The sequence below is a fragment of the Pungitius pungitius genome, chromosome 10 (genome assembly GCF_949316345.1).
Source record: "Pungitius pungitius chromosome 10, fPunPun2.1, whole genome shotgun sequence".
NCBI lineage: Eukaryota > Metazoa > Chordata > Actinopteri > Perciformes > Gasterosteidae > Pungitius > Pungitius pungitius.
In genome coordinates, this window is record NC_084909.1 from 2,569,946 (window position 1) to 2,639,404 (window position 69,459).

Sequence of the window (69,459 nt, forward strand, 5' to 3'; positions counted from 1 at the left end):
CACACACACACACACACACACACACACACACACACACACACACACACCACAATAATTAAGAAGGAATGCTGTTTTAACCGCAGAAATGCGTCAGTACAGTACACTGTTTTCAAAGTTCATGTTTTATATTGGTCACCTGTTAATCAAGCTCCCTGCGAAGGGTCAATTGCATATTTAAAAAAGAGCATTACGGTTAAAGCCCAGCCCATTTCAAGACAACCCGACAACTTAGGGGTAAAATCCTTCCTACTTCTGGGTTAAGCCCCGCCCACTTCCGGGTTAGGTCCCGCCCAGTCAGAGTACAGATACGGATACAGATAATTCATATGGTTTAACAGATACTGATACGGATACAAATAATGCTGTACTCGCTCATCCCTAGTAAGTATTGTTTGGGAAATGGAACTGATTGGGGTGACAGGGTTCCGTTTGTTTTGTTTGCAGCACGTAAAGCCATTCAGGAGTCCTTGTGCAAATAACCCGTGGCCCGCTAAAAACGTTACATGACCAGTTCATGTCGCTTAAATAGTCACCCGCCAAAAGATTATGTCAGGCACTTCTGTGAGTGGCTACAAATTGCTAATACACTCGCTAAGCAGTCACTTTCTGGTTCGCAAGAAGAGATGAAGCATCACTATGACCGTTCTGCTGTAACTTGTTTTCAACTGGTGATTTAGTGGTGGCGTTACTCCCTACCCTTGTTTCGGTGCTCTCATCCAAATTTAGCAGTCCATATGAGGTCTGTGAACGCCCCAGTGACACAGACTACATTCTTAATACTCCTAAGCTAAGAAGAAAAATGTGTGTCGTACCAACGACTGTGATGATTTGCGGCCCTCGTCATCCAGTCCAGTTGGGCACGTGACTCCCTAACTCAAAAGCAATAGCACAGTTACCTTCCCTTCCCGGCTCCTACATTTACCTGATGAACACAGAAAGAATGTAACCAACCTTGTCAAACAATGTAGGGTTACCGGTGTGTTTAGTGATGTGCCGACCGCAAAAACTGTAGTAAAACATGATATTGAGCTGACCGACCCGCGTCCAATAAAACCGTATCCGTATCATGCCAACCAAACTAAGCGAGAACTGATGAAAGGGGAAGTGCAATATCTCCTTGACTGAAGGAGGAAGTTCCACCTCAATAGCCGAACTGATTGCCCAATTCCATTATAAATATCTTTTTCAATACCAATTACATCTGGTTTTATGTTTATGTTCATCTACTCCTAGCTACAGGACCTAACAAAATGGTGTCTCTCGCTGAATGTTTTGGGGAAGATGAAAAAATTGAGAGAAATTGAAAATTAACTATTGTTACCATGTTAAAGTTCATGATTTTAATTAATATAAATTCAATTAAGAGCTAAAAAGTTAAAGACATAGCACCCATTTCCTGAAACAGTTGAACATTTTAATATTTGACCGTTCATAATAGCTGAAAGTAGGAACCATTTGAAAAGCGGTAAGGAAGAAGAAGAAGAATACGTTGAATAAAGATTTGAAGAACAATACTTATTTGTATAAAAATGCAATCGGTAAGATAAAAATACACTATGCAAGAAAAAAAATAAGTTAGCAAAATCTATAAGTTTGGATTAAGCAACACTTGTTTCAATCTACCTGTAACACAAATAATGAAATACTTGAAGTGGGAGATGGAGCTTTCTGCAGAGATGGAGGACATTAAAATGTAAATCAACATTGTTTCTGAGTGAGGACGAATTTGCTTTCTGCAGGAGGTGTTGATGCGTTGTGGAAAGCAAAGTTCAGTTCCCACCAAGGTTTCCATCACTGAGAAGCTGCAGAACAGCTTCAGCTGACTGGCCAAAGCTTCTTGTCTTACAACTGATTTGTCTCTTTACTTTGGGTCCACCCCTCCTACTGCATCACCTCTGTTATTGTTTCAATCTCCATGGAGATTGAAGAACAGTAGTTTCCGTGCTCATCTTTCTTCCTGCTGGAGACGACAAGTTTGTGTTTTGATGTTGACTCGAAGTTCAAAACAGGAAGCAGAGTTGCAGTGTTATACATTTCTCTTCACTTCTATCAGAGCAGTCACAATAAACCCTATTGAGAATGTGTCTGTCAAACAGCCACTTACGTTATTTAAATCACTGGTAAAAAGCCAGAGAGCAACTAAATGACTACAAGTTAAAACTAATGACAACCAACAAAAAACAACCATGATTCTGGGGATATGTATTCAATAAAGTAATGGGAATGTTGTAAAACCACTGTAATTTTGAAACTGTAATCAATAGAATAATATCAATGTACAGTTATGATTGTATTCAATGTAATGTGATCTACCGAAATGCATTCATGTAATACTTGATAACGCCACAACTGATAGACTGAGAGGCCTTCAAAAGCCAAGCTACATTGAACTCACCAGGAGACCACTCCCAAGGGGTGTGGCCACCGACTTTCACACCTTTACTGATCGGTATAAATACATGAGGCAGCCATTGTTCTCAAGTTCGCTGGTTGTAAACAACAGACATGGTCTAGGGATGGTCTGAGATGGCCCTGTGGCCTGCTGGTTGCGGAGACCAGCGGCTCCTCAGCTGAGATGTCCTTTTTAGCACAACACCCTTTCATTTATTAAATACATTTTAACTGTTCACCCCAAGATGTCTGCCGTCCGTCTGATGTTTCTTCATTATTTGAACACAACACTAACATCAAAAGCTGTAAATGAACTAATATTAGAACATCATGTCTGTCTTACTGAAACGTGGCTGTGAAGAATTTTCCAGCTTAAATTAAGCGCCTGAAGAGCAATAAAGTCATGTTAATAATTTTACTGTAGCCTTTTAATAAACCTTTGTCATGACCCGGGCTCAGACAGCCATGACCATTTGAGGGAGATGCAGATGGTTCACCAAACAGAGTATTCATTCCGCTCTTTGCCCGGACAGTCCACACATGGGGGCGACCAAGCACAGAGTGATCAGGGACCCAAGTTTCCAAGAAGGGGGAGCTTTGAGGTGGAGCATCAGGCCCCAGGTGTCTCCAGTCATAACACATCTCCAATGGAAATTTAAATCCTTTCATCAGGATGCTAGTCTTTTCTCTTAGAATTCAGAACAACTTAAAGCAATATGACTTTTTTTTCTTTCCAATAGTATTGTCCAAAGTGTACATATGATCTCTGTACACTCAAATTTCTGTTTTTCTGAACCCGCCAAAGAATAAATAATGGCTAATTTTTTAACATTTTCGGATAAAACAAAATATAGAGTCATGCTGCATTTGAGTAGTTTTTGAGAGATTATATTTCATTCCACATTGTTTTTTCGGGATCATGTAATGTTTTTTGTGCTCACCATATGTGGCATGGTGTTGTCGTCTCTAGAGGCAGCAACTGAGATCATTTGATAGACTTTGGATCTGTTAAATATGTGTCCTTTAGTGTTGCACTGAAACAGTATGAAATAAAACACATCTGCATGTAACAGAATTTTATATTAAAAATTGATATCCGCCACCAGGCAGTTTCTCTACAGAATGTTGGTCTTACATGAGCCAGTCTGCAGTGTCTTAAGACTAAAAATGGATTTTCTAAACTAAGGGTAAAACACGAGTTGAATGAAACAAACTGTTATAAGAGGCAGATTAAGCATTAAACTAGGTGTCCTGGCCAGAGAGTGGAACACAAAAATATGGGTAGATTAAAACAAGTAGCAAAGCAATAACGAAACCAAGAGTTCTGGCAGCTTTCATTTCAGATTTTGTAGGACTTATTTAGCACAATAAATACTCACATTAAAGTCTTCTTAACCTATGAATTAATGCCTTAACCAAAAATTTAAACTAATTTACGTGGCATAACTGGAAGTTGTTTCATGTTTGGCTGAGTCATCTCAGGCCTCAGAGTACTACAGCAAGTTCATTTCCGTGTTTGGGATTCTAAAAAGAATACAGATTGGTTATGGGCCTTTTTGGTTGTCCTCAAACAGAGGCCGAAGACATATCAATATTTAGTGTGTTGTTTTCAGAGTCAAGCACACTTAATACTGTACGGGCTGACCAATCTGAGAAGAGTAGTACAGATGCTAAAAAATGTATTTTACCATTTCTAAAATCTTTCAACTTTCAATATTGTGGTTTCTCTTTCTAAACTTAAAATAGTGATTTGCATTACACCTAAAAGCTCATCTTAAGCTAGAGTGACACTGTTTAACTAAAGACTTGTTGGTTTTACAAAAATATTTCTATATTAGTTCAAAAGTCCTGATTATACATGTTGGTCTGAGCAGTTGGAGCTTTTTTAAGTTGTTTTGCATTGGAACATTAAACAGCTTAAAAACACATGTATAGGTAATTGTAAAAGTGTTTAAATAACGAGTAGTCATACAAAGACTTCTAGATCTGTATGTACATTTTCATCACCATGACCAAGTACATTTTCTTGTCTATTTTCTCTCAGCATGCAGTGTCTCTACAGCAGGTTTCTCTCACATGAGCCAGGCTGCAGTATTTTAAGAGATACAATGAGCTTCATAGATTTTCTAAACCAGGGGTAGAAAAAGGCATAGATCAAAGGGTTAAGACACGAGTTGAAATAGAACAGACAAGTTACAAAAGCAGCAGATGAAACATTAAACAAGGTGTCCTGGCCTGAGAGTGAAACACTAAAATATGGAGAGACGCACAATAGAAAGACAACAATAACGACACCAAGAGTCCTGGCGGCTTTCATTTCGGATTTTTTAGCAGCTATGGTCATTTGAAACTTTGAAAGAGGTAGAGCTGCAACATGAGACCTCATGGCACGAGCCTGAGTCACAGCCACCACAAAGACTCTCACATACAGAACTATGATGACAGTGACAGGACAGATAAAAGTCAAAAAGAGATCTGCAAGTCCAGCAACATAGTTTATCACAATGACACACTCTCCAAAGCAGGAGTTATACCTGCCTGGTTCTTCAAGGTTTTCTTTAAGCAGCACAGTGTGAAGGAAAGCAGAACATGTCCAACACAGACACACACAGATCTTAACTCTTTTTTGTGTAATTTTGTTGGCATAATGCAGAGGCTCACAAATAGCCACATATCGGTCAACTGATATGAGCACCATGGTTCCTACTGAGGCAGATGTAATAATGTAGTCCAGAACATTATAGAAGATACACATGAGGTCACCTAGAAACCAGCAGCCATCTGTAAGAACAATTTGAAAGAATACGAGGAGGCCCACGAAGAAGTCTGAGACGGCCAGAGAGAGCAGGAGGAGGTTGGTGGGTGTGTGGAGCTGTCTTAGGAGATAAGAAAACAACAAGCTTATCGTTATTGGTAGCAGCAGTTGTCATATCAATAGCTAAAGCAATTACTAAAAGACAAAACATATTTACATTCAAGTGTGAGTTCTGATTCTTAGTTAGTCAACCATTAACCTATTCTCCTAAGATACCAGTTATATGAATTGATAAACTATCAGAATACCTGAAGTGGGAGATGGAGATGATGACCAGCAGGTTGAGAGTCACAGTGAGCAGAGAGATGGAGGATAATAAAATGTAAGTCAGCATAGATTCAAAGTGAGGACGCATGGCGTTCCTGCAGGAGGAGTTGAGGAGATGAGGAAAGCAAAGTTCATCTTCTTCAAGACTTTTCATTATCAGAGAGAGGAGACACGATGCTGCTGTGCTCGTCATGCAACTGATGAAGCTCTTGTCTTCCACCACATCCCTCCTTCTCTTTTATTATCATGACAACTTCAGTGGGAGTGACTGAACTCCCCCCTTACAGTTTAGTCCATCTTCGTAGGTCTTTCACCTTTGAATCTCCTCCCCCTCTCACAGTTACAATTTCCATCAAATAAAAAATTGTTAATTTTGTTTCTGGTTTTGTTCACTGGTTATAACTAACGTGCTGTTTCCCAAATACAGCACAACAAAACTGTGGATAAAGTCAGCGATGCACTGGCATCATCCCGGCTCACATCTCTGAACGGGTCCCACAGCGTTGTCATAAGCCAACACAAGTGTGATTGTTACCTTGGGTTCAACTTGGGAAGCTTCCAAAATGTGAGTGTAGATTTGTTTCTCAGGCTAAACACTGACAAATCGCCCTCATTTTACATATTGGGATAGAAGAAGGGTTTGCTTCCTCATCGCTTGTTTTTTGATTCTCCTGTAATGGGGTCACGCCAATGGCTCTCCTCCAAGCCGAGCCTGAAGGTTCTGTTCGTCCTACCAGAAGTCTTCATCTGTGGTGCTGTCTGTGCTTCTGGCCTCTGGTTCTGTGTCCTGAGGTCCACCTATCTGAGCTAACAGAACCACATTTTATTTAAATATGTCACTGATGTTCTTAATCCGTTGTGCAGTTCAATTCTGTATTCTCGGCTACTACCACCTACAATTAGGGTGTCAGGATTCCACCTTCGTCCCGTTCACCATCGCCTCCCACTCAATCCCATTCCCCTCCCTCTTATTCAATCACCCGATCTCTGTCACCTGACTACCAATCATCTTCACCTGAGCCCAATCACCAGCACTCCTTTATAACCCACATGCATCACTCACCCGTTGTCTGATCTCGTCATTCCATGACCACAGATCCTCCGAGATGGTTATTCCATGACCACAGATCCTCTGAGCGCACCCGTGTGTTCTCCCATATACCTACCTAAGCTTACCTAAACTCCAGTCGTCATCGTCCTGTCTTCAGCCCGATCCACCTCCAAGGGTTCATCTGTTCACCGCCCCCATCCGTGTCCTCACCCGTCACGGAACAAGCAGGACTCTTTGCCACTCAGATAAGACTCTCCATATACTCTGTGTCAATACAACTTACCTTTTCCACTTGACGTCCGCAACGTTGCATCAATAAAAACTGTATTTGAAACATACCCCTCTATTCCGTGTTTCAATACCTGACACAGGGTGGTTAGGCGCTGGACCCTCTTTTAGCTCTTTCTATTATTTTTCTTCAGTATTTTTTGCCGTGTGGATGGAGATTGAAAATAGTGCTGATTGTCCGTCTGGATGGAGTTTTTTGTTTTAAGGGTTCAGAAATTCAATAACCTGGAGCTGACCCAGGAACTGTTTTAAAAGTTCAATCTGTTGAATTGAACATTGTATTCATGAATGAGGTTTCCTAGCAATGGCATATGTTAAGGAAAAATAACGGATCAATAATGGAACTTTGGACAATACATACTTCTTTCATTTCAAGAACTTATAAAAGTAATGACAGGCCGTATCAAGTCTGCAACCATGTTTTGAAAATATTTTTCAAGTATTTTATCACAATAAAATCATGCTCATACCTGCACTGATGTTTTGCACAAGTTGCACATTATTGCTTTTAAAGATGTTCAGTGATAAATAGGTTCATTCTGAGCCACAAAAAAAAGCCAAACGACTTCTCTCGTTCTGGTAGATTTATTTGTAAGATCACAGGTCAAGGATCAGCGCTGCGTTTGCAAAGGCAGGAGAAGTTCTGTTGGCCCACAGGCCGGAAGAACTGACTAACATCAGGAAGAACCTCATGTTTTATAATTCTTGTTAGATATATATATAGGAAAACCGCTGATCTGTGCATGCAGTCATGTGACCGGTTGCCAATCAGGGAGTGATAAAAAGCTCCCCAGGTGTAGTCATTAGTCCCTTTCGTCTCTCACTGAGCGCACTGCGGTTGTGTGGTTTCTCCTGATTCTCCAGGTTGATAGCCAGGCACAAGTTCCCGTCCTTCACGGAGTGAACTGGGGCAGATTGACGTTAACCACTGATAAATGAGCTGCTGTGTCTGTAGAGCTCTGGAAAAGACTCCTCCTCCCGCATTAACTGTGCTACAGCAGTTTGTGTTCTTGCAAAGGGGGCCAGTCCAGTCACTGTTTTATACGATTATTTTACTATTTTGTTTTTGTGGTTATTTGCCGTGGTTGATTATTTTTAGGGCCGGGACTCGATTAAAAATATTAATCTAATTAATTACAGGCTTTGTAATTAATTGAAATTAATCTCATTTTAATTGCATAAATATTTGACCTGAGAACAGTGAGAAGTAATTTTTTTCACATAGATTTTTATTTTAGTTCAACCAATTCCAGCAGACAAGTGTAGAAATAGCATATTTAGAAATATAGTACTTTCAGAAATTCAGGTAGCCTATAGGTAAGTAGACCTTCTGTAAACTACGTTTTTTTTAAGTAGACCAATACTTTCAAGTACATTCAGAACATTGGTTATTTTTTCAGACGTGGACTTAGTTACCCTGGTCCTTAAACCAGTCATCTGGTGCAGTGTGGGTCCTTGTAACGTCCACGTTAGCTGCTAATTGTTTTGCGTTGAGGTGATACTTGAGGCTCCATGTGAATTCCTTGTTGCACAGCTTGCACACAACCATGCTCTTATCGACGCTTCCATCCGTGTGTTTATTATAATAAGATTTCCCATTCACGGGGCCACCCGACACGGTCTCGTCAGCTTCTTCGTTCATGTTCACTGTGGTTTGTTGTTGTCTGAAGTCATGAACGCTAGTTGGTGCTCCAGTATAATCGGTCCTCCGAAACGTTCCGCGGTGCAAAAAATAAGTGTAAAAATGCGTAAAAAATGTTTAATGTGTTATTTTGTGTGTAATTATCGCGTTAATTAAGATTAATTAAAGTCCCGGCCCTAATTATTAGGGTTAGGGTTAGTATTTTAGTAAATGTCAGTAAAGTATTTTTATATACTTTTATGGAAGTTTTGACATAGGTTTCTCTCCTCAATTTATGTATGCTCACAGCTTGATCCTGTACAAGCCCAGGTCTGTGTCGACACACTGCTTCGTCGTGGTGAGACTGCACTGGGTGACACTCTCACGGTGTGTATGTAGCCTCAACACTGTCGATTTTGTAGTGACTTGCATGATATTTTGTAGTGGAACGTGTAAGAAATAAGTGTGTAGTTCATGTCTTTGTCGGTGCTGGGCCTTCTGTCTCCTCTGTCTCTCACAGTCGCCTGCTGTAACGGTGTGGGCGGGCCGACCCGACCTTCTTGCTATGAGGAGAGTAACACGACCTACATCGAGCCATCTAAGTTATTGTTTTATTCTACCAAATTGCTATTTTAAGTGGAAAACTGTTCAACTTTTTGTAATAAAACCAAACTTATTTACGTACAATATTTGCCTCTAGTAAATTGTCCCTGTTAGGGGAAAACCAGAGTTACTCACACAACACACTAATTAATATAGTAAGGGTTCCTCCTAACCCTCAAAAGGAGGTGGCGTTGTCAGGTTTGAAAGGTTTTATGCGGCTCCCTCACTACATATAAAAGGAAATATTTCTATTGGTCCTGAACTGGCATTGAGGAGGAACAGGTCCTCTCGCCGCAAAACAAGATCCAATCACATCCAATGTGTGGTCTCCTAACATCAATGTAAACCTAAAGAACAAAGCGTGAGTGTTAAGTGCTTGATGTTTCTCTAACTCTCATCCTTATGAGATCTTTGTCTGGGGATCTTGTCCTAACACTGGGGGGAAATTCTAAAAGTTCTGTAACTCATAGAAACTCTTTGTACAATAGAACTTCACAAATATGGCCCCTGTCAATGTCTCTGTCTGAAATTCCACCCTGACCCGCCCAATCCCTATTTACATAATATTACAATACATTCAATGATTACACCTTTAACTTAAAGCTTCTTTATGTACACTTAACATGCATAATAACTTGATCACCCAATAGCTAATACTGTATATTCCAATCAAAACAAATCTAAAGTCATCAAACATTAACTTTTTAACCATTGTATTTTTAAATCAACACATTTGTGTTTCACTGCTATCCTAAATCCTTTGCTCATAAGAGGCATGACAGCAAAAATACAAATAAAAAACTTGATTGGGGATGTGAAAGAACTCCGTCAAGGAAGGTTTAAGTCTCCTTCCACCAGGCTTCAAATACTGTGACTGGATGTAATTTGTAAAGTAATTAAATGACATATGAAATGTGTTCATATTCTAGTTAATAATCTAATGTAAAAACATATCTAAAAAGACACAAACTACAATTCTAACAGATATTATAATTTCCACCACTAGCTGTGTTTTTTCTGGTTAAATCCCTAATAGGGGCCAAAGGTTGACATCAAAACACATAGTTATCTCCAGCGGGAAGGAAGATGAGCACAGAAACTTTTGTTCTTCAATCTCCATGGAGAGAAAAACAACAGCAGAGGTGATGAAGTAGGAGGGGTAGACCCAAAGTAAAGAGACCAATCAGTTGTAAGACGAGAAGCTTTGGCCAGTCAGCTGAAGCTGTTCTGCAGCTTCTCCTCTCAGTGATGGAAACCTTGGTGGGAACTGAACTTTGCTTTCCACAACTCATCAACACCTCCTGCAGAAAGCTAATTCGTCCTCACTTAGAAGCAATGTTGATTTACATGTTGTTGTCTTTCATCTCTCTGCTCACTGTAGCTCTCAACCTGCTGGTCATCATCGCCATCTCCCACTTCAAGTAGTGAAATATTTCTTTTATGTGTAAAATTGTAGATTTTAAGTGTTTCTCAATCTTTTTTGTATTGTGTATTCATATTTGACTGATGACAAATATCAAATTGTTTTCATCCAGGCAGCTCCACACCCCCACCAACCTCCTCCTCCTCTCTCTGGCTGTCTCAGATTTCTTCGTGGGCCTCTTAATGATCTTTCAAATAATGATATTAGACGGCTGCTGGTTGCTCGGTGATCTCATGTGTTCTCTTTGGTTGATTCTGTTATCCATTATTACCTCGTCCTCAGTGGGAACCATGGTGCTCATATCAGTGGATCGATATGTGGCTATTTGTTATCCTCTGCATTACTTCACCAAAGTCAAACCAAAAAGAGTTCAAGTCTGTGTTTGTCTGTGTTGGATGTTTGCTGCTTTATTTTACAGTTTGCTGCTGAAGAATAACCTGCAACAACCAGGCAGGTATAACTCCTGCATAGGAGAGTGTGTCTATTACATGAACTATATTGCTAATCTTTTTGATCTAATTGTTTCATTCCTTTTTCCCATTACTGTTATTGTCATTCTACATATGAGAATATTTGGGGTGGCTGTGTATCAGGCTCGTGCCATGCGGTCTCACATTGCAGTTGTGACCATGAAAGTAACCGTTAAAAAGTCTGAAATGAAAGCAGCCAGGAATCTTGGTGTTGTTGTAGTTGTGTTTCTGATATGCGTTTTCCCATATTATTGTTTCGCTTTTACATCCCAAAATAACTTGTACACAGTTGCATCTGTAACCACTCTGATATGGTTGTTTCATTTTAACTCCTGTCTCAACCCTCTGATCTATACCATTCTCTACCCCTGGTTCAGAAAATCAATTAAGGTTATTGTTACACTTCAGATACTGAAGCCCGGTTCCTGTCAGACCAACATGCTTTAGAGACACGTTGCATGGGTTTAAATTTAACCCTAAGCCTGAACAGCAATATGCTGAGATTTTTATTTGCAAATTCATCAAGATTTTCCTTTTCACCTAAATTGATTGTGAGACAGCAAAAGAGCAATTTTCTTTCTCGGGTCCTCGTATTGTACAGCACTATCTCCTCTGTTCCCCCTTCTTAGTCTGCACCTTCTATCCTTCATTGTGAACCTATTTAATATGAAGAGTGGGTTAGCACATGTAGAACCTTAAAAATGAGGTGAACATCTGCAAAGTCTGAAGAAAACATTAAAATGGAATATATTATGCTTTCAAATTATGTGACAATTGATGGGACACATTTTTTTTAATCTACAACTTCAATCCGGATTGACACATATTCAGAGTGGTTTAATACATGATAAATGTATTGTTTGAACAAAAGTATCAATCTCTCATTATATTTTATTGCAATTAAGGTTGTCGGGATTAACCGCTTTCCCAATTAAAGCATCTTAACATCTTTTAACCATATTATAAAATCTGAAGAAGCTACAGTATCTTTTTAACTTTGACACACTGTGTGTGTACTATGAAAACTCCCAAGAGTCAGTCACATAACAGCCACTGAGTGGGAGGCACTTTTATTAATTCAACTATCTTCACTGAAGTTAAGGTAATCCCGATAAACTGATTTTTTATACCAGCATGTAAGTATAGTTTAAGCCCTTAAATTGAACATGGATTTACTGTAGAAGTATTTTCAACTGAAAGTTTATACTTTAAATTAATTACAAAGTATAAAGATTTTGGTTTGAGGAAAACCTTTACTGCCAATTTCTTCCGTATATTTAGCAGAAAAATATGCCACACGGCATTGATCCTTTCTAGGCAATATTGATACATTGTAGACAAACAGAGGGCTGGGGACGTTTGTAACTTTGACTACATTAAACTACAGCTGTTATGGAGTTCAAGGTAGTTTATCCCTAGCATGGAGGTTCAGTTTAAATACATTGAGGTAAGTTCTGTAGGCCTATTAATTACAAGGAATTTGCTTTGCTTGTTCCATGAACAAGACGGATTACAATCAAATCTTTCTCAAAAGGCCCAGTTATTTAAAACGAGCCTTTGAAGAATGTGTTGACAGAGATTGAAAGAAAAACAAAAGTAACCACTGTGAAAGTTTAAAAAATCCATGCAAATACACCAAAAAAACCACACCTGCTGTTTTCTCAAAATGACATGGTTAAACTTGATCCTTAATACAATCCCAGGTAGCCAGCGGACTCTGCCGTATTGTGGCTGAGTGTCGGCTAGCTCGCTGTGTTCCGGCTCGATGGGGCCAGATGTTAGCCAGCTTTGGCCCATTTCATTCATGCCATTTCTGGCCCAGATGTAGCTGTTACAGACATGGCCCTATTCTGGCTCAGACATGACCATCGGGTTTATCGAAGTTGTGACAATAATCTCAACCAGCACTTAAACAGGTTCTGGCCTGTTGATGGCTGCCAGACCTGGACATAATCTGTCATTATAGAATCTGGTTTATTCTGGTTGAGACATGGGTTTATGGGCTACTAGCTCTGAAACCGATTCTGTCCCGTTCATGGCTGCAGAATCTGGGCCCAATATGGCTTCAAAGAAACGGCCCAATTAAGGCTGTGACATGACTGCTGAGCTTTGCCGGCCTCTACAGGCTTGTAAATATTATTATTGTAACCACTAGGGGTGCTTTTCTGCATCCAGGATTCATAGAACCGTAGTTACATACGTAAATTTTGTTTTATTTCATCCTTACTGACCGCCAGAGGCAGTGCCTCACATTAGAAGACTCTTATATCAGTAGAGTCTCGAGGATTACAAGTAACCATCTCGTAATGCTCAGGGAGAGAACCAAGAGGGTTAGGGGAGGGAACGTTCACTCTGCAGTGTTTGGTGAATGTGCTCGGTGCTGCAGCACATATATCCTTCATAGGCATACTTGTGAAGACACTCATGGTAGAGTTTTGCTTCATTCTCAATGGCTGAGCTTGGTTGCTCGCCTTGCATGTTTAGGCAATGGCCTCTGAAACCCAGTAGGATTGGCACTGCCTTGAGAGAGCACAACCCTCTTTAGTCCCAGAATATCTGAGAAAGAACGGTTCCAATCCGCCGTATCAAAGCCGGGACTTCTACACGCTCTGAGGGCCTGCACTTGGAATGGTAGCCCTAACCTCGCCTCTCTTGCTGGGCGGATCAACTGTGCTGGCAATATAGGCTGGTTGATGAATGAGCGTGTCCACGCCGTCAGGAGAGACGCTGCATTAGGCCACGGAGTGATGCCCGAGCCATCTGAGGTACCCTCAGACATGATTTGCTCACCAACAGGGCATGCAGCTTGCCTACATGTTTAGCCGCTGTAATGGAAAGGAGAGAAATCCCCCTTTTGGCCAGTGGCCAACTCTGCTCCACCTGCCTCAGGGGTTCAAAAGGCACTTCTAGGGTCTTCAGTGTCAAGGATACGTCTCCTGCAGGGACTAGGGGGACTTAAGTTACAGAGCCCCCCCTCTCCTTTTTGGTGGAGGGTCACCAGTCTGTGGCTCCCACTGTGTCATGTCAACCTCAGTAGGAAATGGGGCTGCCTACAATCCAATGGTAGGATACTGGCCCTTATAGAGGAGGGACTGTGGAAACCCAAGTACAGAAGACAAGGGGCCTCACACCGGGATCCTGTTCAGAACGTCACTCCAGTCAGAAACAGCTTCCATCTGGTTTAGTCTCTTGGGTGAGTACGTAACGCCCTGGGATTCAGCATGACGTTACAGCTTCACATGTCAAGTTATTATGCATACACGCATAACATACATAATAACTTAATCCTCTCAAGTCATCAAACATCAACATCTGAACCATGATTTTGTCACACTCATCTGCCAGCTCCGCCTCCTCATCACTACGGTCTCTCCCGCCTTCCACACCTGCTCCGCATCTGCAATCAGCCCCGCTACTTAAGCAATGCACTCCCAGCCTGTCCCCGCCAGATTGTTCTCCGCGTCATGCAAGTCTCTCCAGCACTTTCCCTCGGACTGATCTCCTGGTTTCGTCACTGCCTGTTCCCGACCTGTTGGCCTGTCTCCGACCTTGAGCTCTGCCTGAGCGCCTCTGGTTTCTGTTTGCCTGCTCAGAGTTCTGCCCGACGATTCCGCTCCTGTGTTCCGGCTCCCCGACCGGCCTAGCGATGGCACCAGCTGTTTTCCGGCATTTCCTCTCCGGCCACCCTGGGCGTCACCCCGACCCTGAGGACCGAACTCTGCTCTGTCTCTCACCGTGCCCTAACGCCTGCTGTGAAGCTGTGTTTAATAAAAACGTTAACTAAACACTCCGCCCCGTTGTGCTACATTTGGGTAGTTTTTGAATCAACACATTTGCCTCACAGGGCTGTCCTACATCCTTTGCTCATAAACGGCTTGACAGCAAAAATAAATTCCAAAAACCCTTTATTAGGTATTTAAAAGAACTCCAAGGAAGATTTAAGTATCTTTCCGCCAGGCTTTAACTGTACATTGTGGCTTGATTTCATTTGTACAGTAATTAAATGATGTTGCATTTATTAATCTTACTTAAAAATAATATCTAACACTGACTACAATTCTAAGACAATTCTAACACATATAAGTTCCACCACTAGAGGTGCTTTTCTGCTTAAATCCCAAACAAGGGCCAAAGGTCAACATCAAAACACATTGTAGTCATCTCCTACGGGAAGGAAGATTAGCATAGAAACTATTGTTCTTCAATCTCCATGGAGAAAAAAACAATAGCAGAGGTGATGAAGTAGGAGGGGTGGACCCAAAGTAAAGAGACAAATCAGTTGTAAGACAAGAAGCTTTGGCCAGTCAGCTGTAGCTGTTCTGCAGCTTCTTCTCTCAGTGATGGAAACCTTGGTGGGAACTGAACTTTGCTTTCCACAACTCATCAACACCTCCTGCAGAAAGCTTACTCATCCTCACTTAGAAGGAATGTTGATTTTAATGTTGTTGTCCTCCATCTCTCTGCTCACTGTGACTTTCAACCTGCTGGTCATCATCTCCATCTCCCACTTCAAGTAGTGAAATATTTCATTTATGTGTAAAACTGGTAGATTGAAACATGTGTTACTTGATCACAAACTTCTCAATCTTTTTTGTATTGTGTATTAATATTTGACTGATGACATACATACTAATGCAAATATGAAATTGTTTCCCTCCAGGCAGCTCCAGACCCCCACCAACCTCCTCCTCCTCTCTCTGGGCATCTCAGATTTCTTTGTGGGCCTCTTAATGATCTTTCAAATAATGATAATAGACGGCTGCTGGTTGCTCGGTGATCTCATGTGTTCTCTTTGGTTGGTTCTGTTATCGATTATTACCTCGTCCTCAATAGGAACCATGTTGCTCATATCAGTGGATCGATATGTGGCTATTTGTTATCCTCTGCATTACTTCACCAAAGTCAAACCAAAAAGAGTTCAAGTCTGTGTTTGTCTGTGTTGGATGTTTGCTGCTTTATTTTACAGTGTGCTGCTGAAGAATAACCTGCAACATCCAGGCAGGTATAACTCCTGCATAGGAGAGTGTGTCTTTGAAATTAACAATTTCGCTAATCTTTTTGATCTAATTGTTACATTCCTTTTTCCCATCACTGTTATTATCATTCTACATATTAGAATATTTGTGGTGGCTGTGTATCAGGCTCGTGCCATGCGGTCTCACATTGCAGTTGTGGCAATGAAAGTAATTGTTAAAAAGTCTGAAATGAAAGCAGCCAGGAATCTTGGTGTTGTTGTAGTTGTGTTTCTGATATGCGTTTGTCCATATTATTGTTTCACTCTTATGTCCCAAAATAACTTGTACACAGTTACATCCGTAACCATTGTAATATGGTTGTTTCATTTTAACTCCTGTCTCAACCCTCTGATCTATACCATTCTCTACCCCTGGTTCAGAAAATCAATTAAGGTCATTGTTACACTTCAGATACTGAAGCCCGGTTCCTGTCGGACCAACATGCTTTAGAGACATGCTGCATGGGTCTAAATTTAAACCTTAAGCCTGAACAGCATATTCAGAATTTTATTTGCAAATCAACCAAGTTTTTCCTTTTCACCCTCAATTAATTGTGCCAGAGTCAGCAAAAGAGCAATTTTCTTTCTCAGGTCGTCGTATTGTACAGCACTATCTCCTCTGCTGTCTCCCCTTGTTACTCTGCACCTTCTATCCTTTATTGTGAACCAATTTAATGTGAAAAGTCGGTTAGCACATGTAGAACCTAAAAAAACGAGGAAAACATCTGCAAAGTCCTGAAAAAGAATTCAAAATGGAATATGTTATGCTTTTAAATAATGTGACAATTGATGCGACACATTTCTTTCAATCTACAAATTCAATCCGGATTGACACATATCCAGAGTGATTAAATACTTAAATAAATACATATATAAATGTTTAATACATGATAAATTTATTGTTTGAACAAAAGTATCAATCTCTCATTATATTTCAATGCAATCTAGGTTGTCGGGATTAACCGCTTTCCCAATAAAAGCATCTAATCATCATCTTTTAACCATAATATGAAATCTGAAGAAGCTACGGTATCTTTATAACTTTGACAGACTGTGTGTGTACTATGAAAACTCCCAAGTCAGTCACATAACAATTGAGTGTGTGCTTTGTAGTGTTGGGTGTTTGAGAGGGTCTTGCTCATAACAAACAGGCCTTCATTTTAGAGTGTGTTCTTTTTAATTATGTTCTAAATGAGTTGTGTGAACACAGCATTAAATATTAGCAAATTAAGTAACAGCGGTGTCAGTGAGATTGCAGACTCGTTCCATTCTCTCTACACATGAATGTGGGTGTGTATATGAGAGAGGAATGGAGAAATACAAATAAGAAAAGAGGTCGACTTGGTTTTAGCATTACGTAACTCAGTGGTTATCAAATATTTTCTGTAAAGAAAAAACAATGTGTTTGAATGTGTTGAACTTTCATTGAAAAAACATTGACTGCTCTAAGCTTTTTCAAATAATGTAATTATGAAAAATCCCTTTCAAATAAACCAGATTGCTCTATATTTTTGCAAAAGGAGTTCTCTTTGCAAAACATAACATGCTTCCCTATAAAAATCTTTTTAAAATTCATGATTTCATGCTCAAAGTTGAGCTTGGATTTTAATTTGTTTTGAGAGAGGCAACAGCAGCCTGTATACATTTGTATTTTTTATTTCATCATGGAAAGTTCCCAATAAAGAATTCTGAACTTCTCCACCTGCAAAACCACTGCGACCCACTACAGGGTTGCGCCCAACAGTTTGAGAAACACTAACATAGATACAAGAGAACGAAGTTCTTCCTTTAACTCCCTGTCTGACAAAGAGAAAATCTTTAATCTGGTCAGCATAACTTCTAATCAAAAAATCTCAAATTTCCCTTTGGGGATTAATAAAGTACATGAAGTTACCACCCGGCTCAGAGGTTGCAACAAAAAGGGAAGCCACACAAAGTTCGGGTTGAGAAGTGGTTTATTTCCCCTAAATGAGTTCAGGTTGTTTAAATCTGCGTGAGGCTTCGTGCAGTCGGCCCTGCTGAGACCCAGACACTCCCCGAAGTGCTGTCTTTTATTCTCTTCTTGGAGGTCCCAATCAGAGTAATTGTTTGAGAGGCGAGTGTTTTAGCTCCTCCCATCAGGAAACTCCTGGAGAGCAGGAGCACAGCCAGCTGAGTGGGAGGCACGACACAACAGTAAGTGGGATGATCGATCTGGTGGGTGTTGAGGTGTAGATATAACCCGACTGTCTAGTTAGTCTGGACCAACACGTTGAGCTTTCTAATACGGACTATTACAAAGTGTCTACGGACTAAAGCCAAAGGAGAGAAGAACAAGACTCTTAGCTCTCCGTGAAAAAGCAAACATCCATCAAGAAAAGTTCAAGCTTTTAAGTGTGATTGTGTCTGTTATCGCAAATTTTACGGGTCCCGCGGCGCTGGCCGGTCTGACGCTCCACCGCATGTCGGCGGAGGACGGCGTGAAGATGTTTTTGCAGGCCTTTGAGGCGATGGCGGAGGCATGCGGCTGGCCGGCGGGGGAGTGGCCGGTCCGGCTTTTACCTCTCCGTCGCGGAGAGGCACAGACGGCGGCCATGGGGCTGCCACCCTGATGCCAGGTTGTGGCCGGAGGACAGGCCTCTCGCATGCACTTAAAATACTAAAATGCTTTTCAGACCCGCTGCATGGATCTAGAATTAAACCTTCAGCCTGAACAGCATGTGCAGAATTTTATTTATGGTGTAAATTAATCAAGACTTCCCTTTACACCTAAATATATTGTGCCAGAGTTAAAAAAAGAGCAATTTCCTTTCCCAAGTCCCCGGGCAGACCAAGAAAATCCTGGTACCGCTGTACTGTACAACACTATCCCCTCTGGTATTTCCCATTGGTACCCTGCCGCTTTCATCTTTCATTATGTACCTATTCAATGTGGAAGGTGGAAGCACATGTAGAACCTTAATAACGAGGCAAGCGTCTGCAAAATGTCAAAAAACATCAAGAGGGAATAGATTGTGCTTTCAAATTATGCAACTAAATGTGAATTAAAACATTTAGTACATGATAATTGTGGTGATTCTATATTGAATATATTGGATATATAATATATTGCCTCCGCGTTCTAATTGCCGCGCTGACGGAAAACATGGACGGACGAGCCGGAAAAAAAAGACGAAACTCCGCTGCAAGTCCCTTCAAAATAAAATCACAGGATGATTTTTTTTTTTTTAAATTTTCCCATGCAAAGGCCCCCGACCCACTACAAACGGGTCCGCGACCCACCAGTTGAGAAACACTGCTTTAAATTAATTACAAAGTATAAACATTTTGGTTTGAGGAAAACCTTTACTGCGAATTCCTTCCGTATATTCATCAGAAAATTATGTCACACGGCAGTGATGCTTTCTAGCCGATATTGATACATTGTAGACAAACAGAGGGCTAGGGACGTTTGTAACTTTGACTACACTAAACTACAGCTGTTATTCAAGGTTTATCCCCAGCATGGAGGGTCCATTTAAATACATCAAGGTTCTGTAGGCCTATTAATTATTTTCAATAGTTGTCTACGTCGTATTATGAGTTTCATATAATTGTATTTACAAATAGAAGCTAGACTGCTTGGTTTCAATTGCGTTTTTCTGGTCCACAAAAGGATGCTCACACCTGTGATGATGAGAATTTCTGGCTCAGCCATTGGTAAAGTCAGCAGGATTGGATAATGTAGAGTGTAACGCTAACGTTCTGCTTGACTTTATGCTGCTATGAAAATGAAGGAGATGAACGGAGATCAGTAGATAAAACCAACACGAAAAATCGAATTATTACAGTTGGAATGTATTAAAATGCAACATTTTGGAATATTTGATATCCCAATACTCAAATGTAACCTTATTCATTTTGTATCAGATGACAACACCAATCATTATAGTCTGGAGAAAAATCCTTAACAAGGGCCAAAGGTCAAAATCAAACATATCATAGTTATCTCCAGCGGGAAGGAAGATGACCACAGAAACTTTTGTTCTTCAGTCTCCATGGAGAAAAAACAACAGCAGAGGTGATGAGGTAGGAGGGGTGGACCCAAAGTAAAGAGACAAATCAGTTGTGAGACAAGAAGCTTTGGCCAGTCAACTAAAGCTGTTCTGCAGCTTCTCCTCTCAGTGATGGAAACCTTGGTGGGAACTGAACTTTGCTTTCCACAACTCATCAACACCTCCTGCAGAAAGCCAACTCGTCCTCACTTAGAAGCATTGTTGATTTACATGTTGTTGTCCTCCATCTCTCTGCTCACTGTAGCTCTGAACCTGCTGGTCATCATCTCAATCTCCCACTTCAAGTAGTCAAACATTCCTATTTCTTGTGAAAGTGGTAAATTGAATCAAGAGTTGTTTACTTCAAACTTTTTTTGTGTACCTTTAGTCTACCTCAATCTAAAATGTTGTCAATTTATTATTTTCTTGTTGCTTAATGACAAACTTGTGACAACTAACTAAACTATTTTGTCTTGTATTGAGTATCGTAAATCTGATCGATAATGGTAAATGTACTGATGCAAATATCAATATCTCTTTCCCTCCAGGCAGCTCCACACCCCCACCAACCTCCTCCTCCTCTCTCTGGCCATCTCAGATTTCTTCGTGGACCTCTTAATGATCTTTCAAATAATGATAATAGACGGCTGCTGGTTGCTCGGTGATCTCATGTGTTCTCTTTGGTTGATTCTATCATCCATTATTCTCTCGTCCTCAGCAGGAACCATGGTGCTCATATCAGTAGATCGATATGTGGCTATTTGTTATCCTCTGCATTACTTCACCAAAGTCAAACCAAAAAGAGTTCAAGTCTGTGTTTGTCTGTGTTGGATGTTTGCTGCGTTATTCAATAGTTTGCTGCTTAAGGATAACCTGCAACAACCAGGCAGGTATAACTCCTGCATAGGAGAGTGTGTCACCAAAATTAACTACATTGTTGGTCTTATTGATCTGATTATTTCTTTCCTTTTTCCTATTACTGTTATTATCATTCTACATATTAGAATATTTGGGGTGGCTGTGTATCAGGCTCGTGCCATGCGGTCTCACATTGCAGTTGTGACAATGAAAGTAACCGTTAAAAAGTCTGAAATGAAAGCAGCCAGGAATCTTGGTGTTGTTGTAGTTGTGTTTCTGATATGCGTTTGTCCATATTTTTGTTTCACTCTTACATCCCAAAATAACTTGTACACAACCTCATCTGTAACCATTCTAGTATGGTTGATTCATTTGAACTCCTGTCTCAACCCTCTGATCTATGCCATTCTCTACCCCTGGTTCAGAAAATCTATTAAGGTCATTGTTACACTTCAGATACTGAAGCCTGGTTCCTGTCGGACCAACATGCTTTAGAGAAATGCTGCATGGGTCTAGATTTAAACCTTTAGCCTGAACAGCATATTCAGAATTTTATTTGCAAATCAATCAAGTTTTTCCTTTTCACCTCAATTAATTGTGCCAGAGTCAGCAAAAGAGCAATTTTCTTTCTCAGGTCCTCGTATTGTACAGCACTATCTCCTCTGGTGATTCCCCTTGTTACCCTGCCCCTTCGATCATTCATTGTGAACCTATTTAATGTGAAAAGTGGGTTAGCACATGTAGAACCTTTAAAACGAGGCAAACATCTGCAAAGTCTGTAAAAAATCTGCAAAAAATGTAAATGGAATGCTTTCAAATGTGAGGTGAAGTGATGGAACAAATTTATTTTAATCTACGACTTCAACCCAGATTGACAAAGTGATTAAATACTGAAATAAATGATTATATATATATAAATATATATTACATATAATGTGATATATATATATATACAGTATATATGTGATATATTAATACATGATAAATATATTGTTTCTATAAACAAAAGTATCAATCTCCCATTATATTTTATTGCAAATAAGGTTGTCGGGATTAACCAATTTCCCAATAAAAGCATCTTGTTATCATATTTTAACCAAAATATGAAATTTGAAGAAGCTACGGTATCTTTATTTCATTGACAGACTTTGTGTGTGCTGTGAAACCTCCTAAGAGTCAGTCATAAAACAATTGAGTGTGTGCTGGGTGTTTGAGAGGGTCTTGCTCACACTGAGGCCTTCATTTTATCGTGTGTTCATTTTCATCATATTTAGTGATGAGTTGTGTGAAAACAGCACTAATAATTGGCGAATTAAGTAACAGCGGTGGCAGTGAGATGGCACACTTGTTTCATTCTCTCTACACATGAATGTGTGTGTGTGTGTTTATGAGAGAGGAACGGAGAAATACAAATAAGAAGGGCTTTGTTTTGTTTTTAACATTACGTAACTCTGTGGTTCTCAAACTTTTTATTTTTCTCAAACGACTGACTGAAAAAAAACGCCTCACAGCCCCAACAATACAATAGTGTTGAAATTTTATTGAAATAACATTTTATGACTCCTCCATCTATGCTTTTTTAAATCATTACTGTATTTTACCCACTATAAGGCATTATAAGGCGCATTAATCAAACATTAATGTGCATATTAACAATATCTCTGAACATCCGACTTTCGTTCATGATTAATGAAAACGTTTGTGTCAAATGCTTTTCGCTTTCGTCCGTCTTCCGCCGGTTCAAGAATGTCACCTCTAACGGCACAATACGAATGCCCCCGGCAAAATAGATCCAGAGTTGGGCCCCAGCGGGACACTCAGTCAGGAGCATCGAGGGGGCGCCGAGAGGCAGGGGCTGGAACAGACGTTGGCGCCTCCCGGTGGACCGTCAGCTCGATCCCGAGATCCAACGACGAGCTTTTTAACTACAGCAACTTTAATATACGCTGTTGGAGCGGGAATTACCGCGGCTGCTGGCACCGGACTTGCCCTCCAATGGATCCTTGTTAACCAGTATGGATCAACCAATTAACCAATTGAACAATATATGAGGCGCTTCTGATTATAAGGCGCACTGTCGTTTTTTGAGAAAATTAAAGGCTTTTCAGTGCGCCTTATAATGCGGAAAATACGATAATATGAAAATTGCAATCACTTTCAAATAAACCAAATTGCTCTATCATATGGCAAATTAAGTTCTATCTTTGCAAAACTTAACATTTGGCAAAAAATAGTTTATTGTAGCTGTATTTAACCGGTTTTGCATTTGATATCTTTTCAAAACAACAACAATGTGCAACGTTAGAAAACAAAATTAGTGCAGGTATGAGTCATCTGATACTAATTTAAAAAGTTGCATAAGTAATAGTGGCTGCAATTAACCTGCTTCCCTCGACAAATTGGGTATAGATCCAAGATGGCGCCGCCGATGGCTGCCTCGGTGTTTCGGTGCTCTTTGTTTTTTGTTGTTTGTCGTTATTATTGGACGTGGCTACAATCCGAAGCCCAAGGTGTTTTGGGTGCTCGCTCCTTTAGCTTGACGCACGCTCCTGATCTTGAATCTAGAATCGATTGCTCTTCCTTAGTGTCCCGGATGTTGGTGTGTCGAGGTTGAAATTTTTTGGGTTGAATATTGTAACCGTCATTTCTTGGTGTCTCAAGGTTGACATTTTTTGGGTTGAATATTGTAACCTCCATTTCTGTTGCGGCTGAATATTTCAACAGTTTATTTGTACGGGTGTGGGTCGTTCGGGCTCCGGACAAAGTGACTCGATGCCAGGGTCGTGTGCTACAATGGTTTTTATTTATTTGATTTCAGAGAAACCGGGCCGGCGTTCAGCTCGCTCGTCGTTCCTTCCTCCCCTCGCTCGCCCCCGCCTCACTGCTATAAAGGGGAGAGCACACGCACACATCTCATTATCCCCAGGTGATTGTTATTATTCCCACCTGGCACTGTTCCCCGAGCCACTCCCCCTCTCTCTCCCACCTGCAGCCGGGCTGAAACCACGCCCGCCACCACATTATTTTTTTAGGTTGAATTTTTTTGCAGGGTTTTGATGTTGAAAAACATTCAAGTACATAATTTCAATGCATAAATATTCAGTGCTAGAAATTCAATCACCTTTTTTTTCAACCCCCGATGGCACAGATTTACTTCCATAAGTTATTATACATTATATTATATACTCATCTGTGGAATTACTGGACATTCTAGTCAAAGATGTGGGGATAAAAGACCTTTACTCTCTATTAAAAACGTTAGTCTTTCTGTGACCATCCGTTCCATGATTTTACATAAGTGAGAGGTTAGGGCAATAGGTCTGTAGCCATTCGGGTCCGACGGATTTTTCCCTGGTTTTAGAATAGCATATACCATCTTTCCCTGGTGTTGTTTGTCTAGCCCTACTAATTGCTCTTCTCAGTTCAAACATCCTAAATGGCAGGTCAATCATGCCTTATCCCTCCAGTGTCTGGCCTCAGCGGTTAGGTTGTCAGAGCTGTGCACCTTCCTAAACGTGTGTGCTAGAAGTTCAGTCTTTTCTTTACTGCTGACCGCCATTTTGTCCCCACCTTTCATCACTGGTAACTTAAAATTCCTTCTGATCCCCCCCATTCTCCTGATCATGCCCCAGACGTCGGACAGCTGGACCTCTCTTCCAATGCTGCTACAATATTGCCTCCAGAATGTGCGTTTTTGGGTTCTTATTGTTTTCCTTACTATTGCCGGTGCCCTCATATATTCCTCCTCACTGCTGTGTCTGCTTTAAAATAAATGAGGACATCTACACAGGTGCTCCACAATGACAGTGATTGCTGCTGGTGCACTATGGGAGATGTAGTTCTGTTCAAGATTCAGTTCAACAGTGCTTGATGTGTCTTTAACTCTTATCCTTATCAGATCTGTGTCTGCCTAAGAAAAAAACCCATTTTTGATTATCACACTGACATCCAACACTATGTCACTACAGCCCAGATCCAGTTGCGGCTGTCGGAACAAATAAGACGCCATGCCCTGCTATGAACACAATATATATAATAAACGCTAATAGTGGGGCCACGTCCCATTGCCCTCTACGGAGCAGCCGACACTGCTCTGCACAATATTTTCCTGCAGACATCTGCCTTCAGCCATCCCATGTTGTGGGCATCATTATGCATCAGTCTTCTGCTGGCTCCTCCATGTCCTCTGGAACATCCAGGGGCATGCCGTGGCAAATGGCAATATCTAACAAGAGACAAACTACAATTCTAACAGATATTATAATTTCCACCACTAAATATGCTTTTCTGCTTGAATCCCTAATGAGGGGCCATGGTCAACATCAAAACACATCGTAGTCATTTCCTATGGGAAGGAAGATGAGCACAGAAACTATTGTTCTTCATCTCCATGGAGAGAAAAAACAACAGCAGAGGTGATGAAGAAGGAGGGGTGGACCCAAAGTAAAGAGACAAATCAGTTGTAAGACAAGAAGCTTTGGCCAGTCAGCTGAAGCTGTTCTGCAGCTTCTCCTCTCAGTGATGGAAACCTTGGTGGGAACTGAACTTTGCTTTCCACAACTCATCAACACCTCCTGCAGAAAGCTAACTCGTCCTCACTTAGAAGGAATGCTGATTTACATGTTGTTGTCCTCCATCTCTCTGCTCACTATAGCTCTCAACCTGCTGGTCATCATCTCCATCTCCCACTTCAAGTAGTGACATATCCCATTAATACGTGTAAATCATGAGAAACTTGTATCTTTTGATGATTTATTTCTTCTTGTATTGTGTATTTATATTTGACTGATTGATGACTTTCTATTGATAGAAATATCAAAATGTCTTTCCCTCCAGGCAGCTCCACACCCCCACCAACCTCCTCCTTCTCTCTCTGGCCTTCTCAGATTTCTTCGTGGGCCTCTTCATGATCTTTCAAATAATGATGAGAGATGGCTGCTGGTTGCTCGGTGATCTCATGTGTTCTCTTTGGTTGATTCTAGCATCCATTATTATATCGTCCTCAGTAGGAACCATGGTGCTTATATCAGTGGATCGATATGTGGCTATTTGTTATCCTCTGCATTACTTCACCAAAGTCAAAGCAAATAGAGTTCAAGTCTGTGTTTGTCTGTGTTGGATGTTTGCTGCTTTAATTTACAGTTTGCTGATGAAGGATAACCTGGAACATCCAGGCAGGTATAACTCCTGCATAGGAGAGTGTGTTGTTGAAGTGAACTACATCGTTAATCTTTTTGATCTGATTGTTACATTCATTTGCCCCATCACTGTTATTGTCATTCTACATATGAGAATATTTGGGGTGGCTGTGTATCAGGCTCGTGCCATGCGGTCTCACATTGCAGTTGTGACAACGAAAGTAACTGGTAAAAAGTCTGAAATGAAAGCAGCCAGGAATCTTGGTGTTGTTGTAGTTGTGTTTCTGATATGCATTTGTCCATATTATTGTTTCACTCTTATGTCCCAAAATAACTTGTACACAACTTCATCTGTAACCATTGTGATATGGTTGGCTCAGTTTAACTCCTGTCTCAACCCTCTGATCTATGCCATTCTCTACCCCTGGTTCAGAAAATCAATTAAGGTCATTGTTACACTTCAGATACTGAAGCCTGGTTCCTGTCGGACCAACATGCTTTAGAGACACGCTGCATTGGTTTATATTTAAACCCTCAGCCTGCAGTATATAAAGATTTTTTAATGTTGGAAATTAATTCAGATTTCCCTCTTCACCTTAATTCATGGTGCCAGAGTCAGCAAAAGTGCAATTTTCTTTCTCAGGTCTCCAGGCAGACCTACAATATCCTGGTACAGCTGTATTGTACAACACTATCCCCTCAGGTATTTCCTCTTGTTACCCTGCTACTGCTATCTTCATTATGAACCTATTAAATGTCTAAAGTGCAAGCACCTTCAACATGAGGCAAACATCTGCGAAATCTGCAAAAACATTAAAATGGAATAAATTGAACATTTTGTGACACATATGCTTATGTATGGCACACATTTCTTTTAATTTATGACTTCAATTCAGAATGACAAATATCAAGGGTATACGATTACCTAAATAAATACATATACATGTTTATTCCATCAGAAATATATTGTATCTATAAACAAAAGTATTCATCTTCCTTTAAATTTCATTTCAATTAAGGTTGTCAGTATTAACCGATTTCCCCATAAAAGCATGTTATGTAAGTCCTGATCTTTTAAACAAATTATGCAATTTTAAGAAGATACGGTTTCTTCATTGCAATGGCAGACTTTGTTTCTATGTACTTTGAAAGAGTCAGTCACATAATAATTGAGTGTTGCTCATAACAAACAGGCCTTTATTTTATTGTGTGTTATGTTTTAAATGAGTTTTGTGAACACAGCACTAATAAGTTGCAAATTAAGTAACAGCAGTGTCAGTAAGATGGCAGAATTGATTTTCTTTTAGCATTACATAACACAGTGGTTCTCAAATATTTTCTGTAACGACCGACTTTGGAGGAAAAAAAAGTTCGGTTACAACAGTGTAGCCGAGATGAAGCTTATCTCAGCGGGGTTTTCTTTATGAACACACGGACACATGGGTCGGGGGGGCAGCAACAGACTTTATTTGCAGTTTCATTTTCCACTGCTTGCTTGCTTGTTCAGTTGTTCGCTCCCAGGCCTTTCCCCTGAGTGTCTGCTCTAGACTTCCTCTCTCCAAGTTCTGCTCACTGTTTATGAGGGGGAGACAATCAGTCAGGATGCCTCTCTTAACTACCTGCCGGCACCTGATCCACTCCCCCGTTCTGCCCTCTAAGCTTACCACACCCCACCACCATAATAACATTTCGCATCTGATACTTGGATTGTACTTTGTTTTCAGAGAGGCAACAGCAGTCTGTGTACTTTGTACTTTTACAAGTTCCCAATAAAGAATTCCCACCTGTAATACTAAAGTACCGTATGTAACTACGGTTCTATGAATCCTTGATGAACGCCAGAGGCCATGCTTTACCCTGGATATCTTCGGTCTTATGTATGCGTAGGTTGAGTCTTTATCCCGACAAAGTCACCTGTGACCTCAGATGACCGTTGGGAGAGACGCTGCATTAGGCCACGGAGTAATGCCTGAGCCATCTGAGGTACCCTCAGACATGATTTGCTCACCAACATGGCATGCAGCTTGCCTATATGTTTAGCCGCTGTAATGGAAAGGAGAGAAATACCCCTTTTCGGCTCCACCTGTCTCGGGGATTCAAAAGGCACTTCTAGGGACTTCAGTGCCAAGGGTATGTCTCTTGTCCCCCCCCCACACTTTTTGGCACAGGGTCACCAGTCTCTGGCTCCCAACTGTGCCATGTCAACCTCAGTAGGAAATGGGGCTGCCTAAAATCCCATGGTAGGAGACTGGCCCTTATAGAGGAGGGACTGTAGAAACACAGAAGGCAGTACAGAAGGCAAGGGGCTTCACACCGGGATCCTGTTCAGAACGTCACTCCAGTCAGAAACAGCTTCCATCTGTTTTTGTCTCTTGGTTTAGAACGTAACGCCCTGGGATTCAGCAGTCTCTGAGAGGGGTGCTGGTGCCAGCCAAACCAAGAGCCAGGTCTGGAGCAGGGTGGGCATCAGACGTCCAAGTTCCCTTGATATGAGGGCAAGCACTTGCAGTGAAATATCACTGAGGCTGGTTGCGGATAGCCAAAAGGTAGCCTGTATGTATGAGGTGGAAAAGGGAGATGTCGATAAGGTTCACCATCCTGCTCTGTCATCAGCCTTCAGGCTGAAGGGGAGCTTCCAGGTCCTATAGACTGAAGAGTTAAACATGGCTACTTGTTAATTTAGGCTTCTGAGTTAGCTTCAATGAGGGCCCTCCGGCCTAGCAGAATATAGGGCAAAGGACATTCCTAGCAGTGAGGAGGGAGTGAGACCACTGCCTTCACTTGAATAATTACTGTAGATATTAATGTCCCACCAACCCAAGCTTGGTCTAACGCAGTTTTTAGTTTTTTATTGACATTACAGCTTCATGAAGTTATGTGCATGAAGTTATTATGCATATACATACTGCATAACATACATAATAACTTAATCATCAACATCTTAACCATTTTTTTCAATCAACACATTTACCTCACAGGGCTGTCCTACATCTATTGCTCATAAATGGCTTGACAGCAGAAAGAAATTCCAAAAAACCCTTTATTGGGTATATAAAAGAACTCCATCAAGGAAGATTTAAGTGTCACGGTTTGGCTTCGCTTCCTGTTTTAGTTTGAAGTTTCATGTCTCTTGTGGTCCTGGGTTAACTTCACTTCCTGCCTTGTCTTGTGATTGCGTAATTGATTCCACCTGTGTCCAATCACCTGCACCTCCCTTGTGTATTTAAGCCCTGTGTGCCAGTTGTCCTTTGTCGCGTCATTGTCCGTGTTACTTTCCGTCGGTGCACGTTGTCCTGTTTTTCGAATAAAGAGCACACTTCGTCTGTGAATCCTGCATTTGAGTCCTGCTTCCGCCTGCACCGGCAATCCCCCTTGTGACAGAATGACGCGACCATGGAAGGACTCAGCGGGATTCAATTTTGTGAACCCGTTTTTGGGAACCCGTCTGGCCCTCGGCGGTCCCCGCAGCGTGCAGCAGGCTGCCAGGCGTAACGCCGACCCCGGCTCGCCAGCAGGCTCCGGGCGGCGTTCCGGTCGACGCCCTCGCCGCTGTCCAGACACCGCTTGGGACTCGCAGTGGGAGGCCAGCGCCCAGCCTCCAGTCCTCAGCGAACGCGGGAAGCAGGTGCTGGAGCTGGCCGCCCTCCTCCAGGCCAGGTACGATCCCCACGTCCTGAACCTCCGAGGTCGGCGGCAGCAACACCGTCCACGACACCCGTCAGCGCCCGTTCCGGCGCCGAGACGCCCGTCAGCGCCCGTTCCTGCGCCGAGACGCCCGTCAGCGCCCGTTCCTGCGCCGAGACGCCCGTCAGCGCCCGTTCCTGCGTCGAGACGTCCGTCAGCGCCCGTTCCGGCGCCGAGACGCCCGTCAGCGCCCGTTCCTGCGCCGAGACGCCCGTCAGCGCCCGTTGCTGCGCCGAGACGCCCGTCAGCGCCCGTTCCTGCCCCGAGAACCCGGTCAGCGCCCGTTCCTGCCCCGAGAACCCGGTCAGCGCCCGTTCCTGCCCCGAGAACCACGCCCCCGGTCCAGGCCCCGCGGCGCCTGACCATGACCCCTCCCTCCCACCCTCTTGGGACCGCCTGGAAGTCGGTCCTTGAAGGGAGGGTGGGGTCAGGGGTTGGGCCGGAGCCCCACGCCACAACGACGCCGCAGCCGCACTGCTCGGCGCCCCCCGCCACGACGACGCCGCAGCCGCACAGCTCGGCGCCCCCCGCACAGCTCGGCGCCCCCCGCCACGACGACGCCGGAGCCGCACAGCTCGGCGCCCCCCGCCACGACGACGCCGGAGCCGCACAGCTCGGCGCCCCCCGCCACGACGACGCCGGAGCCGCACAGCTCGGCGCCCCCCGCCACGACGACGCCGGAGCCGCACAGCTCGGCGCCCCCCGCCACGACGACGCCGGAGCCGCACTGCTCGGCGCCCCCCGCCACGACGACGCCGGAGCCGCACTGCTCGGCGCCCCCCGCCACGACGACGCCGGAGCCGCACTGCTCGGCGCCCCCTGCCACGACGACGACCCAGGAGCCGCACAGCTCGGCGCCCCCCGCCACGACGCCGCCGCCGCATCGCTCGGCGCCCCCCGAGACCCTGAGGCCCGGCCGCCGACCCGGCAGACCCCCCGAGACCCTGAGGCCCGGCCGCCGACCCGGCAGACCCCCCGAGACCCTGAGGCCCGGCCGCCGACCCGGCAGGCCCCCAGAGCACCCCACGCCCGGCCGCCGCCCCGGCAGGCCGCCGGACCATAGCTGTCGGGTCCCCGCCCTCCCTCCCTTGTCTGTTTTTCTAGGTTCCACCCTCCTTTAGGACCGTCTGGAATTCGGTCCTTAAGGGGGGGGTTCTGTCACGGTTTGGCTTCGCTTCCTGTTTTAGTTTGAAGTTTCATGTCTCTTGTGGTCCTGGGTTAACTTCACTTCCTGCCTTGTCTTGTGATTGCGTAATTGATTCCACCTGTGTCCAATCACCTGCACCTCCCTTGTGTATTTAAGCCCTGTGTGCCAGTTGTCCTTTGTCGCGTCATTGTCCGTGTTACTTTCCGTCGGTGCACGTTGTCCTGTTTTTCGAATAAAGAGCACACTTCGTCTGTGAATCCTGCATTTGAGTCCTGCTTCCGCCTGCACCGGCAATCCCCCTTGTGACATTTAAGTGTCCTTTCGCCAGGGTTTAACTGTACATTGTGGCTGGATTTCATTTGTACAGTAATAAAATAAAAAATAAAATGTGTTTCAATCATGTTGCATTCATTGATCTAATATAAAAACTAATATCTAACACTGACTACAATTCTAAGACAATTCTAACACATGTTATTTCCACCACTACACGTGCTTTTCTACTTAAATCCCAAACAAGGGCCAAAGGTCAACATCAAAACACATCATAGTCATCTCCTAGGGGAAGGAAGATGACCACAGAAACAATTGTTGTTCAATCTCCATGGAGAAAAAACAACAGCCAGGGTGATGAAGTAGGAGGGGTGGACCCAAAGTAAAGAGACGAATCAGTTATAAGACAAGAAGCTTTGGCCAGTCAGCTGAAGCTGTTCTGCAGCTTCTCCTCTCAGTGATGGAAACCTTGGTGGGAACTGAACTTTGCTTTCCACAACTCATCATCTGCAGAAAGCTAATTCGACCTCACTTAGAAGCAATGTGGATTTACATTTTGTTGTCCTCCATCACTCTGCTCACTGTAGCTCTGAACCTGCTGGTTATCATCTCCATCTCCCACTTCAAGTAGTGAAATATTTATTTCATTATATTTATTTCAGTTGTGAAACTGGTGTATTGAAACAAGTGTTTCTTATTACAAAGTTGTAGATTTTCTTCTTGTACTGTATAATTATATTTGACCGATTGATGCTATAGGTATTGATACTGACATCAATAACTGTGTCCCTCCAGGCAGCTTCAGACCCCCACCAACCTCCTCCTCCTCTCTCTGGCTTTCTCAGATGTCTTCGTGGGCCTCTTAATGATCTTTCGAATAATGATGATAGACGACTGCTGGTTGCTCGGTGATCTCATGTGTTCTCTTTGGTTGATTCTATCATCTATTATCATCTCGTCTTCAATAGGAACCATGGTGCTCATATCAGTAGATCGATATGTGGCTATTTGTTATCCTCTGCATTACTTCACCAAAGTCAAACCAAAAAGAGTTCAAGTCTGTGTTTGTCTGTGTTGGATGTTTGCTGCTTTATATAACAGTCTGCTGCTTATGAATACTCTGCAACAACCAGGCAGGTATAACTCCTGCATAGGAGAGTGTGTCTTTGAAATGAACTACATCGCTTATCTTATTGATCTAATTGTGTCATTTCTTTTTCCCATTACTCTTATTATCATTCTACATATGAGAATATTTGGGGTGGCTGTGTATCAGGCTCGTGCCATGCGGTCTAACATTGCAGTTGTGACAACGAAAGTAACCGTTAAAAAGTCTGAAATGAAAGCAGCCAGGAATCTTGGTGTTGTTGTAGTTGTGTTTCTGATATGTATTTGCCCATTTTATTGTTTGGCTCTTACATCCGATAATAACTTTTACACAGCTACATCTGTAACCATTGTAATATGGTTGTTTCATTTAAACTCCTCTCTCAACCCTCTGATCTATGCCATTCTCTACCCCTGGTTCACAAAATCAATTAAGGTCATTGTTACACTTCAGATACTGAAGCCTGGTTCCGGTCAGACCAACATGCTTTAGAGACACGCTATAAGGCCCTAAATTTAAACCTTTAGCCTGAACAGCAAATGCACAAGTTTTTTTTTTATGGTGCATAGCTTTTCCTTATTACCATAATTTACTCTGCCACAGTTGGCAAAAGAGATGTTTTCTTTCTAAGGCCCCCTGGCACACCTACGTTGACTACAGCTGTATTGTACAACACTATTCCTTCTGGTATTTTCCTCTTGTTACCCTACCTTTTCAGTAATAAACTGAATGAAATTAAATTGTAACATTTTCACGATGAAGTTGAGAAACTTATACTTTTTTTTTCTATATATCTTTTGACCTTTCAATTGTGTATTATTATGCCAATAACTATAATAATTGATTTTCTGTAGGCCAACTAATTATATTCATTTGAATGCATCAAATTGTTACAAGCTTCATATTTTTGTGTGTATTAACAAATAAAAGCTAAACATTTTGGTATTGATAGTTTTTTTTAGTTGACAAGAAAATGGTGAGTTTTAGTAGAATAAATAGAAAAAAATGCAATATTTACATTTGAGATTTCATGATAAATTGCAGCATTTCGTATTGTTCGATATTGTAATACTCAAATGTTGAAAACTGCATTGAGATTGTATCGCAACCAAGTGTCATGATAGTGTAGTATTGTAGAGAGCCTGAGAATGTGCTATAAGTGAAACATCATGAAGTTAGACTGCATGATGAGAAAACAAAGTAATAGTATAAACTGATCATAGCAGACAATGAAAATGAAACGTAGGAATAGCTACAAACGTAAACAATTTTAAAAAAAAAGCACAAATATATGAGGTCAGTCAGACCATGATGCAATGACTCCGATCACAATAGATCTCCAACTGGACCTTCTTCACTCCCAGTCTGCAACAGTGACCTCGGCTTGTACTCAAAGTTTCCTCTCTCAGACTGAAACAGAAATATAAGGTTTTGTATCAGGGGGCACTAATAATTGGCAGTGTTGGCAATGACATGTGTTACACTCCTTGGTGGCTCGAACTGGGGCGCAACATAAGGGCAACAGGTCGAGGCAAGTGAGGAGTTAGCCACACAAAATCCAATACACAAAACGTAGCAAAAAAGTATTTATTTTGCAAAAAGCAACAAAGGGGTCAACAAGGACTGTCAGTGGCACCAAAGAAAAGAACATAAACCCATTGACCGGTGCTTAGCACCTAAAATACAGTGGGTGGTGCCCACTAGCCTAGGGTATTAACAACTGGTACACCTACGTGTATGCAATATGTAACCCCAGAGTATCTTACCTGTCCTCATTGACCCTATGCGCACAACAAAAAAAAGTCACAAAAACACACAAGCAGGCTGTTACCAATGCCATTTTAACACAAAACAGTGCTCTTCAAAACCCGGGCCCAGCTCAAGACAAAAGAGCCTTGCTCACTGAAAACAAACATGGACTATATGAAGGGGAATGGTTGATGGGAGATCTGGAACAGGTGTGGTGGTTTGATGAGGGGAACCAGGTGTGCACATCTGTGAAGTGAGAGAATGGAAACAGAAGGGGGAGACAAAACAACAACAGAAACCAACAACACAAAAAAGAACACAATATCTGTAGACCTAGGCACAGAGCAAAGTACGTAACACATGGCAGACTCATTGCATTTTCCACAAATGAGGATTGGACTGGAGAAATATCAGTGAGGAGCTTTTAAATTGCCAAGAAGGTTTTCACATACAAGTAATTTGCTTTAGTGGTTCTTGCATGAACAACACAAAATGTAGACTAAAAACCTCTTATTCATAATAAGCCTTTCAAGAATGTGAAAGGTTCACAGTGTTGAGAATAAATTATTTTTATTAAAACACAGGGAAAGAAAAAGTTGAATATACTACCTGTAACTTTGCGCTGATGCGCACTTCTCCCCCTGTTCGTTGAGGAATAAAAGATTCTTCTAAACCAACACATGCCTGGATGTCACGTTTTGTCCAAGTGTGCTACAATTATTATGAATAAATTCAATAAATTGATTACTTTTTTGCCGGCATTCAGGCCTTCACTCAGCGGTCCACCTGTCAAACAGACTTCCGCTACCTCCAGCCTTATTTGCATCGTTGTGGGTGTCATTTTTGACAGCTTATTCTCATAGCTTACGGGTGACCTGCGAAACCTCTCAATAGTACTCACTGATAATCAAAAACTATTTTTTTACTGCTTATTCAGGGAGTCACTGTTCCTGGTTGAGGAATGCAAGGTCAGAATGCAAGGCAGAGAGTTTTGATGAGAATAAGGATGAGAGTTAGAGACACACCAGCACTCACTTGTATTTTTTTATTATTCTCAGGAGACCACACATTGTATGTGATTAGGTCTAGTATTGCGCTGGGACGACCTGCTCCTTTCCAAAGCTATTTTAGGGCCAACAGGAATTTTTTTCATATCGTATCAACAAGTACAAAACAATGTTTTTCCGTATGTTAGTTAGGTTTCCGGGCCGACAGTACTGCTCACTGCGCTGATACTCTACCTGTGATCTGACAAATAAATCTACCTGAACAAGAAAAGTTGATCGGCTGAAATCTTGCAGATAACCTGAACCGGGCTTCCATCTTTGAATTTGGTGACCCTGACGTGATTTGTTGACCTGGACAAAGAAAGATGTGGCCGTCCGTTTTCTGGACCAATGCAAAGGAGTGGCGCTGTGGTTCAGCATTGACAACATGGGCGAACCGCTACGGAAATAGGAGGCAGACAATCTTTTCTTCAAAAGGACTAAAATGTCTTCAATTGGATAAATCCGAAAGAATTGGTGTCAACTGCAAAACACGTCCCTGTCCATTTACCGAAGAATTTGTGGGACCGAACATTGTACATTCATAAAAGGGTAAGGGGGAAAATCATAGTCAATAGTGGTGCTACAAACATGAGAAATAAAACAATACAAGTGAACTAGTTTTATAAACCTCAATTATCGAGTGGTGTATTCCTCTAATACAGTAGAAGCTTTTAGATTCCATTCATAGTATTGGGCATGCATCCTGTCTCTTATGTTTTAAAGCCACGTGTGAAAAAATAAAATAACCAGTGAAAATATGCAGAAAACGGAGGAAACCATAAAAATATGGGAGGGATGCTATTTAAGACATATAAGAGATATATGGAAAAACCTTAGAAAAAGGACATAGGTAACGAGTGAGATTCCTAGTAGATATTTTTTTTCTATTTAGGCATTCCTTCGGTTTGCAATTGTCTGCCTCGCTTTTTCCCTTTGTTTAATAACAGTAGTCGTATTACCTTTTTTGCATATTATATGCTTCACATCCTCTTATGTTTCCATATTTAGTTTCTGCCAGTGAAAGATAATGCTGAATTTTCTCCATTTCTGCATCAGTAATTCTGGGATCGATACCGTAGTCTTGTCACTAGAGTTTGTGAAACCATATAGACCAGGGATGGACAACTTAAATGATGGAGGGGACCACAATTTTTAATCAGCGCTACCGGGGCGCCACATAGTTACACAGATTTATGACAAAAATGCTTTTTTGAATAACACCAAAATATGTATATGTCTGTATGTTTATTGAACCAACATAATCCCAACATCTTAATATATTTCATGCTCAATTGCATGTATACCAACAAAAGGTTTGAATAAATAACCAGATACTGTGATTTGAGGACTGATATTACAAATTAAAAGTGATCGGGCGCTTATAATTTATAATTTTATAACTTATAATTTTCAGAAATTGATCTAGGGGCCACTCCGTATGTGATACAGACACTCCGTGTGACAGTATGCGCCGGAGTAGGTTCAAGTTCTTCGATGTGTTCCTATGGTGATTTAGCCAAACCTGCTTCAGGGAACCAAAAAGTCATCTCATCCTGAAAATTATCCGGCTAACTCAGTTAGCCACGTACGAGGAACAGGGCCCTGATCTCTTTGCCAGACAAAGAGAGCGAGAAAGCTTAATTCTCTTGTGGTAATGTCAGTTTTTCTGAAACTGGGAGGCACAAACCTCTAGTGGGTAGCAGTCGTAATAAATGTGGCGTTTATGGTGGAATTCACAATTATTTTCCTATATAACAAAACAAATAAGAAAAGTACATAGACTATTGTGGCCAAAAGGAAATGAGCATGAAATGATAGGATGTATCAACCCTGTTTTGGCTCATTGCAGCGCCTTACTGATAAAACCTCTTTTATAAGTATGAGATGGTGCATACCATATTAGCATCAATGTTGTTTTATTTTGCACAAGCTTCAGATTATTGTTGTTTTCAAAACATATGCAGTGTAGAACCGGTTGGAGCCCCTATTTCATGCCAAATATTTGTTAATGTTTTGAATAGAAAGAACTTGTATCTAACGCTATTGATCTAACAATTAAATTTTTCTGATGGAGTAATTTTGTTGAAAGAAATAGCATTTTTCAAAGGCATTGATGTAGGAGTCACAAAAAAAACTATACAATATTACTGAGGCGGTGGAGCGTGAACATTTTTCTTCCTCTAAATTGGGTTGTGACATGAGGTTTGAGAACCACTGAGTTACGAAATACGGATCAAATTCCTTCCTACCTTGTGCACTTTATTTTGTGTTTTTTTATCCATTTGTTATTTTATTTTTTTATTCTATACCTCTTTAAATCAGTAGATTTCAATTGTAAATTTTCTAAATTGATTTCCCCCTATGTTATTTGTCTTGTTGCCCATTTTCTCATTGTTCAATGTTAAGTACCACCGCCATATCAAATTGCTTTCATGTCTAACATACTTGACCTGATTCCTGATTACACACACAAGGACTCGTAAAGAGACTGCAATGTGTCGGCCATCTCATAGCCATTTTGTAGATGATTTAACAACGTAAATATGCTTGGACCATCCACATTGAAACAATTCATGATAAAGGATACGATGGCAGCGGCAGGGTAACAAGGGGAAATACCAGAGAGGATAGAGTTGTAGAATACAGCTGTACCAGGTTATTGTAGGTCTGCAAAGCAACCTGAGAAAAAGTGCTCTTTTGGTAAACTCTGGGAAAATGAGGTAAAGGGGAATATCTGGATTAGTTTTGCACAATAAATACAATTCTGCATATTGCTGTTCAGGCTAAAAGTTTTAATTTAAACCCATGCAGTGTGTCTCTAAAGAATGTTGGCCCGATAGGAACCAGGCTTCAGTATCTTAAGTGTAACAATGACCTTAATTGATTTTCTGAACCAGGGGTAGAGAATTGCATAGATCAGAGGGTTGAGACAGGAGTTAAAATGAAACATCCATACTAATATGGTTACAGATGAAGCTTTGTACAAATTATCTTGGGATGTAAGAGCAAGACAAAAATAGGGACAAATGCATATCAGAAACACAACTACAACAACACCAAGATTCCTGGCTGCTTTCATTTCAGACTTTTTAGTGGTTATTTTGGGTGTCACAACTGCAATGTGAGACCGCATGGCACGAGCCTGATACACAGCCACCCCAAATATTCTAACATATAGAATGATAATAACAGTAATGGGAAAAAGGAATGAGACGATCAGATCAAAAAGATTAGCCATGTAGTTCATTTCATAGACACACTCTCCTATGCAGGAGTTATACCTGCCTGGTTGTTGCAGGTTATCCTTCAGAAGCAGACTGTTAAATAAAGCAGCAAACATCCAACACAGACAAACACAGACTTGAACTCTTTTTGGTTTGACTTTGGTGAAGTAATGCAGAGGATGACAAATAGCCACATATCGATCCACTGATATGAGCACCATGGTTCCAATTGAGGTCGAGATAGTAATGGATGATAGAATCAACCAAAGAGAACACATGAGATCACCGAGCAACCAGCAGCCATCAATTAACATTGTTTGAAAGATCACAAGGACGCCCACAAAGAAATCTGAGACAGCCAGAGAGAGGAGGAGGAGGTTGGTGGGGGTGTGGAGCTGCCTGCAGGGAGACAACTATTAATATTCTTATGAATTTTCAATCGGTCAGATAAAAATACACAATACAAGAAAAAATTAAGTTAGTATAATCTACAAGTGAAATGAAATAAATAAATACAAGAAATTACTTGAAGTGGGAGATGGAGATGATGACCAGCAGGTTGAGAGCCACAGTGAGCAGAGAGACAAAGGACAACAAAATGTAAATCAACATTGTTTCAAAGTGAGGACGAGTTGGCTTTCTGCAGGAGGTGTTGATGAGTTGTGGAAAGCAAAGTTCAGTTCCCACCAAGGTTTCCATCACTGAGAGGAGAAGCTGCAGAACAGCTTCAGCTGACTGGCCAAAGCTTCAGTCTTACAACTGATTTGTCTCTTTACTTTGGGTCCACCCCTCCTACTTCATCACCTCTGCTGTTGTTCTTTTCTCCATGGTGATTGAAGAACAATCATCTTCCTTCCCCTAGGAGATTACTATGATGTGTTTTGATGTTGACCCAAAGTTCAGATCCAACTAATAACACAACAGTGCAACAAAATAGGGGAATTAAAAGGTTTAATGGTGGATCTCTATCATCAAACGCTGTTTTAGTAAATGAACTAATATTAGATCACCATGTTTGTCTTGTATATAACATCTTAAATGAAGTGATAATACGTAATATGTAGTCTATAAGCACTTCCTGGAGGAGTGAAATTGCATTTTGTTTCACACTTACCTTCCAAAACAAACTTGTACACAGCTTCATCTGACCATTTTAATATGGTTCTTTTATTTCAACTCCTGTCTCAACCCTCTAATCTATGCCTGAACAGAACATGCTGAATTTTATTTATACAGTACAGATTAATAAAGATTTCACTTTTCACATAAAATCTATTGTGCCAGATCTATTGCAAAAGAGCAATAACCTGGTAGAGCTGTATTGTACACCACTATCTCCACAGGTATTTCCTCTTGTTACCCTGCCACTTCTATCCGTCATTATGAACAAATTTAATGTGTGGAAAGTTAAAGCCCAAGTAGAACCTTTAAAACAAGTCAAGCATCTGAATAATAAAAAGTATAAAAAGTTTTTAAAGTTTTTAAAATGGGATTGATTATACTCAAACTATGTCACAATTGTATTAGCCAGAGAAACGCAAACTGAGATTGATCCAATAAATATGAACCATCATTTTTAAGAAGAGAAGAAGAAGAGAAGATTAGAGATAGGTTTATATTTAACATCTTTGGAGCTGCTCCATCCAAATTGGGATGGTTGCCGTCCCTCCTAATCAGACCAGGCTCTCACCAAAAGTGTCCTCCACTATTTAAGCCACAGCTGAGAGGTTTTCTCTCTCCCTTCAGATTCCTAGGCTTCGATAGGTTTCACTGTAGCTTGCAAGGTGAGGAATATCTGCTGTGGGTTTCACTTTTGTATTTTATTGCTTTGCTTCAGCGCCTACCCAGAGTTTCTCACTTCCCCTGTTGAGCTTTAAGGAATAGAAAACCAAAATGTTGAAAATTAGCCATTGTTTACATTATTTTACATATCATTTAGCTGACGCTTTTATCCAGAGCAACTTACAAAAAGTGCATTTTAAGCGTAGAGATTCAGACTCAGAAGAACAAGAAAGTGGAATTTCCTCAAATAAGCCGTTTTACAACTTGTTATAAGAGTCATAAGTACAATTTAAGTGCTACAATTTGTCAGTGTTTTAGTTGAGGTATAGTCTGAAGAGGTGTGTTTTTAGTTAGAAGATCTTTTTAGTTAGAAAAGCGCTCTGCTGTTCTGATGTCATCAGAGAGCTCGTTCCACCATCTGGGAGCCAGGACAGAAAAGTATCAGGATAATTGGGATCCGAACCTGGGTCGGCGTGTAGTGGGCGAATTGCCTATCACTGCGCTACGAGTGATGACGACTCAGATGCAGAGACAGAGAGAGACGAGTTGTTGTCAGAGAATCAAAAAAGGGTTCTTTACTTGAATAAAGCAGAGGATTCCATATGGTATGACAGCAACACAAAAATACTTCCAGACAACTAAAAACAAAGTCTGGGAATTAACAAAGTAACTAAGGGTGTCCAAAAAAGAGGCAACAAAAGATCTCAAAAACCAAAACAGGATTAACAGCAATAAAGAATCTAAGCAGGGATTCTCTTGGCAACTCACTTGGCTAAGCTCAAGGTGTAAACTTCCAAGACTCAGCAAACACAAAGAAACTCAAATGGCTTTTAAAGGCTAGCAAATAAGGCATATGTGAACACATTCAAGACAACACACGTGACAGGATTAACTGGAACACTGAGGATCCAGGGTACTGCAGTCCAAAAACCGTGACAGCAAAGAGTCGCGCTCTTTTCGAGAGTTTTGCTCTTAGTGAGGGAGGAGCAAGCAGCTTGGCAAATGCAGAGCAGCCTGTGCGGGTTGGGATATAGGGTTTCACCATGTCCTGGATGTAGACTGGACCTGATCCAATCACAGCATGGTACCGCATGAGCACCAATGTTTTGAACTGAATGCGGGCAGCCACTGGTAACCAGTGAAGAGAACGGTGAAGTGGTGTGGGAGAATTTAGGAAGGTTGAAGACCAGTCGAGCTGCTGCATTCTGGATGAGCTGCAGTGGTCGAATTGCGGCAGCAGGAAGACCTACCAGGAGAGAATTACAATAGTCAAGGCGGGAAATGACGAGAGCCTGAATCAGTAACTGCGCCGCCTTCTAAGTGAGAAAGGGTTGTATTTTCCTGTTGTTGTAGAGCGTGGAACTACAGGATCAGGTTGTCGCTGTAATGTTGGGAGTCAGGGAGAGTTGGCTGTCAAGTGTCACACCGAGGTTCCTAGCACTCAAAGTCGGCGTTAACAAGGAGTTGCCAGTCAGGTCCTGGATAGGAGAATCTTTTCCCTAAAAGAGAAGTATTTTATTATTTTTGGGGTTGATATTCAGGGTTTGTTAGTAAGAGATAGCGAAAGAGAGTAGGAGATGAAGAAGTAGTCAGAGACGTCGTGAAGTTGAGTTACAGTGAGGTCAGAGGTAGAGCAGTTTCAGGTGAAGATGTAGTCAAGATGATAGTCTTTCCCCTCCTACTCACAAAGATGACAAAAAAAAGTAAAACGTCAGATGACTTCTCTGTCTAGATGTTAAAGTCGCCCAGGAGGATCAGGCCCCCTGCCAGGGGGTCTGGGTGTGTGGCTGAAAGAAAAGGCAGAGGAGAGCGCAGCTGGGGTGGATGTGTTGTCCGGTGTGATTCAGGTATCAGTGAGAGCGAGGAAGTCGAGCGATTGCTGGATCACAGAGCCCGGGGATGAAATCTGTCTTGCGAGTAACTAAATGGCAGTTTGGCCCTGCGTTTTCAGAGGAACACAGGGACACACACACAAGACCCGGTGCGCGCCCGTTCCGTGCTTGGTTACCCCTTCCTGCAGGTATCAACAAAATTTGCTAGACTAGCGTCAAAAGCTACGCAAGCCTTACGCAACCCACAAGGCTGTGATTGGTCGGATAACTACAGCCTCTCCATTCATCCTGTTAGCATACCGGCATAAAAGATATTCAGGAGAGATGATTTGAACTGAAGCGCTTTGTCGGAAGTAATACAGAGCTAGCACTACCCATTCAACCAGTAATTGGCAGATTATAAGGATGCACAGATGGACTCCAATTCATGGAGGGAGATCTCCGCAAATGCCGGTTGAGGGGCTTAAAAGTTCTGGTGGAACTACGGGACAATATGGCTGCGAAAACAAACAACAACTTCCACACACACATAGACGCCGTTCTCTGGGCAGTGTGCCACGGGTCAATGTGAACAGCAACTGTACATTATCGCTCAATAATGCCTCCCCCCCTCCCCCCGTGACTCACACTCAACCAATCAGAACGGTGGATTTCATCTACCCATGTTATAACAAGTCCCCTAGCACACGATTAACACGATAACACATTTTGCGTCCCTTGAACTTATTATTTTATTTTTATTTAATTAGGATTTTTTTCACATTGTTATTCTAATGTCTAACTATTCTGTCAAATAAAACGTTCGTTGTTCTTTGAAATAACATACTTGTATAACTATGCAATTATATTGTCATTGTATCAGTGGCATAAAATGGTCTGAAAATTGCAATAGTATCGCAATAACTGTTGGTGCAATAATCGCACAGCAAAAATGTCATATTGTGACTACCCTAATTAGCCATACCATAAACCTACCCATTTCACTTTAATTTTGGAAAACCACTACTGTACTTGCTTGGATGTATTGTTCAGTCTGTGACACACTGTCACCAACAAGCAACAACCGTTTGTGTCAGTCTTAGCACGTTTTCGTGATGTCCCGCACAATTTGGGACGGTTGGCAACCCTAATGGTATCTGCCACTGCAACAAATTTCTCCTTGAGACCAGAGTTTGGCGTTGAACCTTCCCGTACTGGCAACTGGTGAGATCACTCATTTGACTCTATGTGCCTATAAGGATGAGCAGGGGATGTCAGGGAGTTGGTGGCAATATAAGTATATGGATATTTGCAGCTGGGCCAGGGCTTCAATTACCTCTCCTTTTTTTGACCATACATGAGTTTGCATCACAGTTTTTTGCAGTGCGCAGTATTAAACCGAGGGTGTAGCGCCGTTCCTTTTGTGTTGTTTGTCATTGAGCTGCAGACAGGTGACTCCATTTCCTTACGCCAATGACAGCAGATCGTTTGATTCTTTTTGTTTATTATTTCACGCAACAAAGTGTTGAATAAACATAGAAATAATATATTCTATCACATTGTAGAAAACGATGCAGCTCTTCTGTGTTGCACCTGCTGCAATCATGATGTCAATAAATCCAGACAAACAAGGACATCAATCTAACATAAATGCTTTTCAAGATATGTTACATATCCTGCTGCACAATGAGCATGAATCTAAAAAAAAGAGATGAATGTTCCGCCAATTCCAATGAACTGAAAGATACACTTCAAGCTGTTTCAAACACTAAGTAAACTGTAAACAGTTAATATATTATTCATAGGTTGAAGTTTAAAGCCGTAGTTTGAAGCGAAGTGTTTTTTTATTTATGTATATTTACAGTATTCTTTGAACAGTTCAATTTGAAGAAAACAATTTGCCTTTAAAAAACAAATCGGTTTAGGCACCGGTATTGTAAAAACCCAAACAAAACCTTTTCCTATTTTGGAATAATAATGCCTGGAACATGTTTGCTGCTAGGCCACTTCCATCTACTCTGCACGCACACAGTCTGCAGAGGACCACAACTGTGTTCCTAAAAGACAGTGGTCTTCCTAGCTTAATTTACAATGTACAAATACAATTAAACCATAGTCTCTGAAATACATGCTTTCTAATTTGGGGTTACTCATTACCTGTCAGATGTACAGTACTCTTTAGAAGAAAAAGTTTTAATTGCGATTAATGAATTTCAAAATGTGCGATTCCTTTTTTTTTGCACAAACGTCGAAGTCTCGAGAGTACGTATAGTATAATAACCTTAAATTATTATATAATAAATATAAATGTGTTTGAAATTTCACACTTTGCTTTGAATATAGGAGGCGGATATAATTGTGTTCAATTCTCTTCATTCATTTTATGCATTTAAACTAGCAAAGAGACCAACGTCACAAAGACAGGGACCTGTACAACAGTACAGAAGGGTTATGGCTCAATTAATTTACATTGGTTGTACTGTAAATTGGAAATTTAAATGTGTGTTATTTTCAGTCAGGGTCGATTGAAGTGATTTTATGAAAAACACTTGAGAGAAAATAGATATTAATGCACCTCACTCTGTACAAGCTAACCATACTGAGTATAAGTAAGTAGAGATGCAATGCAAAGTCCCAGATAATTGACTAAGTCAAAGGGCCCATAAAATAATGTCTGCAAGGTTTCTCCTTCTAAATTGGAAAGAGTGATTTTCATGACCTCTTAAGGTCTTAAGCTACAGAGAAACACTGTGCCATTACACTCCCACTGTGACCTCGTCGAAGGCAAAAAGGAAAAAGCATTTCATTATTAGTCTAAGCAGCCTTCACCTTATCTATACGTTGTTCTCAAACATGTCAAGAAACAGATTTTCATAGTAGTATAAGTTGTATCTGCATGTATAAGTGCTGTTCAAAGGTCTGTACATTTTCATGTCTACTTTCTCTCAGCATGCAGTGTCTCTACAGCAGGTTCTGCTCACATGAGCCAGGCTGCAGGATCTTAAGAGTTACAATGAGCTTCATAGATTTTCTAAACCAGGGGTAGAAAAAGGCATAGATCAGAGGATTAAGACACGAGTTGAAATAAAACACAAATATTACGATAGTAGCAGACGAGACATTGAGAAATGTGTCCTGGCCTGAGAGTGAAACACAATAATATGGACAGATGCACATTAGAAAGACAACAATAACGACACCAAGAGTCCTGGCGGCTTTCACTTCAGATTTTTTAGCAGTTATGGTCAATGAAAACTTGAGAGGTAAAACTGCAGCATGAGACCTCATGGCACGAGCCTGAGTCACAGCCACCACAAAGACTCTCATATACAGAACTATGATGACAGTTACAGGACCAATAAAAGTAAAAAAGAGATCTGCGAGTCCAGCAATGTAGTTAATCACAATGACACACTCTCCAAAGCAGGAGTTATTCCTGCCTGGTTCTTTTAGGTGATCTTCTAGCAGCAGAGTCAGAAGGAAAGCAGAACATGTCCAACACAGACACACACAGATCTTAACTCTTTTTTGTGTGACTTTGTTGGCATAATGCAGAGGCTCACAAATAGCCACATATCGGTCAACTGATATGAGCACCATGTCTCCTACTGAGGCACAAGTAATAATATAGAGCAGAAAAGTATAAAAGATACACATGAGGTCACCTAGAAACCAGCAGCCATCTAAAAGCATGATTTGGAAGAACACGATGAGGCCCACAAAGAAGTCTGAGACGGCCAGAGAGACAAGGAGGAGGTTGGTGGGTGTGTGGAGCTGTCTTAGGAGATAAGAAAACAAGCTTATTTTTATTTGTAGCAGCAATTGTCATATTCATTATTATCATTATTATTATGAAAACACAATTTTTTTAAAATTAAAGGCGGAGTTCTGATTATTAGCTAAATCTTTAAACATTCATCTGAGCTACCGGTTTTATGAATTGATAAAATCTCAATACCTGAAGTGGGAGATGGAGATGATGACCAGCAGGTTGAGAGTCACAGTGAGCAGAGAGATGGACGATAATAAAATGTAAGTGAGCAAAGATTCAAAGTGAGGACGCATGGTCTTCTTGCAGGAAGAGTTGAGGAGATGAGGAAAGCAAAGTTCATCTTCTTCAAGACTTTTCATTATCAGAGAGAGGAGACACGATGCCGTTGTGCTCGTCACGCAACTGATGAAGCTCTTGTCCTCTTCCACATCCCTCCTCCTTTTTTACTCTGGAGACAATTCTTTCTTAGAAGGAAGGACTTCTGACCGACTGCTTCATCCATCTTCATCAGCCTTTTCCTTGTACATCACCTTCCCTCCCCTCTTTCTCCTACGTGTCTTTAGAAACAATGCCGATGGTGGCCATATACGGACATATACGTTATTTATTTTTGGACATGCGAGCGCAAGTCCAAGCTTTAGACTGAAAATCGGGGGGAATTTTTTTCCACTTCACCTGAAAGGCTTCAGGCCTTGAGAACTTGGGGCTGCTTAAGCATGAAGAGCTAACAGGTCAGGTGATTGAGGATAGCTGCCGAGGTCTGGTTACAGCACTACTTATTTGAAATTGTTGATACAACTATTCCTCTAAGAGTGACGCAAAGTGCGACAAGTGGTTGTTTTTCAGAACAACAGGTGTGGATGGTCGGTGGTAGGTTCCTCTGTCGGAGCAGGTTGGGCGGTCAGTTGTAGGATCCTCAGGTGGCCGGTGGTAGGATCATTTTTCAGAAAAGCTACTGCTATTTAATCACACTAAGTAGTGACATGATCTTCAAGACCTTTGCTTCTGAACATTTTCTCTCACTGGACTTCTTTATATTTTGTTTAAAGACCCATGTCCTATAGTGTCCAAGCGCCGCAGACTTTATCACAACAAATAACTAATTAATTAGAAACTGGAACCTGGCTGGTTCTCCTCAACCCTGTTCACTTCCCCTTTCAGAGAGTTTTCATTACTAAACAATCAGTAGTCTAGAATGTACAACATATCTTCACCAATAAGGATTAAGGTGTAACCATATTCAAAAAAAAATAGATGAATTTGTTATTTAGTTAAAAAAAGAATAAGGCAAGACAGAATATGCCAAATGAGATAACGAGGGAAGTGATGAAGACTGAGATGAAGATACTGAAAATAGCCAAGTTGATGGGAGAGATTTTAGTCTCCCTGGATAGAAGAAATAGTAGAAGGAAGAGAGATATATTCGCTTCCTCTGCAAGCAGTCGTGTCTGTGCATTGACTTTACAGACAAACCGCTTCCCACCACTTCTCTTATAGGATGGAAACAACAGAAGGTGCTGAACTGTGCTTTCCACTTCTCCTCAACAGTTCCTGCAGGAAGCCTCAGTCTGACGGCACGCTGGTCAACGTTCTGCTGTACTTTATCTCTCTGCTCATAGTAACTCTCAACCTGCTGGTCATCATCTCCATCTCCCACTTCAGGCAGATAAACTCTCCGCATTAATTATTACATGTTTTGTCAATTTACACAAATTACATGACTTTCTTTAAATTTTAATGTTCTAGTAAGTAATATATACAATTTTAATGTTATTATAATGCTATGCATTCAAATATAATGTTGGACTCCAGGAGGAATTAATCGATACTAACAAGCCACCGTTGTTAAAAATCTTTAAAGTGATGATATTGTTCCTCTCCAGGCAGCTCCACAGCCCCACCAACCTTCTCATCCTCTCCCTGGCTGTTTCAGATTTGCTGGTGGGCCTCCTCCTGATGCCGGTTCAAATCCTTTTATCTGAAGCTTGCTGGTATCTGGGTGACTTCATGTGTGCTCTGTATTTTGTTGTTAACTTTGTCATTACTTCTTCTTCAGTTGGAAATATGGTTCTTATATCAATTTATCGTTATTTGGCTATTTGTGATCCTCTAAATTATAATACCAGAGTTAATCTGGACAAAACTAAAATCTGTGTTTGTTTGTGTTGGATTTCTTCTTTTTTCTATAATATTCTCCTTTTGTTGAACTTTATGAAACACCCTGATGTGAATTATTCCTGCTATGGAGAGTGTGTAGTTGTTCTTAACCATAATACAGGATCTATTGACCTTGTCTTCACCTTTATTGGCCCCATTACCCTCATCATAGTTCTGTATTTGAGGATATTCATGGTGGCTCTGTCTCAGGCTCGAGCCATGCGGTCCCACATCGAATCGTTCACACTCCGGCCTAAAGTGGGAATAACTGCCAGGAAATCTGAGATGAAAGCAACGAGGACTCTCAGTGTTGTTGTTGTTGTGTTTCTGATATGCTTCTGTCCATATTATTCTCCATCCCTTACAGGTGAGGTTATTGAAAACAGTAATTTATTTTTACCCTTTGTTGTCTGGCTGCTGTATTTCAACTCATGCCTTAACCCAGTGATCTATGCGTTCTTTTACCCCTGGTTTAGAAAGTCTGTTAAACTCATAGTCACCCTTAAGATAATGCAGGTGGGCTCCTGTGATGCGAATATACTGTAGAGACTGTAAAGTCTGCTGAGTAACAGAAATAAACTGTATTGTGATGATTAAGATGTATTTACTCTGGTTACTAAGTCACAGAAGAAAACTCAAAGCCCGGAGCGTCTTGGCATAATATATTTGGAATCTGTAGTTGATGTTACACATTAATATGGGGTGAATTAATTTCTGTTTTGCTACTATTTTGTTCTATTGTTCTGTCTATATTCATTAAAGCACTGTGTTGAAGTTAAACTAACTCAATGCATACCTTTTAGTTACTTCGTTTCCTTGTGTATGACAGATCTATTTTTTTACTTTTTGCCAAGAGCTTGATTTCATCATATAAAGATGTTTACACTGGGAATAAGAATATTGAGATAATTGCAAAACTTTTTTTTCAAAATGTGTTTAGATCTAGAACATCTTTTTAAGAATTATTTAATGCAATCCCTTACTTTTTTAGCAAAAGATATCCTGCTCATATCAGAAGGATTTGTCATCCTCTTTCTTTGACCGGTATTATATGTGTATATACACTCACCGGCCACTTTATTAGGTACACCTGTCCAACTGCTCGTTAACACTTAATTTCTAAGCAGCCAATCACATGGCGGCAACTCAGTGCATTTAGGCATGTAGACATTGTCAAGACAATCTCCTGCAGTTCAAACCGAGCATCAGTATGGGGAAGAAAGGTGATTTGAGTGACTTTGAACGTGGCATGATTGTTGGTGCCAGAAGGGCTGGTCTGAGTATTTCAGAAACTGCTAATCTACTGGGATTTTCACGCACAACCATCTCTAGGGTTTACAGAGAATGGTCCGAAAAAGAAAAAACATCCAGTGAGCGGCAGTTCTGTAGGCGGAAATGCCTTGTTGATGCCAGAGGTCAGAGGAGAATGGCCAGACTGGTTCGAGCTGATAGAAGGGCAACAGTGACTCAAATAACCACCCGTTACAACCAAGGTGGGCATAAGAGCATCTCTGAACGCACAGTACGTCGAACTTTGAGGCAGATGGGCTACAGCAGCAGAAGACCACACCGGGTGCCACTCCTTTCAGCTAAGAACAGGAAACTGAGGCTACAATTTGCACAAGCTCATTGAAATTGGACAATAGAAGATTGGAAAAACGTTGCCTGGTCTGATGAGTCTCGATTTCTGCTGCGACATTCGGATGGTAGGGTCAGAATTTGGCGTCTACAACATGAAAGCATGGATCCATCCTGCCTCGTATCAACGGTTCAGGCTGGTGGTGGTGGTGTCATGGTGTGGGGAATATTTTCTTGGCACTCTTTGGGCCCCTTGGTACCAATTGAGCATCGTTGCAACGCCACAGCCTACCTGAGTATTGTTGCTGACCATGTCCATCCCTTTATGACCACAATGTACCCAACTTCTGATGGCTACTTTCAGCAGGATAAAGCGCCATGTCATAAAGCTGGAATCATCTCAGACTGGTTTCTTGAACATGACAATGAGTTCGCTGTACTCAAATGGCCTCCACAATCACCAGATCTCAATCCAATAGAGCATCTTTGGGATGTGGTGGAACGGGAGATTCGCATCATGGATGTGCAGCCGACAAATCTGCGGCAACTGTGTGATGCCATCATGTCAATATGGACCAAACTCCCTGAGGAATGCTTCCAGCACCTTGTTGAATCTATGCCACGAAGAATTGAGGCAGTTCTGAAGGCAAAAGGGGGTCCAACCCGTTACTAGCATGGGGTACCTAATAAAGTGGCCGGTGAGTGTATATGTGTGTATATATATATATATATATATATATATATATCAGTGGAGTGTGACACTTACAAGCTGAGACTACACAAATCAAACCTGAGCGACTCCCACCCCAAATATGCACGTACAAAACTATGATGGTGTCCTAAAGGACACAAAAAAAATACTTTTAAGTCCCACTGACAAACTAAAACCGACAACACACCTTACAAAGCAGTTCTTAAACATAGGACAGGACGTTTTAGGGTCTGTGGTGGGTCAAGAGACCTCATTGAAATGGCACTAATTTAGAAGGATTAACTTCATACCATCTGTTAAACTAAATGGAAAATAAAAGTCTCAGTTACTTTTTTTGCTAAGCCCCCCATGCATAGATGATGAAGGTGTATCATGTGTATGAGTATGAAACACTTCCAATTCAGCTCAAATAGCCAATGGAATGTGAAAACATGCAAGAAAATTGACCTCGGTATTTTGTTGCTCTTAATAGTTTCACAGAAATAGAGTAAGTAGAAAGGCTCCAAATATGGTTTTTAATAAAATACCTCTCACCTTCTTAGCCCTTACGAGAACAGCATTCTTAGCATACAATGATTACCAACTGAGATACGTGGGGAATAAAAACAGTAGTCAAATGTAAAGCTCAATTTTAGAATGATTGTTGAAGTCTGAATCAGCTAAATGCAATGTTGTTATGTATATGTATTTGAATGGAATTTGTAGTCTGTGTGTGTTTGCGCGTGGCGATGTGACATGATGGGATCCCTGAAAGTGTTCAGCAATTGTTTGGTCCTTACTCTGTGATTGAATCTGAGTCACCTTTCTAGGTCAGGTCAGTCAAGGGGCTGGTCATCTCCACAAAATCTGGGATGAACCACCTGCAGTACCCTGCCAGCCATAAAAACTGCCTCACCTCTTTTTCAGTCTTGGGCCTGGGGCAAGCCTTACAGTATCAACTTTTCGCTTACCGTTAAGCGGTAACAACTGATTTTTGCTCTTCGGCAGGCGGCAGAATTAAGTTTTACACCACATCTCTAATCGCGCAGCTACTAACGGAGCTACTTGTCTTGCGTGTATTGAAGTTGAGTCATGGTTATAACTTCATAACAACAAGGAATAACACACAACAAACGCTCTTTTACAGGGTAAAAAAAACACGACACAACAGCTTGTAACACATAAACAATTTTTAACACTGAAAATTGTAAATTTGTCAAAATACCCCGCCAAATTACATGCTGGGTTCATCCCACCGAGGAAGAAAAAAACTTGTTGTTGGCGGTTCGACCAACGGTTCGCTGACGGCGTGGACAATAAATATCAGAGCCAAGAGCAGCGAGTGTAGTCACCTACTGCTGCTAACACATCCCGTCAGACCAGGATTATTATTCATTCATATCCGTTAGTGAACTTTTCTTCTCTTGTTACCCTGGTAACCGCTGTCATTGCAGACGGTTGCGTTCATTCTTACTGTGAAAATTACGTACTTCCGGTTTAGCGGCTACGCTTCGTATTTTTATTTCATGGGAAAAACCACAAAAAGAATTAACGGAGTAAAAAGTTGTCAGTTGGTCTTGGGATAGTTGAAAGTTGACACAAGCAGTATGTAATACAGACTGGGAGGCGCACTTTCGCGGGCCCGCGAATGCGCGACGACACACAGAGAGTGCATTGTGGGATTTGTAGTATTATGGTGATGCGTGCGATATACGGGCGGGCCAGCTCTAATAGTAAATAGATTTGACCATGCGGGCCAAAGATAATTCATTCACGGGCCGGATGTGGCCTGCGGGCCTTGAGTTTGACACATGTGCTGTTTATGCTTCCTGTAGGCAAGGTAATCAGAAAACACTGCATAAACTTTTACTGTTATTGTTATGTATAGGCCCGGTATGATATAAACACAATTTTATGAATTGTATATAGTAGGGGGCAACATCTCACCCTCAGTTAGGGAGACTTTGGCCTGAAGGACCCTTGTCCTAGAGTAACTTACTAGATGAATTTCTTTTTATTGGTTCACTGTTTACCAAAGCAACAGGACACAATGTAAAGACACAAAGGGTTTGTTCAAAATCCGCAGGACCAAGTTTATCTGTTAATACATTCTCATCAATATGACCAAGTACATTTCCTTGTCTATTTCCCTTTCACCATGTAGGTTTCTCTCACATGAGCCAGGCTGCAGTATCTTAAGAGTAACAATGAGCTTCATGGAATTTCTAAACCAGGGGTAAAAAAAGGCATAGATCAGAGGGTTAAGACACGAGTTGAAGTAAAATAAACAAACTACGATTGTACCAGACGAGACATTGATCAAGGTGTCCTGGCCTGAGAGTGAAACACAATAATATGGACAGAGGCACAATAGAAAGACGACAATAACGACACCAAGAGTCCTGGCAGCTTTCATTTCAGATTTTTTAGGAGTTATGGTCATTGAAAACTTGAGAGGTAAAGCTGCAGCATGAGACCTCATGGCACGAGCCTGAGTCACAGCCACCACAAAGACTCTCACATACAGAACTACGATGACAGTGACGGGACAGATAAAAATTAAAAAGAGATCTGCGAGTCCAGCAACGTAGTTAATCACAATGACACACTCTCCAAAGCAGGAGTTATACCTGCCTGGTTCTTCAAGGTTGTCTTTCAGTGGCAGAGTCGAATATATTGCAGAACATGTCCAACACAGACACACACAGATCTTAACTCTTTTTTGTGTGACTTTGTTGGCATAATGCAGAGGCTCACAAATAGCCACATATCGGTCAACTGATATGAGCACCATGGTTCCTACTGAGGCAGAGGTAATAATAAAGTCAAGAAAAGTATATACGATACACATGAGGTCACCTAGAAACCAGCAGCCTTCTATAAGCACAATTTGAAAGAAAACAATGAGGCCCACGATGAAGTCTGAGACGGCCAAAGAGAGGAGGAGGAGGTTTGTGGGGGTGTGGAGCTGTCTTTGGAGATAAGAAAACAACGAGCTTATCGTTATTGGTAGCAGAACTTGTCACATCAAAACATCAAAACAAATAGTAATACACAAAAAACATTTACATTCTTTTAAGCCACCACTTTTGTAAAATGATTAACCTGAATACCTGAAGTGGGAGATGGAGATGATGATCAGCAGGTTGAGAGTCACAGTGAGCAGAGAGATGGAGGATAATAAAATGTAAGTGAGCATAGATTCAAAGTGAGGACGCATGGCCTTCCTGCAGGAGGAGTTGAGGAGATGAGGAAAACAAAGTTCATCTTCTTCAAGACTTTTCATTCTCTGAGAGAGGAGACACGATGCTCCTGTGCTCATCATGCCACTGATGAACCTCTTGTCTCAAAGTCCTCCTTCTCTTTTACTCTGGTGACAACTTCAGTGGGAGTGACTGAACTTCCCCCTTACAGTTTCATCCATCTTTGTAGGTGTTTCTCCTGTGTATATCCTCCCTCTCTCACAGTTACAATTTCCATCATGCAAAAGCAACAAATATAAAATTGTAAATGTTTCTACAGGTGGACCTAAGTCTGATTTCTCTTAAAATCCACTGCTTGTAACTAACGTGCTGTTGGGGGCCACCGTGGCTCAGGGAGTAGAGAGGCTGCGCTGGGAACTGCGATGTCCCTCCATGTCCCATGTTGAAGTGTCCCTGAGCAAGACAACAAACCCCAAATTTCCCCCCTGGCAAATAAACCATGGGTCACAAATGCAAGGTAAGTCGCTTTGGATAAAAGCGGCCGCTAAATGACATGTAATGCAATGTTTCCCAGATCGGTTCAGATATTTAGCACAAAAAAAACTGAATAAAGTCAGCACTGGTATCCTCCCCGGCTCACATCTCTGAACGGGTCCCACAGCGTTGTCATAAGCCAACACAAGTGTGATTGTTACATTGGGTTCATCTTGGGAAGCTTCCAAAATTTGAGTGTAGATTTGTTTCTCAGAATAAACACTGACAAAGCGCCCTCATTTTACATATTGGGATAGAAGAAGGGTTTGCTTCCTCATCGCTTGTTTTTTGATTCTGTCATACCGGGAGGTCAAGCTTGTGTTTGTGTCCTGTTGTCACGTCTATTTTTGAACATCCTGTTTTATTTTGGTGGTTAATTCTCCTCTCGTTTCAGGTGCCTTGCCCTTCCTCATATGTCTCCTGTTGATTGTCTTCCCTGATTCCTAATTGTGTCCACCTGTTCCCCCACCTCCCTCATGGATACTTATAGTCTGCGTCTCCCCTTGTCCTGTGCCAGTGTGTCTTGCATGTTGAATGTATTCACACCCGCATCATAGCTACAACGGTGAATTATCGTTTGATACCCTACTATTTGTGAGTATTGTTTGTTGGAATAAATCCAGATTAGTCAACCATCTCTGCATCCTTGTCCTTCCATCATGCTACGGGCGTGACAGATTCTCCTGTAATGGGGTCACGCCAATGGCTCTCCTCAAAGCCGAGGCTGAAGGTTGTGTTTCTCCTACCAGAAGTCTTCATCTGTGGTGCTGTCTGTGCTTCTGGCCTCTGGTTCTGTGTCCCGAGATCCACCTATCTGAGCTAACAGAACCACATAATCTTCAGTGAAAAGAAAAGAGAAGGTCGACCTCCTCTTAACCCCTGCTGCACCATGAGATGTTCGAAATCTGTTGTGCAGTTCAATTCTGTATTCTAGGCTACTACCACCTACACAAGCGTTAGGCGCTGGACCATCTTTTTGCTATTGCTCTTTTTTGTCATTATGTTTTGCAACTTCACTAACAGCAGGCCTGGCACAGGCCCAATGAAGGTGATTGGTCACGTGAAAAAGGTTACCGTCGGGATCAATTAGAAAATAAGGCTAATTGTTTGGGTGTATTTTTAACTGCTCAAAGAACAAAGTAAAAAAAACCTGGAGTGGACCCAGGAACGGTTTTACAAGTTAAATCTATAGTAAAACCTACTACTAGCTCTGAAAGGAGGCTCAAACAGGGCTCTTCTGGTCGTTTTTTCCTGCCATGGCTCTGCTGCCAGCGGCTGCCGCTATCATTACTATTATAAATATTACTGTCATCATAAACCAACCGTAGCCGCTTTGCTTCTTTCCTGAAATATTTGTGCCTCCCCACAGGCTTCTGTGGATGGTGGTTGTCCCTGCAGTGGTCCTGCCGTACACCTGGCTTACTACCCGCAATATTTGAATAATTTATGTTATAGGAATTGAATGTATTGTACATCTTTAACGTCGTCTGTAAACATGACATCCATTGTAGTCCGTGCATCCAGGAGAGGAATCCTCCTCTGAAGGTATTTTCACTTTTTTGCCCATTGGGAGTTTTTCCTTTGCTCATGTAAGGATTTTGGGACCAAGGATGTTGCATGTGTACCGACTGTTAAGCCCTCTGAGGCAAATGTGTGATTTTTGATTACAGGCTACATAATAAAATAAATTGAATTGAACATTGCATTAATGGATGATGTTTCCTTGCGATGGCATATGTTGATAAGGAAAAATAACGGGTCAATAATGGAACTTTGGGTAACACATAGTTCTTTCATTTCAAGAACTTACATTATAAAAGTAATGACAGACCGTATTAAGTTTGCAACCATTTTAAAAATAATTGTATTTCAAAGCAGGCTCATTGTAGACACTGATACTGATGGAAAGTATTTTATCAGTCTGCCATCTTAATGCCAACTTTGTTCATTAGCCAATAATAACTGCCGTGTTCAAACAACTCATTTAATATATTACATTACATTACATGTCATTTAGCTCACGCTTTTATCCAAAGCGACGTACAATAAGTGCATTTCCACATAGATACAAACTCAGAAAACAAGTATCAACAAGTATCAAGAAAGTACATTTTCATCAAATAAGCAGTTATATAAATGAAAATTGATAATAAAAAAGCTCTTCCATAGTGCTCATTTAGGGAGTCACTGTCTTGTCCTGGTTGAGGAGTGCAAGGTCAGAGGTCAAAGCAGAAAGTGCCAACCAGGCAGACACAGATCTAAAAAGGATGAGAGTTAGCGACACATCAAGCACCATCCAACACTCACGCTTTGTTCCTTATGTTCACATTATTGTTAGGACACCACACGTTGGATGTGATTCTTCCAGAAGTCCCCAACCGGGCTTCACAATTTTGGTCACGTTGGTTGGTTCGATGCATTGATTCCTTCTCTATTTCAAAATGAACACACACTAAAATGAAGAACCTTTGTTAGAGAAAGACCGTCTCAAACACCCAAAACAAATCAGCACACACTGAATTGTAATGTTACTGACTTTTCTCACAGCACACACCAACAAGGTTTGTTAATGCAGGAATCAACAAAGAGGGTCATAGCTATGACTTGCATGACAAGCTTTTATTTAAAAAAATGGTTATCCTGAACACCTTGAATGCAACGTTAAGTGGTTTACGTAATGAAAGATTGGTACAAATATTTAACACGTAAGAAATAGTTACTCTGGATACAATTGTCAAATGACATTATTTGAGCAAAATGTATTCAATTTTAATGTTTTTTTGGCATTTTTCAGATGCTCAATTAGTTTTTTAGGCTCTTCATGTGCTTGCACTTTTCACCTTTAATCAGTTCATAATGAAGCATAGAATAGGGATAGTGTTGTACAATACAGGTGTACCAGGTTATTTAAGGTCTGCCCAGCGACCTGAGAAAAGAAATTGCTTCCTTCCAACTCTGGCAAAACAAATTATTAATTTGCTATGAGTAAAATTCTGCACGTTCTGTTCAGGCTAATTTGAATTTTCGACCCATGCAGCGTGTCTCTAAAGCATGTTGGTCCGATAGGAACCAGGCTTCAGTATCTGAAGTGTAACAATGACCTTAATCGATTTTCTGAACCAGGGGTAGAGAATGGCATAGATCAGAGGGTTGAGACAGGAGTTCAAATAAAACAACCATATTACAATGGTTACAGATGTAGCTGTGTACACATTATTTTGGGATGTAAGAGCAAAACAATAATATGGGCAATTGCATATCAGAAACACAACTACAACAACACCAAGATTCCTGGCTGCTTTCATTTCAGACTTTTTAACGGTTACTTTCGTTGTCACAACTGGAATGTGAGACCGCATGGCACGAGCCTGATACACAGCCACCCCAAATATTCTAATATATAGAATGATAATAAGAGTAATAGGAAAAATGAATGAAACAATTAGATCAAAAATTTTAGCGATGTAGTCAATGTCAATCACACATTCTCCTATGCAGGAGTTATACCTGCCTGGTTGTTTCAGATTTTTGTTCAGCAGCAAACTGTAAAATAAAGCAGCAAACATCCAACACAGACAAACACAGACTTGAACTGCTTTTGGTTTAATTTTGGTGAAGTAATGCAGAGGATAACAAATAGCCACATATCGATCCACTGATATGAGCACCATGGTTCCTACTGAGGACGATATAATAATGGATGATAGAATCAACCAAAGAGAACACATGAGATCACCAAGAAACCAGCAGCCGTCTATTAACATTATTTGAAAAATCATAAAGAGGCCGACTAGAAAATCTGAGACGGCCAGAGAGAGGAGGAGGAGGTTGGTAGGGGTCTGGAGCTGCCTGGAGGAAAACAGATATTGATATTTGGATCAAAATTGATGTCATTAACTGGTCAGATAAAAATACACGTTACAAGAAAAAATTAAATCAGCAAAATCTACAAGTTTGAGAATAGGCAACGATTATTGTACCAGTTTCACAAATAAATAAAATGTCAGTACTTGAAGTGGGAGATGGAGATGATGACCAGCAGGTTGAGTGGTACAGTGAGCAGAGTGATGGAGGACATTAAAATGTAAATCAACATTGCTTCAACGTGAGGACGGGTTGACTTTCTGCAGGAGGTGTTGATGAGTTGTGGAAAGCAAAGTTCAGTTCCCACCAAGGTTTCCATCACTGAGAGGAGAAGCTGCAGAACAGCTTCAGCTGACTGGCCAAAGCTTCTTGTCTTACAACTGATTGGTCTCTTTACTTTGGGTCCACCCCTCCTACTTCATCACCTCTACTGTTGTTTTTTCTCCATGGAGATTGAAGAACAATAGTTTCCATGCTTATCTTCCATCCTGCTGAAGATGACTACGATGGGTTTTGAGGTTGACCTTTGACCTACTCATAAAAACATTGTATGCTTATTTACTCTCCCCATAGTCCACTGATCTGTGCTAAAAGTGTAATTATTAGATTACAATCAATCCAATGATTATTATGGGCAATATCGCTGAATTTGTGTATTTTCCTGTTCAAATACGGGGAGGCGGCAGCGACGAGCAGTGCCTCCTCTCGGATTGCGAAATCCGTTATAAACCTAGTTGACCTGCTTTTTTTTTTCTCAATTTGAGCATGTGCAATTAATGTCTCTATATGTCACCAAAATAATGTTTGTACACAGTTTTATCACATGTCCTCACACCCCATAGCCTGGGTTCAGTATTTCACAGGTTAGTCTTGCTAATCTGACATAATGCCACGGTGAATAAGCGGTGAGGAGGCAGATGGACTGTCAGTCTCCCTTTCTGCTTTTCACTGCTGGAGGCTGAGCCAGTACCTCCGTCTCCCTGAAGGGGGCGTATGTGAACACACACCTGGCTACTATCCAGGTTGATTTTATTACCTGTTACAAATGGCATAGCATGTGCTGGCTATGATGTTCATTTTAGGACATCCTCAGATCTCTGAAGACTGAAGTATCATACTCAAACGAAAGAGCATCAGGTCTCAGACCAAAAGTTCTCAGGCTCAGGTGAAAGGGCTTCCGTCATTCTTAGACCAAACTCCGTCAAACCAAACAGCGTCATTCTTCCTCCGTGTTGCTCAAGCTAAGCAGGTTTATCGCTAGCTCACGCACTGACATTTGGACTTGCTAACTTAGTATTGTATTTAAGAGTTCTAAATCCAGTCAAGCACATAATGTGACAACAAGATAAATAAATTATGGCTCGCAAACTCACCGTATTAGAGTGACGCCGAGTGCAAAAATTGGTCGGTGGAAAGTTCCTTTTTCAGAACGGGGTTCACGGCGCTCATCACGTACACCTGAGTTGTTCTCTTTGGCTTAAAGGTGCTAAAATTGGTTGCGAAAGTTGACATTATCCAAATCTGCACATTTGCAACGTTTCCGGGTTATTGTTAGGTGATCGCCACCGAGCTAAAAACTGAAATTGAAAGTTGAAATATATTACATCTTTGGCAAAAAAACGGCGTGACGCGGCGGGGCAATAGCCTATCTGCGCCAAGATGTTCTCCATCGTCACTGACGTCCTGCAGATACCGGTATCCCGAGTTGTACAATACATCCTGGTATAACTAAATTTCCATTTGCACTGAATATAGTACAATAAAGTGTAGGGTAATTGTACTGTTTAACGATACACTGATACTAAATATTAAGTAATGTTAAGGACGTTTGCTCAATGATAACGTGTGTGTGGCTCTTAAAAGAACCGTTTAGATGTGCTTAAGAATATGGTGTCTTCAGAATGAAGAAGTATGATGCGAAGGCAGTGAAGTCCGTTGCCCGATCCGAGCCAACGGGCTACCAAACGGGCTAACGGCTAGCACCATGTACCGCGGAAGTGGCAGTCATCCAGATGAAGTTTCTGTAGAAGTCTGTGAAATTCACCGAGCAGTCTGCGACTACGGATGCTATTTACTACAAAAACACGACTCCGGGTGATAAACCACGTCCCCTCTACCGTCCCTGAGCAAGACACATAACCCCTAATTGCTCCCATGGCAAAGTGTAAACCATGGGTTAAAAGTGGCTTTATATCGTTTTGAAAATGCACATATTGTTTACTGATGGTAACTTTAATGAACTTTTTACACGGTGGCCATGGAATAAACTCTTCAGTATATCAGATAATTTGCAACCCCATTACTTGATAAAATAAAGTTGAATGTGGTCCGATTTTACACATTTTTAATTGAGCACAATTGCATCAGTTTGACCCTTATGATAGTGCTGCATTCAGAAACTCAACAAGTGAAATATTTTATAAATATAATATACCCTCCCAAGGGCCGGATCCTAGACGGACCCCAAAACCGCAAATGGCGGGGTGGCAGGGGACGGGAGGGAGGGGGCACGATTAGGCGCGTTGGAGCCCGGACTGGCGGAGTTGGGGGCACGGTCAGGCGTGATTCTTGGGGCCGGGTCGCTGCTGCCCACCACGGGAAACGGTGTGCTGCGGCCCAGCGTGAAAGGCGTAGGTGGCTTGGAGGTGAGCAGCCAGCTCCAGCACCTGCTTCCAGCGGGAGCCGGGTACTGGAAATTGGACGCTGGCCTCCAACCCCGCGGCCCACGTAGGGCCCGGAGAACGGCGAGGGCGGTGACCGGAACGCCGTCAGGAGACTCTGGGTGAGCCAGGGTTGGCGTTGAGCCGGGCAGCCAGCTGCACGCTGCATTGGCACCTTGAACTACAGCCCTTCGGAAACGTGAGCTAAACAACTGCTGTTGTTACGCTGCCTTCACATTAAACAGGAACTCAGTTCCCAAGCTGCTCAGCCACATCTCGCCCGGTAGAAGCCATGAGCTGCTAGCAACTTCTAGACGCTCTACAGGAGCGAAGTGCTGGGATCGATTGCTTCTGTCTCTACTTGACCAATCCTGCTCAAGAATGAGGTTTGGCCCGCCTGAGCTCATCCATCCATCCATCCATCTTCAAACCGCTTAACCTGTACTCAGGTCATTTGATCATCTTAGTTGAACCACGTATAAGGAACAGGGCCCTTGAAAACTTGAGAGGTAGAGCTGCAGCATGAGACCTCATGGCACGAGCCTGAGTCACAGCCACCACAACGACTCTCACATACAGAACTATGATGACAGTGATGGGACAAATTAAAGTCAGAAAAAGATCTGCATGTCCAGCAATGTAGTTTATTACAATGACACTCTCTCCAAAGCAGGAGTTATACCTGCCTGGTTCTTCAAGGTTGTCTTTTAGCAGAAGCGTCTGAAGGAAAGCAGAACATGTCCAACACAGACACACACAGATCTTAACTCTTTTTTGTGTGACTTTGTTGGCATAATGCAGAGGCTCACAAATAGCCACATATCGGTCAACTGATATGAGCACCATGGTTCCTACTGAGGCAGAAGTAATAATAAAGTCAAGAAAAGTATAAAGGATACACATCAGGTCACCTAGAAACCAGCAGCCTTCTATAAGCACAAATTGAAATCAAAACAAGGAGGCCCACAGAGAAGTCTGAGACGGCCAGAGAGATGAGGAGGAGGTTGCTGAGGAGCTGTCTTAGGAGACAAGAAAAGAACAAGCTAATTATTATTGTTAGCAGCAATTGTCATATCTAAACATAAAAGCAATGACTATAACACAAAGTAATATTCCCAATTACGTCTTAGTTTTGATTATTATTTCAACCATTAACCAATTCTTTAAAGCTACAAGCTTAATGCATTATTAAAATATCCTAGTACTTGAAGTGGGAGATGGAGATGATGACCAGCAGGTTGAGAGTCACAGTGAGCAGAGATGGAGGATAATAAAATGTAAGTTTTAGTGAGGACGCATGGCCTTCCTGCCAGAGGAGTTGAAGAGATGAGGAAAGCAAAGTTCATCTTCAAGACGTTTCATTCTCTGAGAGAGGAGACACGATGCTGCTGTGCTCGTCATGCAACTGATGAAGCTCTTGTCTTCCTCCACATACGTCCTTCTTTTATACCGTATTTTCGCGACTATATGGCGCACTGAATTATAAGGTGCACCTTCAATGAATCGCCGATTTTAGAACTATTTTCATATATAGGGCGCACCGGATTACAAGGCGCATAGAGTAGAAGATACTGCAGTAAAACGTTTGACTGGGGTTGTGTTATGCATCCACTAGATCGGGCTGTGCTAAATCAAACGTTATTAAGCGTTCACTCCCATGGTAACGTTGTTCAAACGTTAATGTGGATATTAACAATATCTCTGAACCTCCAACTGTCGTTCTTGATTAATGAAAACATTCTTGGCAAATGCTTTGGTGCATCTTGCACCGAGAGGCAGCGCTGGGACAGACGGTGGCGCCTCGCGGCGGACCGTCAGCGCGATCCCGACATCCAACTACGAGCTTTAATATACTGTTGCGACTCTCGCTAATGAATCTCTGGACAATATGCTTATCTTCTGGTTTTATTGTCGAGAAACAGGCTACTGTCGGCCGTAGCCTACGCCGAACAAAAACACACCATCGCTCTCCAAAACAACAACAATTCCCGCGTCCCCATAGGTGGCACTAAGATGAGTGACGTAACATTGTGCGCCCTTCACTGAACCTCCCAAAACTCTGTAAAGTGCAACGCCGCTCCAGAACATGAAAACACAGTCCGTTACAATACGCTGTTGGAGCGGGAATTACCGCGGCTGCTGGCACCAAACTTTCCCTCCAATGGATCCTCGTTAACCAGTATGGATCAACCAATTGATCCATATATATGGCGCTCCTTTTTTTAGAAAAAAAAGGATTTTAAGTGCGCCTTATAGTCGTGAAAATACGGTACTCTGGAGACAATTCTTTCTTAGAGGGAAGAACCAAACCCCTGCCCTACTGTTTCGTCTGTCTTTTTCCTGAACATCACCTTGCCCTCCCTCTTTCTCCTTCACATCTTTAGAAACAATTAACTTCCATCATGTTCAGTGATGGAGAACAGCAATGAACAACACAGTTAAAGCTGCTTTATTCAGGACAGATCATCATTTATCTTTTTACAGTGGCCATATACATTATTTACTCTAGCGGTCGGCAGCGCCAGTCTCATCTTTTTCCGTTCTAATTGCAGCGCTTGACTTCAAGGTGTAACCTTTATTATTGTTCGGTCTGAAACGGCGCGCCCAGTGACGGATGGTGTGGCAATATTGTTGTCTGGGTGGAAATCGGGAGAAATTTGGGAGAATTTGGGAGAATTTCCGGGAGTCTCCCGGAAAATTCGGGAGGGTTGGCATGTCTGAGATATGATAGTCTGAACCTTTCTGAAAACCCTGCTTTAGAAACCTGGAGTTTAAATTAAACTTATTTAATATTTTGTTTGTGAACTGAGATAGAAATTTCCCATTAATCATGTGCGTGGCCTCGGTTCGACCCTTCAGGAGTTCGGTTTCAGCCCATCTATCCATTACTATACCACTTATATGCAGTCAGCTTCTGGGCCCAGTGGCCCTAGAAAGGTCTCCCAGACCTCATATTAGGCTGGTTCATACCATTTTTGACTGTATTTGTATTGCTTCTGTTTATTAAAATTCTCCAATTTTTAATATCATGCCAGTTGACTCTTTTTGAGTCTATGTTGCGATTGTTGCTTTGTTGTGAAGTTTGCAAACAAATATCCCTGTTTTGAGTTTGGTAATCTAATGCAGGAGGTTCTGGAGAGAGAAGGTCAGGGGCCGTATATCTGAAGTAAAAGTGCAGATTGTCGCGGGAATTGAAAATCGCAAATGACAAATTACGTTTTCCATGTCATGCATATGCTTTCAAAGGGGAAAGTGGGAGTTTCCCATAAAGAGATGGGAGGGGATGCATTAAATCACCTAATTATGTATTCTGCGGTATATACAAAAGCTCTTATTTGGTGTGCATTTTTAATTTCTCTTTGCTATTTGGGCTTATTGGGACCTGATTAGTATACAAACTAAGAATCATCATTTGACATTATGTGGTTTTTGAGAAAAATGATGTCCACATACGTGTACACTCGGTCCAAATTCCCATAGAACACAAAAGTCATCATTCTGAAATAAAGTGTTCTACTCTTTATTTACCAACCTGAACACAGCACACAGCTTTTCCTTTCCTTCAAAACACATATGGACATGTTTTTGAACATGTTTTGAACAAACAGTGCAAAGACAAAACTAGAAAAAACATTTTGCACCCTTCAGCACAGTCACATCAACACTACGGCTCATTTGAAGTGCTGCAAACAGTTGCAGGAAGAGCTCATTTCTGTGACAAGGTATAAATATATAGTATACATGTCACTGTTCCATCTAAAACTGTCTATTTCCATTTCTGAACATGGCTATGTAAAAACAAAATTTGCAAGAAATATTTTATATTTCCAAAACCAATAATCAACAATAACAATACAGTCCAAAACTATCACTATTTCAAACTAGGAATGCCCTTTTTTCTCTATGAACATGTTCACACCTATGTGTGAAAAGCGGTGTAACAGTTGCGATCCCTTTGCAAGCACAGAAACACCTTGCATGTCCCACACTGCACTCGTGATTTCCCAGAGCAGCCTGTCGCTCTGCAGCGGGCCGCATTCTTCAGGTTGACCACCTCTGGAAGATGTGCATTGGCCCTTCTGCGGATTGAGATATGGGGCACTTCCTTCACTTGACCTTTTTTCCCTTGTTCTGAAAGGTCTGCATCGTCTTCTGGTACACCATTGTCACGCTGGGCCAAGAAGGCCTTAGCCACTTCCATGCGGAACTCAAGGAACTGCATGATTGCCTTCTTTGGTGTACCACATACAACAAGATCTTTGCGGTACAGTAGCCAGCTGTTGGCCAATGCCAGATCCATGAAGTGCATTAGCATCCGCAGTGTCCACTTTTTAGTGCGAATGTTCATGCGATAATAGCTCATCATTCTGTCGACCAAGTCAACCCCACCCATCTTGGAGTTGTATTCACGGATAATACTTGGTCGTGAGATAGTCACATATCGCTTCAGTTTCTTGTCCCATCGCTTGCAGGTGTCTTCTGGTTGAATAGCATGAACAACAGACATCATCAGTACTGGTTTATTGTCATACCACTTCACAACGCCAATGTTTCCATCTCCAGTGGTAACTTCTGCTGAGGTGCCTCTTCCAGCCTTTTTCATTGCTTTGTCAGTTGGTAGCTTCTGCACTGGTGCAGCAACCCGATTCTTCATAACTGTACCAGTCACGTAGACGTGTTTCTTCATCATTCGTTCCACACCGGCAATGGTTGTGAAGAACCGATCACAATACAACTTTGTACCAGGATGCAGAGTTTGACAGAGACGATCGATGACTAAGCTTCCAAGACCCAGATCTTCTGGTTCTTCAACCTGCTCACGCAGTGCATCTGCACCTTGATATATGTCAAAGTCCAGCACAATGCCATCTGCTGTAGCGCAAACAAAGTTTTTCATGCCAACTGGGTTTGGCTTCATTGGCAGATACTGGCGACACGGACAGGCTCCTGTAAATGGAATCATCTGCTCATCAATAGATACGCATTCTGGCCGAGCCTGAGACCTGCAACCTTTTAGAATGCGATCAAGAAAAGGTCTCACCTTCCAGAATTTGTCACATTTCTTCAGGTCTTCTGGAACGTCATCATCAATGAGCACTTTGAGGGATTGCCTCAGTCTGAAAAATCTGTCGCGTGTGAATCTTTAAGTGATGGCAGGGAAATGTAAGGCTTTGGACCAGTACATCCTTATTTGCGGGTATGGGACACAGGACATCAAAATACAGGCACCAAAAAAATGATACACCTCGTCAACAGTTGTTTTGAGTAGTTTCCCACTTTTAGCCAGTGATGTTGCATTAGAGCAATCTGCAATCATTTTGATCAAATCTTTATCAATATACTGCTCCACATAGTTCAGTGGGGTCCAGCCTTCTCTGTCATGCTCGGTTTCCTCGTCATGCTCAAACTGAACTAGGTTTGGTGTCAACGGAGTAGCAGTCCAGCGCATTCCACGTCCATTCTTGGACTGTCCTTGACGTCTTGGTCCTGGTGTTGGCTCTTCAGGGCCATCATTTGAGCCATCAACCTCCACCTGCTGAGTCTGACGCCGACGTTTGCGAGTCGCTGAACACTCTGCTTCTTCATTTTCACCACAGTAACGTTTACGTCCCCTGCTGGGCTCACTGGGCTGTGGAATGGGGTCCTCATCCCCACTATCGTCCTCCTCACTGCTGTTCAGCTCCTTTGGTGGAGGTTGATAATCAGCATCCTCCACAGGATCATCAATGTCAGACAAATCTTCCACCTCCGAGTCTTCTCCAACAATTGTCCCCAGTATCCGCTCTGCTCTTGACAGAGGAATATTCTCTGGGAATCCAATCATGAGAAAAATCATTATAATAAATGAATATTTGAACTATCTTAGAGCCATCATGCGACACAATTTGTTCAGATATGCACTTTTATATATTTTTGAATGACAATAAAAGTCTAACTAGCTAGCTAGCTAGCTAGCTAACTACTATCTAGCTTACTATCTATCTTTCCATCTTATCAAATACAAACCATGTAGATTTATTAATAAATCATGCTTTATCTGTCTGTACTGTTGTAAACTATTATTTTCTACCAAAATCTTCCCAAACTACGTTTTTACACTCACATTGTGTTGTTAGCATTTTAGCTAACATTTTAGCATTTTCATCAACACTAAATTCCTCTGTCCCTGTATGTGGACATCATGTTTAGCGGCATAGTAGATTGTTACTGTCACTTACTTTTACCAAATTTACATGCCATGGCAAACATTCAACACTTGTGTACATATCTGCACAAGAATCAGCCACAAAAATTATTTGGTATTTGTACCTGGTCGACGGTTGTGTCGGGAGTGGCCATCCGAAATTCCCAGGGTGTTCCATGACATCTTGAATTTGACCTGTAATGTGTATTACTCTTCTGACACCACTAGATGGCAGAGTAATTAGCCTTGTATGTGGACATCAGGCCCCCTTTAAGCAAAATTAAGTGGTATGGTAAAGACAACCTAAAATGTGATGTCCACGCATGTGGACGGCAGGTCCACATACCTAATTATGTATTCTGCGGTATATACAAAAACCGCCTGTAAACGCGTGCCTCCATTTTGCGGTAAAAATTCTGTCTCTTAAAAGCAGGTGTAAAACCAGAATGTGGGTTTCAATGTGCCTCCTGGTAAAATGACAGCAGTAATCTGAGCCAGACAATGACATAGACCAGGGGTGTCAAACTCATTTCAGGTTCGAGTCAGATACTGCCGACTTCGAGCGCACGCAGGCCACTGAAGATCGGCGCAAACGACGGGCGCAGTGGTGGGGGGGCGCTGATGGTCCGACCGACCGACTGTTCGCTGACGGCGCGACGTACGCACGGGCCGCGAGTTCGACATATGTGACCTAGACAAATAACACGGACAGTTCAATATAATTAAATCTATGGTTTAAATCAGTGTTTCTCAACTAGTGGGTCACGACCCACTAGTGGGTCGCAGACCCGTTTGTAGTGGGTCGCGGGCCTTTGCATGAAAAAAAAAAAAAAAAAACTTTTATTTTGAAGGGACTTTTTGTAATGCAGCGGAGTTTCGTCTTTTTTTCCGGCTCGTCCGTCCATGTTTTCCGTCAGCGCAACAATTAGAACGCGGAAGCACCCCCCCGTCCACACCGCTAGCGCAACCTCCCTCCCCCGTGACACCGCTAGCGAACGCGGGAGCAACCCCCCCCCCCCCCCCCGTTGACCAATTGGGTCGCGGCTTGTCATTAAGGGGTAAAGGTGGGTCTCCGAGCCAGACAAGTTGAGAACCACTGGTTTAAATACACGTATTCTGGCACATGCTGGTGGAGATGCGAAGTTTACTCTGCGATCTCTTTAAACCAGTGATTCTCAACCGTGGGCTTTTGCAAGGCAAAATAAAAATTAGAAAAAAATAAAATAAAAATCATCCTGTGATTTTATTTTGAAGGGACTTTTTTAATCGTATTTTTTGCCGGCTCGTCCATGTTTTCAGCAGCGTGTGTCAGGTTGGGTCAAACCATTCTGATATGGGGGAGACATTGGGTTTTTAGGATAATTTAACATCCTGAATATGAAATTCAGCTTATGAACTTGATTTTGAATAAATTTGAGATGTTGAGAATGTTCCTCGATTTGGGTCGCGGCTTGTCATTAAGGGGTGATGGTGGGTCCCGGAGCCAGACCAGTTGAGAACCACTGCTTTAAACTGTCTCTGCTCTGCTCACTGAAGCAACACAATCTGTAAAAAATGAATATCAGAGCCAAGAGAAGCGAGTGTAGTCAACTACTGCTGCTAACACATCCCGTCAGACCAGGATTATTTATTTATATCCGTTACTGAACTTTTCTCCTCATGTTACCCTTATGTGTGAATGTGATTGAGGTAACAAAAAAAGATAATGGTGAAACAGAAATCTCTGACTGAAGGCCTCATTTTTTGCATTTGCCCATGGCCGCTAGGGTGCAACGTAACAATCAATATTTGTTTTGTTTTTTTTGTTTTGTCATGATGACGTTTTAACAGGTTCTAAGCATATGAGCCACTGGTTTAGTGCTGCAGTGGAAAGTATGAACAGAAACCAGTCCGTCCATTATGGATTAAATGCTTTACTTTAGCTGTCCACTTTTCTCTTTTTTAAGAGCGCCATTTGTTCCTCATTTGTCTCACCCGTCTCACTCGTCTTTTTGTCAAACGTTGTTATCTTTCTTTTCTTCCTACCGTCTATTTATGTGTAATTTTCCGCTACCTCTCTCTGGTCCGGGAATGCTTCTGGGTCTTGGATTCGGACCGCGGCCCTCCAGTTAGCAACTAAACTTTTGTGACTTGATTTCTTTTAAAACTTGACAATTGAACACATGACATGATCTTCATTTAAATGATGTGCTCATCCAAATCTCTAAAAACAATTTTAAGAAACAAAATATATATGAATGAATTAAACAGCTGAAGTATGTGATAGCATAAAAAAGGTATAATTTAAGTACACATATTCTTACATAGCCACAGAGGCCTAAACAAACTACACAGCAAAATCAGTTAATCAGTTAATTTTCCAGAGTTCAAGTGCAGAGTTGAAATCACACTTCGTAATCGTATGAAAGAGCTGGAGTCATTATCCAGTGTTAAGATCAGATTCATTTGCAACACTTAGTAGAGTTAAATTAACTCTTCGATAGGATTGAAATGTAACTGTACAGTGTCACACTTCTTGGTATCAGGCTTAACTCCATGTAATATGGGGCATGGATTGGTGAGGGTGCACCAGGAACCACAAGGTTATTGGTTCAAACCCTGGCTTCCCCATGTTCCATGTCAACATAACCATGACTTGGTCGATTGAAAAGTAGCTAACAAGCCAAAAAAGTGTGGGCACCCCTACTCTATGGTCTTTAGATGGTTTACGGAGGTGTTACTGTGCGACAAAAGAATGTAATATTAAAATATGATACAATCGGTACATAATAGATCAACCATTCCCATTGGGAGACGTTATCAGAAAACGCTGCATAAACTTCCATTGTTATGCAGACGATACTCAACTGTGTAACACCCAGACTGGGGATTTTGGTCACGAAGTGATTTTCTGTGTGTCTTCTGTCAATCACCCTTCCCTCTCGTTTCAGACACGGCCTACCTGTGTGCCGCCGCCTCCATGATTACAAGCCCCACCCTTATTGTTTACACCTGTGTCTCGTTCCCCTGTGTATTTAGCCCTTGCCGACGAATTGTT

General features: G+C 41.7%; 11 protein-coding genes across 12 annotated transcripts; 6 read left to right on the forward strand and 5 right to left on the reverse strand.

Annotated features, from left to right (window-relative positions):
* Positions 1–4,119: 4,119 nt before the first annotated feature.
* Positions 4,120–6,319, reverse strand: LOC119228874 (trace amine-associated receptor 13c-like). 2 transcript variants are annotated; one of them, XM_037488858.2, is made up of 3 exons: positions 6,009–6,319; positions 5,455–5,568; positions 4,120–5,267 (listed from the first exon to the last, which is right to left on the reverse strand). In XM_037488858.2, the coding sequence occupies exons 2-3, from the start codon at positions 5,559–5,561 to the stop codon at positions 4,448–4,450; spliced, it is 927 nt and encodes a 308-aa protein (XP_037344755.2). In that variant the 5' UTR covers positions 5,562–5,568; positions 6,009–6,319; the 3' UTR covers positions 4,120–4,447. The 2 variants fall into 2 exon arrangements, with proteins under 2 accessions (XP_037344755.2, XP_037344754.2); XM_037488857.2 differs by lacking the exon at positions 6,009–6,319 and having other exon boundaries at positions 5,455–5,736.
* A 3,965-nt stretch (positions 6,320–10,284) lies between these two features.
* LOC119228880 (trace amine-associated receptor 13c-like) lies at positions 10,285–11,376 on the forward strand. Its single transcript, XM_037488866.2, has 2 exons — positions 10,285–10,457; positions 10,572–11,376. The coding sequence occupies exons 1-2, from the start codon at positions 10,285–10,287 to the stop codon at positions 11,374–11,376; spliced, it is 978 nt and encodes a 325-aa protein (XP_037344763.2).
* Positions 11,377–15,269: 3,893 nt separating this feature from the next.
* LOC119228290 (trace amine-associated receptor 13c-like) lies at positions 15,270–16,394 on the forward strand. The gene is made up of 2 exons (XM_037487634.2): positions 15,270–15,442; positions 15,590–16,394. Exons 1-2 carry the CDS (start codon positions 15,270–15,272, stop codon positions 16,392–16,394), a joined length of 978 nt encoding a protein of 325 aa, XP_037343531.2.
* Positions 16,395–20,187: 3,793 nt separating this feature from the next.
* On the forward strand, positions 20,188–21,309 carry LOC119228877 (trace amine-associated receptor 13c-like). The gene is made up of 2 exons (XM_037488863.2): positions 20,188–20,261; positions 20,505–21,309. The coding sequence occupies exons 1-2, from the start codon at positions 20,188–20,190 to the stop codon at positions 21,307–21,309; spliced, it is 879 nt and encodes a 292-aa protein (XP_037344760.2).
* A 4,026-nt stretch (positions 21,310–25,335) lies between these two features.
* Positions 25,336–26,455, forward strand: LOC119228878 (trace amine-associated receptor 13c-like). The gene is made up of 2 exons (XM_037488864.2): positions 25,336–25,508; positions 25,651–26,455. The coding sequence occupies exons 1-2, from the start codon at positions 25,336–25,338 to the stop codon at positions 26,453–26,455; spliced, it is 978 nt and encodes a 325-aa protein (XP_037344761.2).
* Positions 26,456–31,387: 4,932 nt separating this feature from the next.
* On the forward strand, positions 31,388–32,656 carry LOC134132791 (trace amine-associated receptor 13c-like). The gene is made up of 3 exons (XM_062564874.1): positions 31,388–31,410; positions 31,570–31,683; positions 31,852–32,656. Exons 1-3 carry the CDS (start codon positions 31,388–31,390, stop codon positions 32,654–32,656), a joined length of 942 nt encoding a protein of 313 aa, XP_062420858.1.
* A 5,124-nt stretch (positions 32,657–37,780) lies between these two features.
* Positions 37,781–38,852, reverse strand: LOC119229228 (trace amine-associated receptor 4-like; the record flags this gene model as incomplete). The annotated part of the gene is made up of 2 exons (XM_037489442.2): positions 37,781–38,585; positions 38,713–38,852. Coding segments are annotated over 2 exons (945 nt in total), but the record flags the coding sequence as incomplete, so codon positions are not given.
* Positions 38,853–44,740: 5,888 nt separating this feature from the next.
* On the reverse strand, positions 44,741–45,910 carry LOC134132843 (trace amine-associated receptor 13c-like). Its single transcript, XM_062565241.1, has 2 exons — positions 45,738–45,910; positions 44,741–45,557 (listed from the first exon to the last, which is right to left on the reverse strand). The coding sequence occupies exons 1-2, from the start codon at positions 45,908–45,910 to the stop codon at positions 44,741–44,743; spliced, it is 990 nt and encodes a 329-aa protein (XP_062421225.1).
* A 1,139-nt stretch (positions 45,911–47,049) lies between these two features.
* On the forward strand, positions 47,050–48,254 carry LOC119229225 (trace amine-associated receptor 13c-like). The gene is made up of 2 exons (XM_037489440.2): positions 47,050–47,213; positions 47,435–48,254. Exons 1-2 carry the CDS (start codon positions 47,050–47,052, stop codon positions 48,252–48,254), a joined length of 984 nt encoding a protein of 327 aa, XP_037345337.2.
* Positions 48,255–52,078: 3,824 nt separating this feature from the next.
* On the reverse strand, positions 52,079–53,263 carry LOC119228832 (trace amine-associated receptor 13c-like). Its single transcript, XM_037488780.2, has 2 exons — positions 53,091–53,263; positions 52,079–52,949 (listed from the first exon to the last, which is right to left on the reverse strand). Exons 1-2 carry the CDS (start codon positions 53,261–53,263, stop codon positions 52,079–52,081), a joined length of 1,044 nt encoding a protein of 347 aa, XP_037344677.2.
* A 3,495-nt stretch (positions 53,264–56,758) lies between these two features.
* LOC119229226 (trace amine-associated receptor 13c-like) lies at positions 56,759–57,867 on the reverse strand (the record flags this gene model as incomplete). The annotated part of the gene is made up of 2 exons (XM_037489441.2): positions 56,759–57,563; positions 57,725–57,867. Coding segments are annotated over 2 exons (948 nt in total), but the record flags the coding sequence as incomplete, so codon positions are not given.
* Positions 57,868–69,459: the final 11,592 nt, after the last annotated feature.

Excerpts from the sequence above, each read along its gene's own strand:
- LOC119228874 (XM_037488857.2), bottom strand. The coding sequence starts at position 5,666 with ATGACGAGCACAGCAGCATCGTGTCTCCTCTCTCTGATAATGAAAAGT. Across the intron at positions 5,268-5,454 it reads ATCTCCATCTCCCACTTCAG|ACAGCTCCACACACCCACCA; the intron begins GTATTCTGATAG and ends TTATCTCCTAAG.
- LOC119228880 (XM_037488866.2), top strand. The coding sequence starts at position 10,285 with ATGGAAACCTTGGTGGGAACTGAACTTTGCTTTCCACAACTCATCAAC. Across the intron at positions 10,458-10,571 it reads ATCGCCATCTCCCACTTCAA|GCAGCTCCACACCCCCACCA; the intron begins GTAGTGAAATAT and ends GTTTTCATCCAG.
- LOC119228290 (XM_037487634.2), top strand. The coding sequence starts at position 15,270 with ATGGAAACCTTGGTGGGAACTGAACTTTGCTTTCCACAACTCATCAAC. Across the intron at positions 15,443-15,589 it reads ATCTCCATCTCCCACTTCAA|GCAGCTCCAGACCCCCACCA; the intron begins GTAGTGAAATAT and ends GTTTCCCTCCAG.
- LOC119228877 (XM_037488863.2), top strand. The coding sequence starts at position 20,188 with ATGTTGTTGTCCTCCATCTCTCTGCTCACTGTAGCTCTGAACCTGCTG. Across the intron at positions 20,262-20,504 it reads ATCTCAATCTCCCACTTCAA|GCAGCTCCACACCCCCACCA; the intron begins GTAGTCAAACAT and ends CTTTCCCTCCAG.
- LOC119228878 (XM_037488864.2), top strand. The coding sequence starts at position 25,336 with ATGGAAACCTTGGTGGGAACTGAACTTTGCTTTCCACAACTCATCAAC. Across the intron at positions 25,509-25,650 it reads ATCTCCATCTCCCACTTCAA|GCAGCTCCACACCCCCACCA; the intron begins GTAGTGACATAT and ends CTTTCCCTCCAG.
- LOC134132791 (XM_062564874.1), top strand. The coding sequence starts at position 31,388 with ATGGAGAAAAAACAACAGCCAGG. Across the intron at positions 31,411-31,569 it reads GAGAAAAAACAACAGCCAGG|AAAGCTAATTCGACCTCACT; the intron begins GTGATGAAGTAG and ends CATCATCTGCAG. Across the intron at positions 31,684-31,851 it reads ATCTCCATCTCCCACTTCAA|GCAGCTTCAGACCCCCACCA; the intron begins GTAGTGAAATAT and ends GTGTCCCTCCAG.
- LOC134132843 (XM_062565241.1), bottom strand. The coding sequence starts at position 45,910 with ATGAAAAGTCTTGAAGAAGATGAACTTTGCTTTCCTCATCTCCTCAAC. Across the intron at positions 45,558-45,737 it reads ATCTCCATCTCCCACTTCAG|ACAGCTCCACACACCCACCA; the intron begins GTATTGAGATTT and ends TTATCTCCTAAG.
- LOC119229225 (XM_037489440.2), top strand. The coding sequence starts at position 47,050 with ATGGAAACAACAGAAGGTGCTGAACTGTGCTTTCCACTTCTCCTCAAC. Across the intron at positions 47,214-47,434 it reads ATCTCCATCTCCCACTTCAG|GCAGCTCCACAGCCCCACCA; the intron begins GCAGATAAACTC and ends GTTCCTCTCCAG.
- LOC119228832 (XM_037488780.2), bottom strand. The coding sequence starts at position 53,263 with ATGAAAAGTCTTGAAGAAGATGAACTTTGTTTTCCTCATCTCCTCAAC. Across the intron at positions 52,950-53,090 it reads ATCTCCATCTCCCACTTCAG|ACAGCTCCACACCCCCACAA; the intron begins GTATTCAGGTTA and ends TTATCTCCAAAG.